Genomic DNA, 72,089 nt, shown 5'->3' with positions numbered 1-72,089 from the left:
AAGTTTGATTTTGGAAAGACTACCAAACAGGTTAAAGGTTCAAAACACTTGAACTATTATGGAATAGAATTCCAGATTACCATAAGGTAATTATTTAGCCAAAATGATGACTCAAATATTTTTTAAAAGGCAAAACCATTCATATCCTTACTATGACATGAATTGTGTTCAGGAGACAGAAAGTCAAATTTTACCCTTGCATTAGTCTATTAATGTAAAACCCATTTTTTAATGAAAACTTATAGATAATTCTATTCAGTCTTAACCAGTTTGACCATGAGGTGAGATTCTTATAAACCTTTTATAACCCTTTATAAATTTTTGTTAAAGATCAGATTAGTGCTTTCAGAAAAGCTTGTTATGCTTTTATTTCAATGCTCAATTTACAGGAAAATTATATAATACATTTTTGAAGTTAGTCAATACGTTCACACACAAAATTTCTTTTTGCAAGATTAATTTTTAGAAACCTTCCACGATTTGTTTCAACCTTCAGCTCTATCTTATCTAATTCAAAACAATCCTTTAAACTTAGGCAAAAATTTACATTCCTATGCCTTCTTATAATCTTCTACTAAAAACACATTTTGCTTTCCTTACACACCCTGCTTGTAAATCAATTTTCAGTAGTCTCAATTATAATGACAACTCTTAGCAACATTTAATTTTAGTGTAAAACCTGGTAAGTTATTTTACTTTTTTGAATTTTGCAATTTATATTAAAAGTACTTTTACCACATCTTGTTATATGCTCCCAGCGAACCCTGTGAGGTAGGCGGGTTTACAAAAAGAGGAAATCCAGTCAGTCCGAGCTCCCAAGTGAGGAAGCTAAGTTCTAAAGGGCTTCTTTTTCTTAGCTAAGGCCACATATAATATTCATGGTGTAGGTTTTCTGACATCAAGTTCAGAGCCTTTCCCAAAACATCCAGGGAGCATTCAACAGCGACTGCTCATCTGTTTATATTCTACAGATAGTCTCAGAAAAACTCCAGCAGAACTCTTCACAGCAATGTTCCCCCTTATAATGTTCCCATACTATCCTTTCTGTAGCTGGAGCCATGGAACATCTGTTCCGGTTAGAAGCTGTCTAACTGGAAGATCTGTAACAGTTCATGGGTGGCCAGTGCTGCCATTGCTCAACACATTCTTCACTGTAAGTTGTTTCCATACAGCCAAACTTCTTCCCAGAAATAGTCATCTGTGTGTTTTGAGCTATGATGCTTCATTTTTAAATTAATATTGGCATCATCTTTCTTGCCTTTCTTAATCATCAGAACTTCTGCTGTTTCCTTTTGACCTTCTGAGAGGCCAAAACTTTACAATCACTGGGTATATCCAAATACACTTGTCACAGGCTCTGAGGGCACATCCAAAGACATTCCAGAAAGTTCTGTAGCAACAGCTCTCTAAGGAGAACACTGAGGAAGAAAGCCCTCATAAGCAATGTAGCATGACAATTCTGAATAATGGTTATGTGTATTGAGAAGTACTTCATATCCTTTATCTAATTTAATTCTCAAAAGAACCTTCTGAGGTAGGATAAAGACCTAAACATCACACATTACCATGTGTTCACATAGGCATAATGCCCTAATACTGCAAAGGGCAAAAGTTGATGCTACTTTTGATAGTTGATGCTACTTTATACTGTAAATAGCTAATGCTTTCCCTGCAACAGTCACTATCCCCTTGGAGGGTTGGTCTCTTAGGGATCTGGGTCAATTTGGTGTTTTTCAAACCCAAAATTGTTTTGCCATTCCCACATCAGTCAGCAGTCTACTCCATTTTAGGTAGAGGAGATTACATACAATGGAAATAAACACACTTTGCCTTCTAAGAAATCCAAAACAGACATTTCCAGCCCAACTAAGCCTACTTTCATGGCTCCAAACTGACTTCCATTGCACTTACCTAAAGCAGAAGGACATAGGAAACCAAATTTCAAAGTATTTTTTGCTTCCTTTTTTTTCATTCCCATCTGGATTAGTGCAAGCAATTAAGAAATAAATATTCACTATTAAAGAAAATGTGGCACATACACACCATGGAATACTATGCAGCCATAAAAAATGATGAGTTCATGTCCTTCATAGGGACATGGATGAATCTGGAAACCATCATTCTCAGCAAACTGACACAAGAACAGAAAACCAAACACCATATGTTATCACTGACAGGTGGGTGTTGAACAATTAGAACACATGGACACAGGGAAGGGAGCATCACACACTGCAGTCAGTAGCGGGGGATTAGTGGAGAAACAGCAGTGGTGGTGGGGGTGGGGAGGGATAATGAGGAGAGAAATACCAGATATATGTGATGGGGGGATGAAGGCAGCAAACCACCTTGACATGTACATACATGTACATGTATCCCATAACCTAAATACATGTACCCCAGAACCTAAATTACAATAAAAATAAACTAAATTTTAAAAAAAAGGAAATAAAGATTCAATCCAAGAACCTATTCTTAAATAGCAATTTGAAGAGCCAATGTTCAGTGTCAGATATTACTGTACACATTTTAAAACACATGTTTCTTGAGATCCATCTCAGCCAACTATGATGAGTTTCTTTCTGGCCCCTCCTTCACAGTAACAGAGTCACAGAAGACAGCCACATGAGAACTGCTCTAATCAGGAGGAAGATCAACAGCCCATCCCAAACAAGACACTCTGAGTCATGACTAACAGAACTCCTGCCATAACCATGGCTTTTAAACCACTCCACTACTTCCTGGAGGTCAAATGGCTGAGTCTCATAACCTAGATCTTTCTTGGCTTTCTCTAAGCTAAAATAATGGGTAACACCAGTTTTGTAAACTTCAGTGTGGGTGAGAAGCGGCTGAAAGTTGTAGAGTGAACCCAAAATAAAGTGAGCCATCTCTGTTAGGAAAGCAAAGCAGACCAGGGTCAACAGCTGGTGGGTGGATGGGAGCATGTAATCTAGACCCTCAACCAGAGGCCAGCAGAACTCAACAGTCGTTCACTGGTCAGCCATCTGAGATGAAGTAGGGCTGCCCAGAGGCAGTATAGCCCTTGTCAGTAATCAGGGCCTCTGAGGCCAGAATGGGAGCCTGTGCCAAGCTATCCATGTGGACAAACTCAACCAGGCTTCTGGGATTTCCATAAACTTGAACAGATCTTTCTCAATGTAGTTGACTATTTTGGGAAGGCCTATAGATGCCAGCCAGCCTCAGGTTCTTAAGACACCATTGTCTCTGTCCAGGGGTGTGCCATTCTCCTCCAGCACCTTCTTCTCTAGGCACCCACCTCCTCTGGCAAGCCTGGAGGATGTTGTCTGTGCCCCGAGTGCTGACTTCTTTGATCAGGTTTTGATTTAGTTGCTCCTGCCCTGAGATACCATAAGAGGCAATGTGGAACACACAAGTGATGTCTGCATCCTGGAAGGCTTTCTCTGTGTCAGAGAGGTGGCAGATGTCTCCATGTATAAACTTGATTCCTTCTGGAATGGTTTCAGCAGGGCTACTGATGTCAAATAGAATTACATGGACTCCCTTTTGGTTCAGAGCATGGCCTAGGTGGAAACTAAAATAGCCACCTCTTCCTGTAATGAGGAAAGTTTCCTTAGGAGATCTTTTGGGATCCATATATGGCAGTCAAAAGCTAACTGGATAACAGCTGGAAGAGTGGGGGTGGCCTGCAGATGCAGGAGGCAGGGTGGCCCATACCTTGTGAGCCTCCCGCTGCCCCTACTCAGGCATTGGAGCCCTGAGACTGGCATCTCATAAGCTATTTTAATTATGTTTTAGTCACAGATAAGGTTTGACTCTTTCCAGCATAGTTAAAGGCATGGTTAATTCCATATGTCCTTGGCCTTACCAAACTGTAAGGCATGGAAATCAAATGGTTCTCAGAAACCAAAAAAGTAGTTTATAACCTTAAAACATTTAGCAAACCTAGTATCTGACATAATTTAGACCAAATATTTACATTTGAAGACATTTGCACTTTACTAATTGTCTTTAAAATGTGTTTTATTTCTCAAAGATTAAAGTCACATGAACTAAAAGGCATTAAAGCTTTTATTTCTCCTTCAGGAATATTTGATCTAAGAGCTTATTTTTCTTTAGGCCAATGAATTAGAGCCCTGTTTTATATAACCATCACACACAGCACATATGCGATAATACAGACAGACAGAAAATTTTTCATATGGAGCTGGGCGTGATGGCTCTCACCTGTAATCCCAGCACTTTGGGAGGCTGAGGCGGGCAAATCACTTGATGTGGTGAAGCCTCATCTCTACTAAAAATACAAAAATTCGGGGAGTGGGGGAAGATTGCACAGTAGGAGCAACTCAGGATTGCAGCCTCAGTGAAGGCACAGAGGGTGAGTGCAAGCCACATTTCCAGACGGATCTTTGTTGCCCACAGAACGGGGAAATTCCCAGGTGCAGGAGAGACACAGGATGCCAGTGCAGCTGTTTCGGCTGGTGCGGCTGGCACCGCAGCACAGCGGCACTCCACACAAAACGCACTGGTCTGGGTGCCCTGATAAACCGGCAATTTGAGATTTGGGAGGGCAGATTAGCATATCCATCTGATTAAATGGGACTTGGACAGTGAACCAGGCCAGGAGATTCCCAGGAAGTGATATTTGAGCTGGTGCAGTGGGTCGCTGCACGAGAAATCACACAGATCCCAGTGCCCTATCAGCAGGTGACTGAAACACCTGGGAGAGAGTCAACTGTTCAACTTAAAAAAAAAAAAGAGGGCTCTGAAGCAGGGAGCCAGGTGATCAGGCTCAGCGCGTCCCACCCCCACAGGGACAAAAAAAATGGTTATTCGAAACACTCGGGGTTGAGAGTTTCACTGCGGGCACAGCTGAACCCAGGACAGTGCAGCTCAGTGCGGGAGGGGCGTCTGTCATTACCGAGGCATACCACCCCTACTGAGGTACACTCCCATTGCTGACGCAGCCTGCCATTGCTGAGGCAAACCGCCATAACAGAGATAGTCCACCAATACAGAGGTGGGCCACCATCACCACAGCAGTTTTAACCACACCCATACAAACAGGACTACAGGGAATTACACTCGGCAGCAGAGCAGAGCCCACAGCAACAGAACAAAGCCACGACAGCAGGGCGGAGCACACGGCAACAGGGTGAAGCCCACAGCAGCACGGCGGAGCCCACAGCAACAGGGCAGAGCCCACGAGAGTAGGGCGGAGCCCATGGCAACAGGGTGGACCCCACAGCAGCAGGGCAGATGCTCAGCAGGCAAATAGTGACTAGACTGCCTCTTAGCTGAGCAGGACAATGCAACAAATACTCATAAATAAAGCCCTAACTCCCTGAGAAAGAGCATCTGAGGAAAAAAGGGGTTTTATAAGTTCTGCTGCAGCAGATTTAAATGTACCTGCCTAACAGCCCTGAATGAACAACGGAGCTCACTTGAGCTCCTATAAAGTAAAGACCATCTTCTCAAGCAGCTCCCTGACCCCCGTATATCCAAAGAGTCACCTCAAAAAGGACTGATCAGACTGACATTTGGTGGGTATCATTCTGGGACAAAGATAGCAGCAGAAGAAACTGGTAGCAACCCTCACTGTTCCGCAGCTGCTACAGGTGTACCCCAGACAAGCAGGGCCTGGAACTTTTCATTTTCAACTCAATGAAATAAAATGAGCAGTCTTACAGCAGAGGGGCTAGACTGTTAGAAGGAGAACCAAGAAACAGAAATACTTCATCATCAACAATCTGGGCGTCCACTCAGAGACCCAATCGAAAAGTCAGCAACTACTCAGACGACAGGTGGATAAATCCACAAAGATGGGAAGAAACCAGCTCAAAAAGGAGAAAAATATCCGAAACCAGAACACCTCACCTCCTACAAAGGACCAAAACTCCTCACCAGCAAGGGAACAAAGCTGGGCGGAGAATGAGTGTGAAAAAATGACGGAATCAGACTTCAGAAGGTGGGTAATGAGAAACTTCCATGAGCTAAAAGAACATGTTCTAAATCAATGCAAAGAAACTAAAAACCTTGAAAATAAGATTCGAGGAAATGATAACAAGAATGGACAACTTAGAGAGGAATATGAATGAATTGAAGGAGCTGAAAAACACAACACGAGAACTTCGCGAAGCATGCACTAGTTTCAACAGCCAAATTGACCAAGCAGAAGAAAGAATATCAGAAGTTGAAGATCAACTCAATGAAATAAAATGAGAAACAAAGATTAGAGAAAAAAGCACAAAAAGGAATGAACAAAGTCTCCAAGAAATGTGGGACTATGTGAAGAGACCTAACCTACGTTTGATAGGTGTACCAGAATGTGATGAAGAGAATGAATCCAAGCTGGAAAATACTCTTCAGTATATTATCCAGGAAAATTTCCCCAACCTAGCAAGGCAGGCCAATATCCAAGTCCAAGAAATATAGAGTACACCACAAAGATATTCCTATAGAAGAGCAACCCCAAGGCACATAATCATCAGATTCACCAGGGTTGAAATGAAGGAGAAAATGCTAAGGGCAGCCAGAGAGAAAGGTCGGGTCACCCAAAAAGGGAAGCCCATCAGACTCACAGCAGATCTCTCGGCAGAAACTCTACAAGCCAGAATAGAGTGGGGGCCAATATTCAACATCGTTGAAGAAAAGAACTTTCAACCCAGAAAGCCAAACTGAGCTTCATAAGTGAAGGGAAAATAAAATCCTTTGCAAACAAGCAAGTACTCAGAGATTTTGTCACCACCAGGCCTGCTTTACAAGAGCTCCTGAAAGAGTCACTACACATAGAAAGAAACAACCAATACCAGCCATTCCAAGAACATACCAAATGCTAAAGAGCATCAACAAAATGAAGAATCCGCATCAACTAACAGGCAAAACAGCCAGCTAGCATCAAAATGACAGTATCAAATTCACACATAACAATATTAACCCTAAAGTAAATGGGCTAAATGCACCAATCAAAAGACACAGATGGCAAACTGAATAAAAAGCCAAATCCATCGGTGTGCTGTGTCCAGGAAACCCATCTCACAGGCAAGGCTACACAAAGGCTTAAAATAAAGGGATGGAGGAAGATTTACCAAGCAAATGAAGAGCAAAAAAAAGTGGGAGTTGCAATTCTCATCTCTGGTAAAATAGACTTTAAAGCAACAAAGATCAAAAGAGACAAAGAAGGCCATTACATAATGGTAAAAGGATCGATACAACAAGAAGAGCTAACAATCCTAAACATATATGGACCCAACACAGGAGCACCCAGATATATAAGGCAAGTTCTTAATGACTTACAAAGAGACTTAGACTCCCACACAATAATAGTGGGAGACTTTAACACTCCACTGTCAATATTAGACAGATCAACCAGACAGAAAATTAACAAGGATATCCAGGGCTTGAACTCAGACCTGGAACAAGCAAACCTGATAGACATTTACAGAACTCTCCACCCCAAATCCACAGAATATACATTCTTCTCAGCACCACATCACACCTACTCTAAAATTGACCACATAATTGGAAGTAAAGCACTCCTCAGCAAATGCATAACATCTGAAATCATAACAAACAGCCTCTCAGACCACAATGCAATCAACTTAGAACTCAGAATTCAGAAACTAACTCAGAACCACACAGCTTCGTGAACACTGAACCACTGGCTCTTGAATGTTGATTGGATAAACAATGAAATGAAGGCAGAAATAAAGAAGTTCTTCAAAAACAACGAGAACGAAGACACAACATACCAGAATCTCTGGGACACATTTAAAGCAGTCTCCAGAGGAAAATACATAGCAATAAGTGCCCATATGAGAAGAGTGGAGAGATCCAAAATTGACACCCTATTGTCGAAATTGAAAGAGCTAGAGGAGCAAGATCAAAAAAACTCAAAATCTAGCAGAAGACAAGAAATAACTAAGATCAGAGCTGAACTGAAGGAGATAGAGACACAAAAAACCCTTCAAAAAATCAATAAATCCAAGAGCTGGTTTTTTGAAAAGATCAACAAAATAGACAGACCACTAGCCAGATTGATTAAAAAGAAAAGAGAGAGCAACCAAACAGATGCAATAAAAAACGGTAAAGGTGAAATCACCACAGATTCCACAGAAATTCAAACCATCATCAGAGAATATTACAAATAACTCTATGCACATAAACTAGTAAACCTGGAAGAAATGGATAAATTCCTGGATTCCAGTGTCCTCCCAAGCCTAAACCAGGAGGAAGCTGAAACTACGAATAGACCAATAACAAGGTCTGAAGTCAAGGTGGCAAAAAGAGCCTACCACACAAAAAAAGCCCAGGTCCAGATGGGTTCACAGCCGAATTCTACCAGACACACAAAGAGGAGCTGGTACCATTCCTTCTGAAACTATTCTAAATAATCCAAAAAGAGTTAATCCTTCCCAAATCATTTTATGAGACCAACATCATCCTGATACCAAAACCCAGCAGAGACTCAACAAGAAAAGAAACCTTCAGGCCAATATCCATAATGAACATAGATGCAAAAATCTTCAATAAAATACTGCCAAGCTGATTGCAACAGCACATCAAAAAGCTTATCCATCATGATCAAGTAGGATTCATCCCAGGGATGCAAGGCTGGTTCAACAAACACAAGTCTATAAATGCAATTCACCACATAAACAGAACCAAAAACAAAAACCACATGATTATCTCAATTGATGCAGAGAAGGCCTTTGACAAAATTCAACAGCCCTTTATGCTAAAAACCCTCAATAAACTCAGGATTGATGGAATGTATTTCAAAGCAATAAAAGCTATTTATGACAAACCAATAGCCAATATCATACTGAATGGGCAAAAACTGGAAGCATTCCCTTTGAAATCTGGCACTAGACAAGGATGCCCTCTCTCACCACTCCTATTCAATTTAGTACTGGAAGTTCTAGCCAGAGCAATCAGGCAAGAAGAAGAAATAAACCTTATTCAAATAGGAAAGGAGGAAGCCAAATTGTCTCTATTTGCATACGACATGATGGGATACCTAGAAGACCCCATCGCCTCAGCCCAAAAACTCCTGAAACTGATAAGCAACTTCAGCAAAGTCTCAGGATATAAAATCAATGTGCAAAAATCACAAGCATTCCTATACACCAATAACAGACTTAAAGAGAGCCAAATCAAGAACGAACTGCCATTCACAACTGCTACAAAAAGAATAAAATACCTAGGTAGGAATACAACTCAAAAGGAATGTAAGGGACCTCTTCAAGGAAAACTACAAACCACTGCTCAATGAAATAAGAGAGGACATAAACAGATGGAGAAACATTACATGTTCATGGTTAGGAAGAATCAATATTGTGAAAATGGCTATATTGCCCAAAGTAATTTACAGAATCAATGCTATCCCCATCAAGCTACCATTGACTTTCTTCACAGAACTGGAAAAAACCACATGAACTTTATATGGAACCAAAAGAGAGCCCGTATAGCCAAGTCAATTCTAAGCAAAAAGAACACAATAGGAGGCATCACACTACTGGACTTCAAACTATACTACAAGGCTACAGCAATCAAAACAGCGTGATACTGGTACCAAAACAGATATATAGACCAATGGAACAGAAAAGAGGTCTCAGAGGCAACACAACATATCTACAACCATACAATCTTTGATAAACCTGACAAAAACAAGCAACGGGGAAAGGATTCCCTGTTTAATAAATGTTGTTGGGAAAACTGGCTAGCCATGTGCAGAAAGCAGAAACTGGACCCCTTCCTGACACCTTACACTAAAATTAACTCCAGATAGATTAAAGACTTAAATATAAGACCTGGCACCATAAAAACCCTAGAAGAAAATCTAGGCAAAACCATTCAGGGCATAGGAGTAAGCAAGGACTTCATGACCAAAACACCAAAAGCATTGGCAACAAAAGCCAATATAGACAAATGAAACCTAATCAAACTCCACAGCTTCTGCATGGCAAAAGAAACAGTCACTAGAGTGAATAGGCAACCAACAGAATGGGAAAAAATTTTGCAGTTTACCCATCTGACAAAGGGCTGATATCCAGAACTTACAAAGAACTCAAACGGATTTACAGGAAAAAAATAAACAAGCCCATCCAAAAATGGGCAAAGGATATGAACAGACACTTTACAAAAGAAGACATGCATGAGGCCACAAACATATGAAAAAATGCTCATCATCACTGGTCATTAGAGAGATGCAAATCAAAACCACATTGAGATACCATCTCATGCCAGTTAGAATGGCGATCATTAAAAAATCTGGAGACAACAGATGCTGGAGAGGATGTGGAGAAATAGGAACACTTTTACACTTCTGGTGGGAGTGTAAATTAGTTCAACCATTGTGGAAGACAGTGTGGCGATTCCTCAAGGCCTTAGAAACAGAAATTCCATTTGACCCAGCAATCCCATTACTGGGTATATATCCAAAGGACTATAAATCATTCTACTATAAGGACACATGCACACGAATGTTCATTACAGCACTGTTTACAATAGCAAAGACCTGGAACCAACCCAAAAGCCCATCGATGATAGACTGGACTGGGAAAATGTGGCACATATACACCATGGAATATTATGCAGCAATCAAAAATGATGAGTTCATGTTCTTTGTAGGGACATGGATGAATCTGGAGAACACCATTCTCAACAAACTGACACAAGTACAGAAAATGAAATACCACATGTTCTCACTCATAGGCGGGTGATGAACAATGAGAACACATGGACACAGGGAAGGGAGTACTACACACTGGGGTCTATTGGGGGGAATAGGGGAGGGACAGTGGGGGGGAGGATCTGGGGAGGGATAGCATGAGGAGAAATGCCAAATGTGGGTGAAGGGGAGGAAGGCAGCAAAACACACTGCCATGTCTGTACCTGTGCAACTATCTTGCATGTTCTGCACATGTTCCCCAGAACCTAAAATGCAATAAATAAATAAATAAGTAAAATACAAATATTAGCTGGTTGTTGTGATGTGCACTGTAATCCCAGCCACTCAAGAGGCTGAGACAGGAGAATCGCTTGAACCTGGGAGGCAGAGGTTGCAGTAAGCAGAGACTGTGCCACTGCACTCTAGCCTGGGTGAGAGAGCAAGACTGTCTCAAAAAAAGAAGAAAAAAGATTTTTAATTTGCTGGTCTCCTAATTGGATCATTGGCCTCAGGGTGGAGTCCTTCAAGAAGCAGGAGTAGGAAAGCATGCAGTTTTCCGGGCCCAAGAAAAATGCATAGCTGGAAACAAACAGATTTTGAGAGGGATCTATCTGCTTTTAATTCCTGGGGTTCCATAAGGAAAACAGAGGTTTCTTCCCAAAATGGGGTCTGTGGCACATTCTCTGTTTTTCCTAAGGAGTCCCATGCTCTCAGAAGTTATCTTAGGGCCTCTTATGTGTGTACCAAGGGTGGCAAGACAAAATGGAGAAAAATAATTCAGTTGACTGAGAAAAAGCCTTTTTCCAGAAAAACAAGATCCAAGAAGAGAAAAAATATATAGACCTTTTAAATATACCTATAGCTTGGTTATCCACTTTTAATTAAGCTGAGTTCTCTTTAAGAAAGTCCTTTTAAGTCCCTTGATACCCGATTCAGCCATGACATGTGGCCATTATTTCTGGCTTTTGAGCTTTACCAAAAGTAACTCCCAGGTGAAACCAACAAGTCTCAACTAAGGTTATGACTTAACTGCAAGTGTACAAGGTATTTTTAAAGAAGTGGTGAGTAGTCTTTACAAAATCTAGAATCTTTAAAGGTGCTTCTGAGAAAGGAAGATTTAAGAAAGGAAGCTAGAAGTTGTTCATAGAGGAGAAAAAAATACGCAAATGGTAAAAGTTGCACAGATATTAACCAGAAAGTACTCATTCCCTAAGCCAGGATTGAACCGGGCTGCCATTATAAATTGGCAGAGACCCATACAAAGTATTACCACATGGTTACAAAGTCAAACTCCCACGAATGTAAAACAAGATGGAGACCTGAAGTTTGTTACTGACCATTTGCTGGGCTGGCTTGAACAGCAGGCTTATGGGGTCCTAGACCCACATTCTATCCTAAGGTACCCCTCTTCAGGACAGAACCATACAGAAAGACACACAAAGCACACCAGACTGGCTACAGCTTAGGACTAGTCTCATAAATCTTTTTTTCCATTATTCAAAACTTTACAGAAGACATAAACAGTGATTTTTATCATTCATTCAACTGGTTTGCACAGGGAGAGGGAGGCCAGAAGTCCAACTGGTAAAAATTTTTACCCTTTGGCCAGCATGTCAGGCTTCTGGGTTCCCTTACCCTGAGCTCAATTTAAGCAAAGCAGCTTAAGGTTTGGGGTAGCTCCTCAGTTCGCGGGATGCACCCAAGGGGTGTGTCCTGTGGTACGGAGACATGATTACCCATCTGTGAAGAGAGGACAAAGGAGGCAAAAGGAGGAAGAAGGCTTTTTTCTTTCTCAAAGGAATCCCAGTGATACAGGAGGCATTTGAGAGAAATACAGGCTGAAGATGATTGGTTATCCATCTAGAAAGATGGAAACAAGGCATCTCTAGTTTCTTTTTTTTTTTTCGAGACGGAGTTTCCCTCTTGTTACCCGGGTTGGAGTGCAATGGCATGATCCCGGCTCACTGCAACCTCTGCCTCGTGGGTTCAGCCAATTCTCCTGCCTCAGCCTCCTGAGTAGCTAGGATTACAGGCACATGGGCACATGCCACCATGCCCAGCTAATTTTTTGTATTTTTAGTAGAGACGGGGTTTCACCATGTTGACCAGGATGGTCGCAATCTCTTGACCTCGTGATCCATCCGCCTCAGCCTCCCAAAGTGCTGGGATTACAGGCTTGAGCCACCACGCCCGGCCCATCCCTAGTTTCTTTATCTTCCCAACCAATATCTGGGATATGTGAAGGAGAGAAGAAAGTATCCCCTTTTCTTCCTTTCATCCTTGTATTCCCAAGTTCCAGTGACCTCAGCAGGGTGCCACCCATGGGTGGCAGTGTGGCTTTTCATGCATGTTAACAGGGGGCCTAGGGGGTGGGAACTATCAGCATTTACCTTTGTGCTGCCTTTCTCCTGCTGTCATAACCTTTGTGTTCCCTAGATTTTGTCTATGCCATGGATGCAAGCCTGACCTCCATCCACGAAGCAGGAAGGCCTAATTGGCAGAATTGGTCATGTTTGGGGGCAGGAAGACACCTCCAGGCATGGGTGGAGAGAGGGCATGACTTTAGTCCCATACTTACGTCTCTCTGGGCCCAGTAAATTTTGCATACCTCACACAGCTCACACGGCTCTGAACTATTTTCCTTTTGTCACTGGGAACTGTCATCTTACAGCTGAATATGAGATGATTCTTGTCCTTCAAGGGTTAACAGTTGAGTTGAGGGAGAGGAATCTCTAAAGGTCACTTCGTATATGGTAATTCCACACAAAGATATGCACAGCAGACCGCAGGAGCAGAGCTCTTAGCCATCCTGAGGACTGAAGGATGGCTTCCCGAGAGAATTCACTGAATTTTCATTCATTTTTTCAAACCTCAGGTGTAGATGGTTAAGTCGATGAGCTCGAATATTTTCACACTCTTCCCTAGACTTTAATTTATTTATTTATTTATATCCTACTTTAAGTTCTGGAGTACATGTGCAGAACGTGCAGGTTTGTTACATAGGTACATTTGTGCCATAGTGGTTTGCTGCATCCATCACCTCATCATCAATGTAAGATTTATTACTGAGGTAAAATAGGAAACTGAGGCAGTTATTAAAAAAGTGAGAAGCCAATTTATTCAGCTCCTGGGCAATCTCAGTGGTCCAAGAGGGGCCAGAGAAGTCACACCCAGCTGTTCAGGGCTTGGGGTTTTATAGGGTGTGCAGGCAATTGATTGGTTACTGGGGAAACAAAGCGAAGGCATTTCTATTGGCTGTTGAGGAGTAGGAAGTACATGGAGTTAAAGTAGGAAGTACATGGAACTAGCTGCCATTGGTACGTGGGTGGGACTTTGGGTAAGTGGGCCTTGATTGACTACTGGGGAAACAAAGAGAAGGCATTTCTGTTGGCTGTTGAGGAGCAGGAAGTACATGGAGTTAAAGTAGGAAGTACATGAAACTAGCTGCCATTGGTAGGTGGGCGGGACCTTGGGTACGCAGGCCTGCTGGGGGCGTATGGGGCAGGCTGTTGCTGGGCAGGGAACAGTGGGGCTTCTTTTAAAAAAAAATTTCTCTGCAGGATTTTTTAACAGTGGGCTGGAGGTTGGATGCATAATTTAGTGCTGATTGTGGGCTTGGGCATGGTATGCAGAGGCGGGTGCGGGGAAGCTTTGTGGAGAAGCCAGATAATGAGCTCGGGTGATGACGCAGTTATCAGGTATGGAGAGTGATGAATGTGTCCGTTTGACTCCCGGCAATGCGACCGGCCTTACAATCTACATTTGGTATTTCTCCTAATGCTAGCCCTCCCCTATCCTCCTACCCTCTGCTATCCCTCTCCTAAGCACCCCCCACCCCCCAACAGGCCCTGATGTGTAATGTTCACCTCCCTGTGTCCATGGTGTTCTTATTGTTCAACACCCACTTATGAGTGAGAACATGTGGTGTTCTGTTTTCTGTTCTTGGGTCGGTTGCTGAGAATGATGGTTTCCAGCTTTATCCATGCCCTAGACTTTTTTTCAGTCCTCCGTCCGCCACCACCTGCTGCTTGACTCTCCCGTTAGGACATTGTTTATCTATCAGCTCACTTAAATGATGGTTGTTTTCTATCCCCAACCCCAGGTACCACTGGTTTCTAGCTATTGTACCTCCCTCCTCCCTAAGAACCCCCAGCTTCAAATATCATTTGGGCTATCCCACCCAGTATTCCTCCTTGTTGCAGTCATCCGCAAAGCCCTCGGTCACTTGGCTTTATTCCCTGAAGACTTTAGTTCTGAGCTCACTCTTACTCTTGCCAGAGCTCTTCCTGTTTTGATTCTTGGTAATCTTAGTATTGATATAGGTGATCCATTTAACATCCCAGTCTCTCAGTTCTTTGACTTCGTCTCCTCCAAAGCTCTTGTACTCTATCCTTACTTCAGCTATTTATTCCTGTGATCATAACCTTAACTTGTCATTATTAATAATTGCTATGCCTCCATATTCTCAATTGAAAGCATCCTAATCCCCTTGGCAATTACCTCCTATCATCCAGCTAACTTCCCAGAGCACTCAAATTCCAACACTCATTTAGTCACAAAAGAACCTTACACTGATTCTATGAAATTTTCAGTGATCTCCTTCACGCTTGCATTTTCCAGTTTAAATTCTATTATTCATTATCAGTCCCTTGCATAGTACATATATAAGCAATTATTTGTATTCATTTAGTTAAATTTCTTTAGACCTTTCATTAATATGTTTTTAAATTCTCCAATAGAAATGTACAACGGACAATTAATGCATTCTCATATTAATGCATTTTCAGTGCATTTAATACATTAGGAATCTATCTCCTTCCTAAAGACCATCTACCTCGAACTTGCTCTTTTGCTTAAATGTGGCAAATGTACAATCTCCAGCAGTGGATTTTCATTTACCATCAGCCTGGAGATCTGGAGATGCCTTCCACCACTCTTCCAAGTTGGATTCCCTTTCTCTGAAGCCCAAAGTACTATATGTTCTCTGTATGGAGAACCACTTCTTCCAGGAGATCTGAACACAAAGGGACATAGTGAAAATATCTTGAGGACCTGAAAATATCTATTTTATTCTCTTATTTGAATTATTGTTTGACTCAATAGAGAACTTTAGGTAATACAGCATATTTTCTCCAGAATGTTTAAGGCATTTCTGTCTCCATTTTGCTGAGTAATTAATTGGTAGGGCCTTTTAATCTGGAACTTCATATCATTCTATTTTCAGATACTTTCTTATTTCCAAAAACATTATTTTTGTTTTTTTCTCATTTTAAAGAGTGCCTGTTTTTCATTTTTATAGATATTCTATTACTGTAATTTAGACTAATTTGAAAATTCTTCTATTTTTTCTGTATTTTCATTTATTTATCTCCTTGTTTTACATTCTAGGTAACAATTCATCATTCTCCAACTCTGATATTGTGCTTTCCACTTTAGTTAATTCATTTTTAATTTCCAACTTATTTTTATTATGCTCTTGTGTATTATATTTTCTTGTCTCTCTGAAAATATTGAAGTTTGTTATTTAAATATGTTTTTCCTTTGGCTTATCTCCATTTCTTCCAAGTCCTATTTTGTTATTTGTTAATCTCGGCCTTTTATAGTAAAGAATTTTCTTAAATATGTAAGGATTTTTCACTGTTTACTTACATTTAATAATGGAATGCTATGACAAAGGTTGTGTACACCTACACACAAGTACAGACCAATCTTACTTAGAAGTATATATACAAAGTCCTAAATACAATATTAATAAATAAAATATATATTTTTTAAAATTCATTAGGATGAAGTGGTATTTATCCAGGAACTGCAAAGTTGGTTTGGTATTGTGGAAACATTAAGATTCTCTACGGATGCAAATTATATTATCACCTCGAAAGATGCAAAAAGGGTTTTGAACAAAAGTAAACAGTCATTGAGGTTTAAAAGAAAGCACTAGACATGTTGTTTAGTTTCCATGTGTTTGTAAAGTTTTTGAAAGTTCTCTTGTATTGATTTCTAGTTTATACCATTGTGCTCAGAAAAGATATTTGATATGATTTTAATATTCTTAAATTTTTTAAGACTTGTTTTGTGGCCTACTATATGATCTGTCCTAGAGAATGTTCCCTGTACAGTTGAGAAGAATCTATATTCTGCAGCTGTTGAATGGAATGTTCTGCAAATGTCTGGTACATCTATTTAGCCAGACTAAGAAAAAAAGGAGAGAAAACTAGAATAAATAAAATCAGAGACAAAAAGTCAATGCTACCACTGATACCACATAAATACAAAGGATCATAAGAGGCTATTATGAACAATTATATACCAACACATTGGATAAACTAGAAAAAAAAATGGATACATTTCTGGACACATATAATCTACCATGAAGAAGAGAAAACCTGAAGAGATCAATAACAAGTAATGATATTAAGTCAATAAAGTCTCCCATCAGAGAAAAGCCCAGGAGCTGATAGCTTCGTTACTGAATTCTATGAAACATTTTAAAAGAACTAATATCAATTCTGCTAAAACTATTCTTTAAAAAATGAAGAGAAAGGAGGAATACATTCAAACTCATTTTACAAGGCATCACCTTGATACCAAAATCAGACAAGGAAACAACAAAAAAAGAAACAACAGGTCAATATTTCTGATGTACATAAATGCAAAACCTCTCAACAAAATATTACTAATCTGAGTTAAACAGCACAATAAAAAGATTTTTCGCCATGACCAAGCGGGATTTAATCCAGGAATGTTAGGATGTTTTAACATATGCAAGTTAATTAACATGATGTATCACATTAACAGAATGAAGAACAAAAATCATGTGATCATTTCAATAGATTCAAAAAAAGCATTTGACGAAATTTAACATTCTTTCGTGGTAAAGCTCTCAACAAATTAGGAACAGGTGTAGATACATCAACGCAGTAAAAGCCATATATAAAAACCCACAGCTAATATCATACTCAATGGGAAAAAATTGAAAACTTTTCCTCCAAGATCTGGAATAAGATAAGGATGCCCACTTTCATCACTTCTATTCAGTGTAGTGCTGGAAGTCCTAGCCAATGTAGACAAGCAAGAGAAATAAGTAAAAGGCATCGAAATTGGAAAGGAAGAAAGGAAGTTATCCCTGTTTATAGACAGCATGATAATATGTATAGAAAACCCCAAAGAATCCACTAAAAAACAGTGAGAACTAATAAATTCAGTAGAGTTGCAGGATTTGAAATCAACTTACAAAAATCAGTAACATTTTTATACTCAATAGCAAACTGTCTGATAAAGGAACAATCCCACTTACAATAGCTACAAAAGAAATAAAATGCTTAGTAATAAACTTAGCCAAGGAGGTGAAAAATCTCCACACTGGAAACTATAAACATTGATTTAAAAAATTTAAGACCACACAAGACATTGGAAAGGTACTCCATGTTCATGAATTCAAATTAATACTGTTAAAGCAGAGAAAATATCTGAATAACTGTGTCTCAAAAGAAGACATACAAATGGTCAACAGGTATATGAAAAAAATGTTCACTATCACTCATTATTAGGAAAATGCCAGTCAAAACTACAAAGAGATGTAAATACTCACCTCAATTAAAAGGGCAATTATCAAAATGATTTTAAAAAATAACAAATGCTGGTACAAAAGTGAAGAAAGGGGAACCCTTATATACTATCGGTAGGAATTTAAATTAGCACAGCAATTATGGAAAGCAGTATTAAGATTCCTCAAACAATTAACAAATAGAACTGCCATATAACTCAGCAATCCCACTGCTGAGTATATATCCACCACCGCCCCCCGCCACAAAATGAAATCAGTATGTTAAAGAGATATCCGCACTCTGATGTTTATTGCAACACCATTTGCAATGGCCAAGATATAGACTCAACCTAAATGTCTATCAGTGAATGAATGCGTAAAGAAAATAGATTATGTATACAAAATAAAATACTATCCATCCAATTAACAAAAATAAGTCTTGTCATTTATCATGCATATAAACCTGGAGGACATTATATTAAGTGAAATGAGCCAGGCAGAGAAAGACGAATACTGCATTATCTCACTCATAGGTGGATTCTAAAGAAGTTAATTGCATAGAAGTAGAGAGGACAGTGGTTACCACAGGCTGGGAAGCAGAAGGATAGGGAGAAATTGGTCAATAGGTACAAAGGTACAGTTAAGAGGAGTAAATTTTGGTGTTCCATTGCACGTAGGGTGACTGTGGTTAAAGAGTTGGTATTACATACTTCAAAATAGCTAGAACAGAGGGTTTTTAATGTCCTGATCACAAAGACATGATAAATGTATGAAGTGATGGATATGCTAAATACTCTGATTTCAGTTTTACATAATGTATACATATATCAAAACATCACAGTGTACCTCATAAATATGTACAATTATCATTTGTCAATTTAAAACTCATTGACCAATAGAACAGAGTAAATGGTCCAGAACTAGGTCTAATTGTATATGGAAATTGAGTAGACATTAAATGTGTATCTTATATTAATAGGTAAAAAATGACCCTTTTAAAAAGTAATGTTGTAATAAATACACAGACATATGAAAACAAGGCAAATGGATCCATTCCTCAGACTAAACACCAGAATAAACTCCAAATGGACTGAAGATTTGAAGTGAAAAATGAGTTCATAACAGTATTGAAAGAATGGATTAATTCCTTTAAAATCTGGGAATGAATAAACACCAAAAGCAAAGTAAAAAGAACGCCAAAACTGGAAAACAATTGCAGTTTACATCACAAAGTCTTAATATGTCTAACATGTAAAAACATTTCCACAATGGTAATGAAAGAGACCAAAATCTCTGTAGAGAAATGGGCCAAGCTAAAGGCCAAGCTAAAGGACAAGAACTCCCAGACATTGATGGTAAGAAGACAAAATGTTACAACCTCTATGAAGATAAATTGGGCAATTGGTAGCAGAATTACATATGTAATTCTATAACCCAGCAATCCTACATCTACAAATATATTTCAAAAATATTGTAGGGAAAAAGTGTGATGAAATATGCAGGCCTAAGACTTATTTGTAACATAAATATTTCCATTAAAATATTTGGTACTGATTGAATAAACCGTGGTACAGCCACACAATGGTATACCATGTATCTGTATAAAGAAATATTTCTCAGAAATAGCTCCACATATAATTATGGAGTGATCTCTAGAATATATTATCAAGTGGTAAAATCAAGAGGAGAAATTGTATGTAATACCTACCATTTATCGGTGCGAGATGACAAGAAAAAATATGCATGCATAGTTACTTATATAAAAATATAGAAGGATAAACCAACATCATTTCAAAAAATGTTTTTGCACTATTATGAAACAAAATAAATTTTAAAAAATCAAAATAAAACAAATAAATCTATATATTTAATTGACAAAACTACAGTAAAAGGAATAATTTCAAATTACTTTAAGATACAATGATGACTATATTTTAGTGAAATAGTCTCAAAGAATAAAACAGTACAAAGTGTTTCCAACTGTTTTCAGAAAACAAAATATTAATAGATGTCTTAGTATAATTATCCTGAAATATATGCATATTGGATGTATGTACCTTGTGGGATAAAGCAAATTAACAATTATGTTGATGCCATTGAGAACTGGAATTTTCTGCACAGCAGTGATTCCAATGTAAAATTGATGAGACTAAGTAAAATTTGTGGTCCTAAATTTAAATTGGACTTTTCAGTATTGATTCATAATTCATTTTATAGATGTACATGCATTTCCTTTTTATATCTACTTAGAAAGCCTAGAAACTGATGAACTCAGTTAAGAGTGTGCAAATGTTAGACCCAAATTGTGGTCTCTGAAAACAATTTCTCACTGAAATGAATCATGGCTCCTTAGAGCAATGGCTTTGTCTGGGACCAAGAAAACAAGCTGACTGGGCACATGGCTCAAGCTGTAATCCCAGCACTTTGGGAGCCTGAAGCAGGTGGATCAGAAGATCAAGAGATCAAGACCATTCTGGCCAACATGGTGAAACTCCGCCTCCACTAAAAATACAAAAATTCACTGGGCATGGTGCACGCACCTGTAATAACAGCTACTCGGGAGGCAGAGGCAGGAGAATTACTTGAACCCAGGAGGCAGAGGTTGCAGTAAGCCGAGATCAGGCCACTGCACTCCAGCCTGGCAAGAGAGCAAGACTCGATCAAAAAAAAAAAAGAATAAGTTATGTCAGGAACAGATTCTCATACTAGAAAATCACAACAATGAAATTAGGAAATACTCAAAAATGCTACAGTGGAATCAAAAGAACTTAGGAAACAACCTGAAGATGGCCAAAGAAAGACAATTTTAGTGTTAGAAAATGATTGGTAATTTTGTTAAATGTTGGCAATCATGATTTTGTAGATAAACATCAATTTCCTGGAAGTGCATGCAGAAGTATTTAGGAGTAATGTCGTGAGGCAAGAAACCTACAACAAAAAAAATCCAGTACGATAAAAAAGACAGAGATAGGCCGGGTGCGGTGGCTCAAGCCTGTAATCCCAGCACCTTGGGAGGCCGAGGCGGGTGGATCACGAGGTCAAGAGATTGAGACCATCCTGGTCAACATGGTGAAACCCCGTCTCTACTAAAAATACAAAAAATTAGCTGGGCATGGTGGCGCGTGCCTGTAATCCCAGCTACTCAGGAGGCTGAGGCAGGAGAATTGCCTTAACCCAGGAGGCGGAGGTTGCGGTGAGCCGAGATAGCGCCATTGTACTCCAGCCTGGGTAACAAGAGCGAAACTCCGTCTCAAAAAAAGGAAAAAAGGACAGGGATAAATTAAATATGAGATGATGTTAACCATCTTGGAGTCTGAATTGTAGATACATGAATATTTGTTGCATATTTCCTTCTACTTCTCCACGTTTCAAATGTTTCATAATAAACACTTTAAAATGTAAGTTAAAGCAGCCAAGTGCTCTCTTTTTGTCTCTTTGCTTAATATAAGTTTGAATTCCCTCTTGGCCATACTTTTTCTGAGTTTCACAATTTGAATGTAATAATATGATAACACTGAAAATCAAGAGAAACAACTTGAAAGGTCAGTAACTAGTTTGCCACTCACTGTAGAAAACAAACGGAACTTTAACATCACACCTTGCTTTTGATGTTTTATAAAATCAACTTGGTTACTGTCATTACTCATCAGGCTTAGTTCAAGTGACTTTGGTAATTTCAAAAATGCATACTCTACTAAAAAATGAAAATGTAAGGATATTGGCTATTTTGTGCCTTGGGTTGTGAGTTTCTAAAGAGGAATTTTAAAAGTGGTTTGATTCAAGAAAGCCATTATAGAAAGTGTGTGATCTGCTTATGTGCTTATTTCCAAAAAGACAGCTCTCATATAAATGCTTAGTTTTATGTATATTTGTTAAAAATGCAAACCAGTTATAAATCATATCTTAGTAACACTTTCATTCATCTTTGAATTCCATTCTGTACACAGTGCACATGTCATTGAATAGAAATAAACAATGTAACCGAATCTTGTAAAAGTTTTAAAGATAATTCCTGTGCTACATATATTTCTAAAAAGCCATTTCATTCATTCATTTTCAAAGAGGTTATTTGAGATAATTATTCTAAAATCACTTTTGCTATAGAGGGCATTGTTTTTAAGGCATGTTTTAGAGTTATTATTTGCCCATATTAAGTCTGGTTGTAAGTGGTATAAAACCCAATATAAGTGGCCTTAGTCTGTTTCTCTCCAAGGTTGCCCTATGACTAAAATGGCTTCTAGTCCAGGGCCAAATGTTCTTCTAGAGAAAATTCTAAACCTAAGGCGTTGACTTACTGACCTCTGTGCTCTGCCATTCTCTCATATCTCATTTTAATAGTGCTCATTTGGAGAACATCTAAAGCAAAAGGCTTGGATCAGAAGGTGACACCTGCAGTGCCATGTCTGCTGATGTTTGAATGGCAGTGCCCAGCCTCACGTCCTACTAATACTGACATTTAAAGCTGCTGCTCCTGGTGGTCTCAGGCACACAGAAGCAATTGGCCTTCTCAACCAACAATTCCATATTAGAGAGCTCTCAGTCAACTTAGACTGCTGGCTGTCTGGTTCTGGGGCTGGCAGCTGGAGCAAGGGCTTCCTGGTTGCACAGATTTCTTTCTGGTTGTGGCAAGATCAACAGTTCTATTTGGCAGGCCAAGTTTTTTGTTTGACTTTGGAAGACATCCCTGGAATAGGAGCCTAGAGTCCCTTTAGAGTCCGTTTCTTCATCTCTCTAAATGATTCTGTAATGATTTCTCTTTAAACTGGCTAGAGAGAATTATGTTCATTGTATCTAAACCATTACCTCCTCAGAGGTATTTGTTTTATTACATAAAATGTTATGTGGGCGTCAACATGCAACATGGATAAAAGCAGTGTGGCTCTGTTTGTGGTATGCGGAGGGGGTGGGAGCAGTGAGGTGAAGGGGAAGAACCAGGAGCCCAACTCCCATGTTCCCCAGTTTTTCATTCCACCATCCAGCATGGTCCCTGAGGCACCTCTGAGGAACTGAACCCCAAGACTCCCAAGCCACTATTTGAAAGTCAGTTAACACGTTCACTATTAATTATTAAACACACACATCAAATTGTAGCAATCATGTAAACAAGGTATGGTGTTCTCTAGGTGTGCCTGTGCAACCACGAGTTATATGCCAGAAGGAGATAAAACTTTTCAAAAGCCTCACACAGAAATCTAGGTATTGGTCTGAAGCTCCCAGCCTGGACTGCGATGACTATCAGCATGGCGTGCAGGTAGGGCTGGAGAGCCCTGTGTCCTGCCTGCCACACATGCATGCATTTCCTGTTAGATCTGTGTCTTGGCCGCTCTTTGGAGATCCTTGTATTGTTTAAGGTCCCACTGGTCAAAGCAGCTTCTGCTCAGACCGATGGTTTCTGCTAACCCCGGGTCCTCTCTCTCACAGCTGAACTTCAGACCAAGGCGACAGGTTAATTCTTCTGCGTATTTACAGCTAGGATTTGACTTGGTTTGGGGCACTGATTTTGCTAATGTCCTCGCTTTGGACAACTGCCTCCTTTCTATGCCTCGCTGAGAGCCCCAGCAAGCCCAACTGGCCCGTCATTCGCATCAACACAGGCGGGGCTCCTAGCAGATGCCGGGGGTTCTAACTCCCTGTATCTCAGCAGAGGCCGCAGTGGGCAGGCATGCTCCATCAAGTGTGCACTTTCACCCTGCACTGAACTTGAATACCTATTTTTTCTTAATGGCTTATAAGGAATCCTGAACATCCCTCTCCATCTCTTTTTCTCCTCAGAGCCAGTCCTAGGCAGCCTGCTTCCTCTCTGCAGGCCCCTGCCCTAGGCCCTCTTAGTCTAAATTGTCAGCCCCAGAAAAGTGCCTGCAGTCTCCAAGATGCTTATCTCCAAGAGGAGGCCATACGCCATCCTGTGCCAACCTGGTCAGGCTGCTCATGTGCGACTGTGGTCAAGTTCCTGGACTTACCATGCCTCAGGCTCCTGGGTTTGGAATTTGTGGGGCCTAAGGCTTCTCTCTTCTTTGAGAGGATACAGCTCTAATGAGTACATGTTTCTAAGACATGACAGCCATGTAGGAGGCGTTTCTTCACATGCCCTAGAGAGGTGATTGTTCTGATTCTCTGAAATAGACTTCACAGTTTAAGGGCATCTGAACCATGGAAAAGAAAGATGTTTTGTACCTGAAAAGTTATTTGTTGGTCCTGGTTTGGGATGTTTACACCAGAATTTTGAAATATGCCCAGTAATTAACTGACATGTGAAGACTTATCATGTATAAGTCCCTGTGTTTAGTATTGAGTGGCTTCTGAGAAACAGAAGGGAATTATTTTGCTCCTGGATGAAAGGTGTGAAACAGAAGATAGGTGCAAGTCAATTTGACATTTAAAAAGAGAGAGGTACCTGTATTCTATTACAACAGGTAGGAGTCCATGTTGAGAATGAGGAATTGGAATCTTAAAGTAAGTGAAAAAGACGTCAAGACATTTAAAAAATAAAGGCATTAGAACAATAGTTAATTAATGTATTTCAAAGTATTTTATGCATTTTAAAACACATCTAATATATACATTTAACACATTTAACTTGAAATGCATTTAATACAAAATATGCTTCAATTATTTTAAAGCAAGTATAATAAAAGAGAAAAGCAAAATCATGCTATGTATTAGAGACTATGCTATAGCAATAAAATTTATTTTAATTATATATTTTTGCTAATACGTTTTCACACATAAAATATGAGCTATTAAATTATTTTATCCTTTTTAGCCATCCAGTTGTTGCACAAAATTGTAAGCACTACAAACATTAAATCACATTCTTGCACACACAATTCCACTGTTCTTTGGTTTTCAGTAATATCTACCACATCTATTTGAAACAGTCTCAGCTTTAAACTTTTGTAGAACATTCATGTTGCTCCCGTGTGTTCTAACCAGGCTTCCAAACTGATGGTTTCACAGTCACTCAGTGTTTTTCTTGGATAGCTATTATTTTTGAGCTCATCAAGAAGGCTCCCAGTGCTGGGCTCCCTTTAGGGAGAAAGACATGTGTCTTTCAATGTCAAAAGAGGCAGATATTCAATGGAGAAATATCTTTTGCCTTCTAGATACGCTTCTCTAATATGCTTTTCTACGTGTGCAAACATCCTCAAATCAAAACTGCTGTCCTCCCTAGATCTGCTTCCCTTCCCTGCTCTGTAGCTTCCATTAGTCCGCTGCTAAATAATCGATCTAAGAAATCATTAAAAATGATGATAAAAATAGTCATGGCAACACTGACAGACTGCTGAGTCTGTGCCAGGAACCACTGTAAGTACTTATATTTATTCATTTAGTACCCTTGGGAGGTAGGTCCAATTATCAAAAATTCGAATTTTACGGATGAGGAAACTGAGGCATGGAGAGATTGGATAAGGTTCCAGAGGTCGCAGAAGTAAACAGCAAACTCAAGATTGGAGCTCATGATGGGCTCCACAGCCCATGTCTTAACCACCACACCATGCTGCCTTCATGCTAGGGGCATTTTAAACATGTAACTTTTAAAAACCAAGCAAGTAACTATCAGGTTTTTTTTTGTTGTTGTTTTTGCTCTTCGATGGCTAATACAATCTGGCAAACATTTTGATATAAACATTCACACAAAATCAACAAATGTTTCAAACCATCAAAAGTGAAAGGCCCAGTTAATTCTCTAAATTAGAATTTGTGTCTCTTGTGAAAGATAAAAAGGCATTCCAGGGTCCTTTTAAAAAGTTCCCATAAATCCACATAAGCAGGCTCTGCATTGCAGGGCCTTACTGGGCTTTCAAGAAGCACTGGCTGCAACTGTGGCTGGGATACCTTAAATGCATCCTGAGGCTGAGGCCCGGCCAGCCCCTCCTCCCACATCCCATGCACAACCAGATCCACGGTGTTAGGGAGTGAAAGCAGCATTTCAGTTACTCTGTCACCCACTGGTCCCCAGAAAATGCCTCTTCGTGTGCTTAAAATCCCCTCATTTAAATTAATCACTGGGATTAAAACTCTTGGAGATGCGCCCTTTGTAAGGCATAGGTTATTTTGCCTCATGCCCAGCTTCACACTTGCTGAATATGGGATTAAGTATGAGCAGCTGCACCCAGTTGTGGAAGAGGGAGAAAAAGAAGAGCTCCATTTCTTGAATTCCAGGTCTTCTGGGAGCACATGGCCACAGCCCACAGCTCAACCTTTAGTCTTATTCCCGTCCACCTAACGATAAGTTTCATCTTCAAATTGTGAGCAGGATTTTTACAGTTAAATATTTAGAGTTACAGCCTTTGTAACAAACAGGTTCATATGCTCAGTCCCCAGAATATCTCAAGTTCTTTTTGGCATTCAGCGTTTCTGAAGATTAAGACTCTGAAAGAACAGGCAAGACTTCCAATTCATCCCTACCTGGCTTGACTGTTTTTGCAGGCATTAAGTAAAGAAGATTCTTCCAGAACCTTGAGTTATAAGAAAGAGAATTTTTATCCTTCCACTTCAGAACTCTGTGAGATTTCAAAAGCTTTAGTGACTGGGGCAAGAATGTGAAGTCAGTAACAGGTGCAAATTCAATTAAGATTATTTTAATTTTTCTTTCCACCAATGCTTCATGGAGTCCACTTTCAAGTTCATACCTGACCTCATTAGACATATAACTTTTACTTAGAACAATGATTAATCTTCTGCTTTTCTCTATCAGTGAGTGGATTTCATCAACAACAGCTGAAAATGCAAAATGTGCCATATTAATTCAAGATAACGGAAAGGGGCAGCATGAGATAAAAATCATTTTGCACAGTACTATTTTATATTGTTTAACTCTTAACCTCATTAATAAGTTTTTCTTTAAGACAAGCCATTTGTCCTCAATTTTATAGGCTTCTTTAAAAAAATATTTAGGCAACAATAATAATGAACACCTACTTAGCACTTATTATACCATACCTTATCTTAAGTGTTTTTGGTATATTATCTTATTTAATCATCATAATACCCTGTAGAGAAGATATTGTTATCACTGCCATTTAACAGACGAGGAAGCCAGACCACAGAGTGGTTAGGTAACCTGCCCAGAGTCACACAGTAGAAAATGGCAGAACCAGAATCTGAACCCAAGTGGAATACATTTTCCTAACTATTATACTGTCCTGTTTCTCCTCAAGCATAAAAGAGCATGCTAAAACCAGCATTTAAAGATTAAAAGACAAAAAAGCACAACCAAACAAAATCATCCATTATTTTAGACCAGGGATTGGCAAACTTCTCTACCAAGGGCCAGATAGTAAATATGTTAGGTTTTGCAGGTCACACTGTCTTTGTCACAACTACTTAATACTGCTATTGTAACTCAAACGCAGAGGCAGGCAATGTGAAAACCCATGTGTGTGACTGTGTTTCCATTGGCTGCAAGCGTGATGGAACCCATGGCTGGTAAATTGCTCACCCCTGTTCTAGACCTCTCACTATTCTCAAATAGAGGTTTAATGGTTTAACCACACCTAATTACAACTGAATATTCAAACATGATTCTTATTTACGAATTAAGAATAAATCTATTTTCAAGAAAGACCCCTAGAAAATAACGGAAATATGGTAAATTGTTGTGTGGCCCAGAATAAATGCTTTGTAAGCAATGATATGCCTTCTTAAATGCAAAAAAAAAAAAAAAAAAAAAAACACTAGTGAAAAATACCACAATGTATGCATCTGATAATCTGGCATATTATCTTTTTGACAAGTTGTTTATTACTAAACAGTAATGTAAGTTAGCAATATTTTCCCTTCTAATTTGGAATATTGGGTAGAAATGTAACTATTCCTTTCTCACTGCTATATCTGTAATGCCCAGTTCGGAACTCGGCATAGGGATGGTTTCCAATTAATATTAGATTAATAAATGAATGATGGTGCCAATAAAACATTTGTGTTTTTTTTAAGCATCAATATCCAGAATAATTTGACCCCAGATTTTAAATGTCTGTTCTGGAAGACTTCAAAGAAAACCTAAAAATGTTACTCATTTTTAAAAATTTTAACTGTAACTTGCTTTAATATATGCACTATGGCCGTTTGTATTCCTATATTCATAAAAAAACATTGAATTTCATAGTTATGACCTGATGGGGATCGCCACTTCCCTTTTATTTTTCCCTTTTAAATTTTCCTATTTTCTACTTAAATTTCATAACCAATTTCAACACAATAAAAATCATGCATTTTTCTAGTAATAATTATCCTGTGTTTATTTCTAGTAAGAATTACTATTAAGAATTAACTAGTCCACACTACACGTGTTAAATTAGGGACTGCTGCTATGGTATAGACATTCTTACCATGGGTCATTTCTGAATAAATGCTTCATGATAACACCAGCTCTGGACCTGATTCTGAAAAGGAGATGCCCTCTTCCTTTCCCCAAATTTTCAGAGAATCATGAAACACAAAGAACAGTGCCCAAGAGAAAAGACTACTGGAAGCAGAGTAGTTTGTTTTCTCACTATCGATTGTTGACTTACCTGGTTATTTCTGGCTTAAAGGACCTTATTCATTTGTTTTTAAGGAAAATGGGATAGCCATCTGAGGGCTAGCTTATTCACTTTTTAAAAAGGAACTATCTCGAATATTTTTCTGTCTGACATTCCCTCTTACCTCCTCCAGGCACTACATCCCTTTCAAATATGCATAACTTATACCCAAAATGTTTCTCCAACACTCTGGGCAAAATCTCCACAGCAAAGGTGTGCTCCTCTCCATTTTCAGGTCGGCATTCTTTTAGGTAAGACACAAAAGCATCATACGTTTTTCCATCTAGGAGGTAAGATTGACACTTTTAATTCATGTGTAAACACAATTTTGTTTAAGTAAAAATATAAGTGAATGTCATAGATAATGAGTATAGAATCATCAACAAAGAAAAATTAAATATAAAGTTGTTTGCCGGGCTTGGTGGCTCACGCCTATAATCCCAGCACTTTGGGAGGCAGAGGCGGGTGGATCACGAGGTCAAGAGATCGAGACCATCCTGGTCAACAAGGTGAAACCCCGTCTCTACTAAAAATACAAAAATTAGCTGGGCATGGTGGTGTGCACCTGTAATCCCAGCTACTCGAGAGGCTGAGGCAGGCGAATTGCTTGAACCCAGAAGGCGGAGGTTGCAGTGAGCTGAGATCGTGCCATTGCACTCCAGTCTGGGTAACAACAGCGAAACTCTGTCTCAAAAAAAAAAAAAGTTGTTTATATTTAAATCTCCCATGCTAACCAAGCAACCAGTTAGCCAATGTGTTTTTAAGGAACTACTTTGAGATCCCACTGCTTGACACCATAGAGGAATAGAGAGACATATGGGCCATAGATCCAGGCACTAAAGGAACTGAAGTCTTTCAGTTCCTTAGAAATCCAGGATCCCAAATGTGTCCTCGTTCCAGGAGTGGAAAGCAAAATCTCACCCTGGTTTACTTGTGTCACTAATTCTGCCACCATCCCAATCTCTTAACTCAAAAAGACCCCGAAGAAGGTGAAGAGAGAAGCAGCGCAGTTTACACTGTAATGTGGGGAAAAACTAGAGGTGAATGAAACAACATGCTGTAGGAACACATGCTGTGATATTTTTAAATATTACAGAATATAGATGTCAAAAGGAAAACTTCTGATCCATTGATGATTTTCACTGATGATAACATCTCCTCTCATTTGATTTCTGATCATGGAACCATACTCAGGTGACTAAACAGAACAAATTCAGCAGGAAATGTTTTTTCTACATAACAAAGACCATGCTCCTAACTGGGTAATTAAAACATGATACCAGTCTCTCTTCTAGCTTCATCCAATCTATTTGAAAAAGCAAAGCGGACCCATGCAACAACTTGAGAAAAGTTACAGGCAACACATTAGCAGAAGAAAAATGGCATAATAAACAAACAAAAAAATAAAACTAACAAAACTCACAGACAAAATAACCTGGCCAGAGAATAAAGAGTGATCCCAATGGACATGCTTTCTGAAAAGAGGAAATTTTGAGTCAGTCCTAGAAAATGCAACAAATGCTAATTGGGATCTGTAGAGAAAGAAGGAAAGCAGTGGGCAATGGTCTGTCTTTATCCTATGATGATTGTTTTGACCGGAGAGGGGTAAGATTTCTGCATGGTATATTATCTGGATCAATGAATTTGCTACTGAGTTACAGGCTACATATAATTGCATCCCCTGTTAAAATCTAATAGGACAAAACCATTTCAGATCTACATCTCTTATGGTGCCATATCATTTATGTTCAACAGCCCAGCCTGACATCCTCCACAGCACTTAACACTCACCAAATGACCCTTTCAGCTTCTGGTAAAAGCTTCCTCAGTTCAACCTACAGCATTCTGTTCAACAGTTTGGGTTAGAAACTATTGTTGATTTAAAGCAATTGCTTTGCAGAACTGCATGTTTTAAAAGATGAAAAAATTTGGTAAACATTTTAGGCTTACATAAACATAAAAGGTACGAAATGTTGGTAAAAATAAAACCAGTTATTAATCAGCAAGTAGGTCCTCTCCATACTTTTCTTAAACTGCTATGAAATATAACTACTTACTAGTTAAGTAAGAGCTAGTGCTTCCACTAGGATTGTCACTGTATCAGTGACAAAACAGACACTAACACGGAAGACAATTAAATGAGCACACGTTTTTAAAAGGCGTATTTTTCTTGTGATGTAGCAGATTGCAATAAGCTGGGAAGACAATTTCATCAAATATGGGTTTATAGTACATGTAATATAGCTTTGCTCTTACCTATGAAAAATTAGCTTTTCAACTATCAATTGCTTTCAAATTTCTTATTTTAAGCAATTTTTTAAATATTAATCTGCTAATTTATATTATGATTTATTTTAAATCCAGGTAGTAAAAGGTTTAGTGGATTTGAGAATTGACAGAGTAAAGTGTTCAAAAGAAAAGGAATTTGAAAGCTAATGGTAATTTTTTTATTCTTTATATTCAAACATAAGGGGAAATTATAAAGGAAATCATAATTCAAATGGATATTTAGGACTTCAAGGAGTAAAGTTTCTCAAACTCTGCATGGTAAATGGCCACTTTTTAATTTTAATTTGCCTTTTCTGTTGTTGACTGATGAGTTTCATTTCCGGTCCTTCACAAACCAATACTGAACACTTTCTTAGATACTGCAGCAGTATTAAATTGCTATAAAAGTTTTTATTTTCAGACTTATATCTGCATTTCTGTCCTTTTCATGGACTGCATTTGTTCACGGACCATAATTTAATGAAATTGATTTAGAGCATGTCTGTAAATGTCTCTGCTCTGTGCACTGCCATATTGACAGTTAAGAAGTGTGAAGTGAAAAAACTACCTGGAAATTACGTCAAACACAATGGAGAAGAAAAAAAGAAATCTTAGCTCCAGAAAGTTGGAAAGAGAGGAGCTAGTCAATGTCTATTTGAAGACAAACGCTGCTCTATGCAAACAGAGACCATTCGGAATATATCAAATACAGATTTCCCAGTTTGCTGGGACCTCCTCTCTCCCCAGAGCAAAATCACACATGTACATACAGGCTCCAAGCTCACGAATCTTGCTAATTTTATGTTGTTCAATTTAAAGTTCCAAATGTGAAAACTACACCTATAAAAATCTCAGAGGAACTAATATAATTTCTGTATAACTTGAGGTCAGGAAGGCTGTTTTACTTATGAGCCCAAATCCAGAAAGCATAAAAGATATATCTGAGTATGTTTTTCAAAAAGTCTTTTATATAGCACACCACTACAAGCAAAGTCAAAAGACAAATTACAAATATTTGTATTTCATATTATAGTTAATAGGCTAAACTCCCTAAAATATAAATAGCCCCTAGAAATAAATATGCAAATTAAAGTCTTCACCCCATGGAACAATAGAGAAAGGATATGAATGGATGTGTTGAGAAAGGAAATGCAGGAGCCTTATGCAAATTAAAAGTTGCTCATACTCTTGCATAGTAAAGGAAATGCAAATTAAAATGTCACTTAGATACAACTTTTCACCTATCAGATTGGCACAACTCCAAATGGTTTTGGGCAAGGTTATGGGAAAAAAATTGCTGTCATCCTTTGAAGGCGGTAGGCAGGATGAACTGACTATCTATCAAAATAACGGCCATGTCTCCCCCTTGTATTCCAGAATCTCCATTTTGGGGAATTTTTCCTTGAGACATACTGCATACATATGAAATAATAAAGCTGTCCATGACAGCATTTTTGAAATAACAGAAGATTGGAAGCAAGCCAAATGTCTATCAAAAGGAGGCTAAGTAAACAGTGGTATCTCTACACAAATAACATACTGTGCAGCCCTAAAAAATGAGGGACTTCTTTATAAAGTAGCATGCAAGTGTGTTTAAGGTATAAGAGAGCAAAGTTAAAAAGCATATGCATATTAAGCCAAGATTTGTTCTATTTAAAAGAGGGAGTGGAATAAGAATCCATATTTACATTATCAATAAAGGGGGAAGGTGGGAATCATAGATGTGGGACCAGGCTGGAAGGGGGACTTCCTGCTGTATAATTTCATAGATATTTTGGGTTTCGAACTATGTGAATTTTTTTTTTTTTTTTGCTGCAAACACACACATGCAAAAACAAAATCAAGTGCAATGAATTAGACAGACTTCCTTTCGATTAGTAATTATCTGGAAACCTGAGGACTTCTAGTCACCTTTAAATATAAAGAAACTGAGGCATAGAGCTAGTGGGTCAACATAGCAGCAAATAAAAACTGGCAGATCTAGACGACCAGAACCAAAATCATTTGGCTTCCAGCTCGGGGTTCTGACACGTCCATCATGTAAGCCTTTATCTATCTATTTCAAGCCAGGTTGAAATAATGAGCGATAGGACAATTCAATCCAACTTAAAGCAACTTTATTGAATATTATAAAGGTACCAAGGTGATCTGTGCACAGAGACATTCAGATATACAGTTTCTGGGCTCAAGCATCTCCTAGGGCATTTAGGAGGCCCTGACATACATTATACGAGACAATCAGGACAATTTTGGGCAACACATAAGTAAGCACAAAAAAAGATGACACAACCAACATTCATTATGGATGGCACAGGCAGAGCAATATTTCCCAGAGAAAACCTCTCCCACAGATTAATTCTATAACATCATCTCAATAAGATGAAGATTAATGTCTATTTATTTGATTTCTTACTCAGACTATATGATAAGGAATCCCAGAATTATATGTGTTACCTGTTAATGTTTCATCTGTTCTCATTAAATGTCTATAAAGCAGAACCAAGTCAACTCTATAAATGACGCACACAGTCACTAGGCACACTACTGTCACCAAGGTCAAAACAGCTATGATCATTCCTCTTGTAAAGATGTGGCCTGGGATATCAGCCATGGCTGCTAGAAAAGAAGAAGAAAAGGGAAAAGAAAATAATCAAGAAATCTTACCAGTGTTGCCCATCGCCACGTGCTTGTCCATTTTTACTGTTAACTGTAATGCAGTAGTTGCCTAGCAAAGTGCTGACACATTCTGCTGAGTGACTCCACATTCCTGCCTTTAGTCTGGAGTATGATAATTCTACTCAAGTTTTTAAAGAATAAAAATGTGTACAAGGATATTTAGAGACCTGAAGTGAAACATTACATAGTAATGTATTCTGTCCATACCAGTGGAAATCAGATTTCTCAGGCAAAGAGATACTAAGCTGAAATACACAGGGATTCACAGAAATCTTATCAATGCGTTGAGAACATAAATAGAGGTGAATAGTTTTGCGAGAAGAGAAAGTACTGGATTGACATTTGTCTGGGTTTGCAGCCGGGCTCCATCAATTATTTTGTATTGTAGGAAAAATCGTGGATGACCCTAAACCTTAGCACCTTCATCTGTAAAATGAAGATACTAACACTTCCTGCTTCACTTCTAAGGCTGCTCCTTTGGGGAAGATTAAATGAAATATTACACAAAAAGTAGTTAATATAGCACACAGCTCTTGGAATTTTAGCAAGTTCTTTGTATAAAATTGCCGCTTGGAAAAAAAAGTCACATTTTTTAGATTGATTCCATTTATGCTCCTTATGGACAATATAAGATAACACAGATGAATAAAAAGAATAAAGTAATTTTTAACAACCATCCACAATGTGGCGAAGGCTGTGTCAACATGATAGAATATTTCCTTCTGGGTTTTCTTTCTGTCTCTTAAAGTTTTTACTTAACTGAGATCATATGGTAATCACTCATTATTTCTGAATATTATGAGCATTTTCATAGGTCATTAAAATTAAAATTCATAACATTCTAAAATTTAGATTGATTGGAATTTGTAGTAAATATACATAAAGTTGCAGTACATTTTATATGTATACACATATATGCATGTATATATGTACATACATACACAAAAATGCATATACCTTTATCCATATTTCTAATTCTTTTCTTAAAATACATTGTAATGGTGGGGGCATCTCTAGGTCAATAAGTATAAACATGCTTAAAACTTTTGCCATCTTGGTACAATGTTCAGAAATTATCTTTCTGTATCTTTCCACTATGGATTCAGGTAAGCCGCTAATGTTGCTTAATAAGTGAACTCTGGACAGAGCCAGGGTCTGGAGCTCCTGTACCTTTGAAAGGACTGCAGAGTTATAACTGTGTCACACTTTTACACAGACACACACACACACATTGGCAAGCAATTCCTCCCGGGGTAATGGTGGGTTGTGAGCTCCAATTCCTAAGCCTACATTTGTGAGAGCAGCAGCAGGAGAACTGACAGGTTGGAAGTGTCTAGGGCAGGAATAGAACACTCCTGCCCCGCTCTAAGAGGGGAGAGGCGGCTGGTGGTGAGCAGGCCCCAGGAAAGCCTACCCAGGCAATGGTCCAACAAAAACAAGATTTGAGCCCCGCTCCCTCAAGAGTGAGTGAACACAGATTCCAGTTCAGAGTTTCAATACCTTTACCTGCCATTTGACCTTGGGCAGGTTTCTTCACCTCTATAAAGCTGTCGTTAAGACTGGATGAGATCATGGGAGGAGCTCCGCCAGATCCTGTCATGTAATGACCATGTATGGAATGTGAGCTGTTGTTATGAGTGCATGTGGTAGAGAGGCGGCTCTAAAACATGTGTGCTAAGGAGCTGCCCCCGAGCACCAGGAGAGCCCAGCTGGAGGGGGTTTCCAGCCTTTGTACTCTTCCTGTCCCACTCCTTCCATTTGTCACAAAGCCAAGGCCTAGGCTGTATGTGTGGCTCTCTCTGCATGTCTGTGTGTGTCTGCTGTGTATCTTTCTCTCCATTACTCTGTCTGTCTGTTTCACTCTCATTTCTCTGTCTCTGCATCTCTTTGTGTCTCTTTCTGTCTCCCTCTCTCTCTGTTCCTCTAGATGTGTCTCTTCTTGTCTCTCTTATTTCTCTCTCTCTCTGTGTCTCCATCTCTCTCTCTCTTATCTCTGTCTTCATCTCTTCAGAGTTGTCTGTTTGTCCCTCTGTCTCATGTATCTCTTTCTCTTGTCTCTGTGTCTGTCTTTCCCTCTCTCTGTCTGTCTCTGAAGGTGTTAGTCTCTGTCTCTCTCCCTTTCTCTCTCTCTTGCAGATCTTGACCTTTCCCTACATATCCAGGGAGTTGATGGTGGAGCCTGGGAATGAACAAGGAATGAGTAGTGACAACTGGAAACCACAGCTTTCTGGCTCCAGTGACAGCCATTTCTGAGCAGCTACTGGGCTGAAGGCCCTGGGCTGTGTTACTCTGGTGGAGGAAGGGGATGGCGATCCTGGGGCCCTCCATCGGTCGGGCACTGAAAAACTTTAAGAACCCACAGATCAGGGCTATCGATGGTCTGCCTGCCAAGTCGAGGGTCTGACCCAGGATGGGGGCACAGTCAATCCTTGTTAAATAAATGTGCATGCACAAAGCCCCTGAGCCTGGTGCCCTGCTGTGGCTGGCTGGAGCAGCAGTCACACAGAGCATATACTGGCCTCACCCCACACAGATCTGCAAACTCCCCTCTGGCTTCTCTGGGTGCAGTGCTGGGTGCAGGGGCTGTCCTGATGGCCTCCCCAGGAACCTCACTCTCAGCATCTTCATGCCCAAGCTTCAACTGCTGTCCTGCTTGGGCCCCCTGATTTCCACATAAGGTGGAAATGACTGTGAGAGCAAGTGAATGAGTTTGTGTTTCCAATCTCTGTTTGGCATCATGAGACAGAGGGGCTCCGCAGAGCTGAGCACCAGCTCTATCACTGAATGCCTATCACACAAGGTGGCTGATTTCTCCTCCCAGGAGCTGGGTTCCAATGTGGAAAATGAGGATGTGATCACCTCTGAGAGATGTCTCAGCAGCAATGAGCTAAGTTTCCCCGAACCTCCAAAAATAAATCTTTCTCACCTTTTCTCACCAAGATGAAGCTTTTGGTGTCTGTGCCTCCTGTGCTGGTCACAGTGCAATTATATGCAAAATTTAGATTGTGTTCAGCAATATTTTCAATTCTCAATGCTTTTGAAGCATGCCATTTCCCTTCTGAAGTCCTGTAAGAAAAGAAAATAGTTTAGCATTAGGCTTTGTTCTTTGCCCATGAGAGGGGAATTTGTACATTTAAAATGCTGGAAGGCAGCTGCAATGTTGCCCAAATTATTTCCTCCCTTTCTAGTCAGTACTTTTAAAGCATGGACTACAATAAATGCCCCCCTCCTCTGTGGAACATCAGAACTGACAAAAACAGCCCTCATGAGGTCATTTGGGGACTGTGCTGTCAACTACCTGGCTGATGATGAGATATGCTGGCAGGATATCCACAAAGTTCAACTGAATTCAACATGTATTGGGCATGAATCACATGCTTGCTCCTGGGCAACAAGCCAGATTTTATGGTGTAAAGAGCTTGTAGACAAGTGTCAGCAAGAATGTAGAGCTGCCAGCATGGTAACAAAGAATATACCAAAAAATGTGTAAAAAGCAGAAAAAAAAAACCTCAACAAGTGTAGCTAAGGTGCTAGACAACTTAGGCTAAGTTGTGTATCAGTACAATAATGAATAATTACAGTATGACCCAAAGTCATTCAGAAAAGCTTAAGTGACTATATGTTTCAACTGTTTCTTTTTATAAGTCTGACCATTTCTTAATGCAAGAATATAGGCTATTTAAGTATCAATATGCATACAATTTGGAACCTTTCTGGCATATTAGAAAAATAAACAACTTAACAAATTTTTCAATAAAGAAAAAAATCATGGCCTAAGTAGCTGCTCTTTTCTAAGAAGGTAGGTAAAATCCCCATCTCCATTGGATCCTGACTGACCAAATGCTACTTTATAAGGTGATGCTAAGTACCCTCACTGGCCTTCTTATGGACCTTCTTTTCCAGCTTAGATCTTGGCAATACATTTCTGCATAATCCAACCACCTAGGGTATGGCCATCATAATTATAAAATATGCACTTTGCAATTATAATTTAAACTAGCCCAATATACATCAGCCACCCAGTGTTTTAATATGATGTTATATATAATATGATTGTTCTATGGTATATATTATGACATATATATCACATATACATACATAATTCTTATTTCTTTCTCTTCATGTACATTAACATCCGATCCATTTTCATACATCCAATAAAGTATATCCTTTTGATTCAGCAAAGCAGAGCAGTTGAGGCTTACATCTTTTCCTGGTAAAAGTTGGCAACTAAAGTTCTGATTTTAGAAACTCAGGTTTCTCAAAAGTTTCAAAACAATATAATCAATATATGTTAACCTAATGCAAATCATGATGCTGCATCCCAGAAAGAGAATAAATATGCCTTGTTTTAAATTAAAAGAATACATAAAGCAGAAGAATTAGGTAGCAATTACAAGCCATCACCAAAATATGATTTGGCTTCTTTTTGAACATTTTTTAAAATCGACTATTAAAACTTAAGGTGATCAGTGTATTTTCTCTTCAGTACCCAGTTTAGCAGGTAGTAGCATCAGGACAATACTCTCACTGAGACTTCTTGATAAACCAAATGGACAAATCCAAAAAAAAGTTAAATTAACCAAACATTAAAGACATCAAAGTGCAGAGAAAATAAAGAGAAATTTTTGTACTAAAAATGTACTTGGGAAGGATCCCTTCCATGGTGAGCTAAGAGAGGTAGCCATTTCATTCCATGGAGGAATTTGCTTTAGTTTGGAATAAAAAGAAAGATTCTCATAGAGACAAGAACATGCAGTGAAGCTCTCAGAAGCTGCACAAGCTTGCAGAATTACTGCTAAGTGCTCAGACAGTGTAATACACTGTATAGGCTGCATGGTATCACTTGCAGTTTCATGGTAATTGGGAGAGCAAGTCCTATCAGAGAAAATGCTGCAACAAACACATGACCGCAGCAACCCCTCTCCCTACAGCTATCAGAGATGAAGGCAGATTGGATCTAACATACCTACATCCCAGCCACCCCAGCTCAGTTCTGAGTCAACTGAGATACTCAAACTCTCAGGCTACTTGTAAGAAAAAATAGCACAAACTGTATTCACTTTAATTGTTTGATACACAAAGATCAACAATAAAAAGTTAAGAGACACACAAAGAGACAGAAAATGTGCACAATAATCAATAGAAAAGATAGATAACAGAAGCAGACCTACAGATGAAGAATTTAGCAGATAAAAACTCAAAATAACTGTTTGAAAGAAAATAGAGAAAAAGATGAACGAGTGGATGGAAATATGGTCATTTTCAACAAAGTGTAATATATTTTAAAAAGAATAAAATGAATATTTTTATATCATGGATATATGATATACCAACTATAACAGTAATTTTAAATATACAGATGGACTAAACATCATACTGACCAGATTTCAAGGAAGATCCAAATACAGGCAGTTTATGAGAGACACTTATGTATAGAACAAAAAAAAGTTAGTAGTAAAGGGATGTAAAAAAAGACAAATATGCCAATTCCAAGCAAAAGAAAACTAGTGACTATTTCATATAACAGAGCAACGCATTGAGAAAGGAAATATTATGATAGATATTGAGAGATATTTCATCATGACAAAAGTGCCAATTCAACAAGCATAAATCTGTGTAGGCATATAAGAGCTCCAATGTATATAAAACAAACATTTACAGAACAAAAGAAGATAGAGACAAATTGACCTTAATAGTTGGAAATATTCATGTCTCTCTCAGAAACAGATAGAACAAGCAGATAAGAGATTGGTAAGGATATAAATTTTTTGAACAGCACCATTAACAAACTTAACCAAATTAACATTTAAAGAATAATAAAACCAAAACCTATAGACTATATCTTTGTTTCAAATGCCCTTGGAACATTCAGCAAAATATACTATATTGTAGGTCTTAAGTAAGTCATTACAAATTCCAAAAGGTTGAAATGACACTGTGTATAATCTTGGACTATAATGAAACCAAAGAGGACATCAACAAGAGACAATGACTAGAAAGTTTTCCAAATATTTGGAAATATTAAAACAACATTTTTTTGGTGGAAAAACAAATTACAAGGGAAATTTGAAGAAATGGTTTAAACTGAATAGTATGAAAATATGACAAACAGCTAAAGTAGTGCTTACTGGGAAACTTGGAGTTTGAATGTATATACTACCAGAGGATAATTAAAATTAATTATCTAACTCTTCATGTGTACAAACTACAACAAAAGGTGCAAGTTAAGCCCCACTGAGTAGAAGGAAAAATAATAAAGACAAAGAAATAAATAAAAATATAAAGCAGGTAAACCTCAGGTACAAATATCATAGGACCCCAGCTGCAATGGACACATATGGTCATATAAACCACTGTGGCTCCAACTGTGGTTATAAGGTGTGGACTTTGGAAGCAATCAACAGAGACTGCCACTTTTCAGTGATTCAACTTTGGACACGTTACTTAGCCTTTTTGCACTTCAGTTATTTAATTCATAAAATGAGAATACACGCCTCAGTGTTGCTTGGAGGATTTAATTCAATAATATATTTCCATGACCTAGCACAATACCTAGCTTAGCATACTTAGTATATGTGAATTTCTTCCTTTCCTTCTTTTTTTCCTCTTTTGAAAGAAATTACTCAATTGGACATGTTGATTCATAAGATCTAGCTAGACAAGCCCTAAATATACATATAGTCAATTCAGTCAATTGATTCAAACTCAATCAATTAATCAAACATTGAAACCACTAAATTAGTTTGAATCATCTCTCCAGAATGTTCTCATTGAATTTTTTTTTTTTTTTTTTTTGAGACAGAGTTTTGCTCTGCCTCCCAGACTGAAGTCCAGTGGTATGACCTTGGCTCATTACAACCACCACCTTCTAGGTTCAAGCAATTCTCCCGCCTCAGTCTCCTGAGTAGCTGGGACTACAGGCACGTGCCAGCATGCCCAGCTAATTTTTGTAATTTTAGTAGAGATGGGGTTTTGCCATGCTGGCCAAACTGGTCTCAAATTCCTGACTTCGAGTGATCTGCCTACCTTGGACTCCCAGTGTGCTGGGATTCCAAGTGTGAGCCACCATGCCTAGCCTGAATTTTCAAATTTAGAAATGACCACAGAGACAGTTAAATAAAAGGATGGCAAAAACAGTCTATAGACCACAGGCAGTTCCAATGTCTCTTGAACTTTAAAATGTTGCCTCTTTTAAGTCAGGTTAAAAGTGGCAACATTCAAAAAATGCTACCCTTTATCTAGTTTTGTAATGTTATTCACTAAATATGAAATGTATATCTGTTGTCATTCAATAATGAATTATATTTACCCTTAGAAGACTGTATTATGTCCCCTACTCATAAACACAGAATATACATCTGTTGGAGTATACCTAATTCCACTGCAACATGGTTAAGCTTTGATCCAAGAAGAACCGGAACTATATAACCGCTATCTAGAAGTGAAAAAGAAAAGACAAATATATTAGTGTTGCCTTGAGCTTTTCTAAGACAAGCATCTATTAGAATGTGCTCATTTCATGTAACAAAGATTCCAGTAGTCAGCAGTTTGCGTTCACTTGAATCCTATTTGCATTAACTAAAGGTTGCAGATACATTGTTTGTTGCTTCATTTTCCATCAACTCCCTGCTCACAGAGATGCTTAAAGCACCTTGTTCCTGGTTTCCTCTCATTCAAATCTGCAGCTTCTGCTCACTTTAACTAAAAGGCAGAGGAAGATGCCCCTCCACTGCTGCCTGACTCCCAGACGATCAAACATGCAGGACTTGGACCATGCAAAATCACTGGGAAGAGCCTTTCTGCTCTGTCATGATTCCCTCCATCTGTCCTCCTCAGCTGGCCTGTGATGGATTTACAGGGCGTGGGATCAAGACAGGGTGAGAAAAGCAAATCCTTCTAGGTGCCCACTGTTCCTTGGCAGGATGCTAAGAGCAGTGTCCTTTCCATATTGTGCCCCAGGGGCCTCACCTCAGCCCTAGCCCTGTTGGTTAAGTCCATGCCTATAGGCCAAGTTCTACTTTGCTCCTGAGTGGCTTCTGACCTCGACTGGAAGGACTGCACATAAATCCTGTCTTCTCAGTCCCCATCTGGTGATGCTTGGGAAGTAAATCATCACTCAGCAGGCTCTTGCCTAAGGCAGCTGACAACTGCAAACCCTAAGAGCAGCTGTGGTCATAAATTTAAATTGGTACACAGTTAAGTTATTGTTGACCCCGATATCTGCGTTGGTAATGCTCCTCATGACCAGGACTGTTCCCTTCTAGTAACCACGGTGCTTTGGGGGCATTTCCAAACAATGACCAGAGCAGCCCTTCTGGAACTTGTGGGTGCTCAGCAAGCAGAATGCCTGGTCAAGTGGAGTAGAGTGGGACTCAAAAGCTTTCCTGCAGCTTCCACACCTCCCTGAGCCCTCTCAGAAAGTGCGGTGCCACAGAGTGAGCAGTGGAGAATGCAGTGGGCAGATGTGTGAGCAAGAACAGGAGAATGAAATCAGCACAGTAGACCCTGGGGTTGAGAGTCAGGACGGGGTTCCCCGGGATTCAGAGTCTCTGGGCAAGCCTGAAATTCTGGCAGACAGGCAAGAGGAGCTGAGATGTATCTAGGGAAAGAACTAACTCTCAGGTCTGGCAGCATGAAGCAACATGGGCTTGAATTCAAAGACAAAGAGGCAGGAGGCAATTTCTGTATGAAGGGGAAAACTGCTACTGACTACCTTTCTCTGGATTAATTTTTCTCCCCGAAACTTGCATGGAAGATTTGAGAAGGGGAAGTGTGAAGAACATCTTGAGCAAAGGGTGCTGTCTCCTAACACTCAAATTATATCATAGGAAATCCAGGTCAGCCCTGAGTTTGCACAACTGGTATAAGGTGAAGAATGTAGTCCCATGTAGGTCACAAAAGGAAGAAAGCACTTCAGTGCATACCCTTGACGTGACCAGTCTGCCTAGGAGGCTAGCATTAGAATAAAAATGGCACAGAGGTCGTCAGCAGTAGGAGACATTACCAGATCAGCCAGAGCATGAGACCAGGAAAGTGGCAGATGCCCGGTGGAAATTCGGGTCACTGATTCACGAGCATGAGCTGAAGGCAGTGGTACTCCTGGGTTCCAAAAACAGTGCCCAAAGTATGGTGTTTCAGCAGGTTGAGTACTTTAAACTAAAGGACATTGGAAAGCCTCAAAATCAAGATCTCTGTGACCTTCTCCTGCCCTCCTGCTTCATGCTCCCATTCTCCCCAAAGCAAGTCATAGAAACCAGACTTCTTCTTCCCAAAAGCAGATCATAAAAACTAGAATCCATTTCCCTAAAATAAGACATAAAACCTAGAAGTATGACTCTAACCTTCTGTCTTTCTGTCTAGGAGCTGGCTAAAAATTCTTTGACCTTCTTTGGTATGACAGTAGGTCTTAATGCCCTCTGCCTTCTATCCAGGAAAAAGAAATGTAACAGAGAGGCCAAGAAGAATCTGAGCAGACAGGTCTTGGTGGGTTTCTTCACTGAGTCTACTAGCATTAGGTCATACCCTTTTGTCCAATCACATTTCTACATGGCTGTCCATGCTTCTAGAGACTAAGGACTTAAAAAGAAAACACTGTTTTCCCTGAGTCTTGGGGTCTTTCTTCCTTCCTTCTTTCCTTCCTTCCTTCCTTCCTTCCTCCCTTCTTTGCTTCCTTCCTTCCTTTCTTTTCTTTTTTTTTTTTTGATTGAGTCCCACTCTGTCACCCAGGCTGGCACATTATCAGCTCACTGCAACCTCCGCCTCCTGGGTTCAAGCAATTCTCCCTGCCTCAGCCTCCCAAGAGGCTGGGATTATAGGTTCTGCCACCATGCCAAGCTAACTTTTATATTTTTAGTAGAGATGGGGTTTCATCATGTTGGCCAAGCTAGTCTCAAACTCCTGGCCTCAGGTGATCCACCCACCTCAGCCTCCCAAAGTGCTAGGATTACAGGCATGAACCGCAGTGCCCAGCCCTGGGGTCTTCATTTCTGAAGGCTTCCATGTCACAGAAAAGTTTGATTAAATAAATTTGTTTTGCTTGCTTCTTGTTAATCTGTCTTTTTTATGGGAGCATTGTCATGACCCTTATGATGGAGAGGAGAGGTATCACAGCTTTCCACCACTACAGCAGTCACCATGTGGCAGGTAAGAGATCTCCATCTGTGATGGCAAGTGTACCGTAATAAAGACACAACATGGAGAAGGCAGGAGCTCAGAGTCCCACTGTCCTCAACACAGGCCAGAACACCTCCTGATGGTCCTCTCTAACTACAAGCTCTAATTTCTGTAAACTGATAGCAACTTTACCAAATCCAAAAGCATAGCTAGTATGGTGAAGTGTCTAGACCTTTTGTTGTATGTAGCATTGAAGGAGTTGTTGCTCTCTCAATAATGCATACAACAGACATGTAATGAGCACCTATTATGTGCCAAGTGCCAGTCGTAGGTATTCAAGATGCAAAGATGAGGAACAGAACTCAGTGCAAAGCTTTCCAGACACTTTTCACGTTATTGACAGAGACACACATGTAATGCAACTCTGACAGCAATCAGAAATACAAACAACAGGTCATGGGGGCATGAAGGAGGAGGGACATTAAATAGAGTCCTGAGAGACTCAGTTGACATTCTCCAAGGAGACAAGAAAAATAAGATGGACAGTTATGGGAGAAGAATATCTTGTGCTGCAGGTGAAGTATGGGAACCCAGCCGTGGGATATGGTCATTACAGCAGAGCTCTTCCTGTCCCTAGAGCCATCCTAGAGCTGTACACAGACTCACTCACTCAGTCATCGTCAACCAGCCCTACAAGGGATGAACCATTACTGTCCCATTTCATCATGAGGAAGCTGAGGCAGAGAGGAACTAAGGAAATTAACTCACCCAAGGCCACAGCCTCACAGAACTGTTGTGAGGATGATATGGGATGATTCAACTCAAGTACTTGGCACAGTCCCTGGCCCATAGCAAGTACCCTTTTAATAACAGATACTCTTATGGCTTCGTCAGAGATGGAAGGAAAGAGTTGCTGATAGGTGGAAAGCAGATGGTGGGAGAGAGGGTGTAGGTTCTGAAAGAATCAAAGGAACAGATATTTATATAAGAATAAAAATACATGTAAGAAAGTAAAATTGGAGATTTAGGGTAAATGATTTTTTTTTTAGATTAAATCTCACTCTGTCACCCAGGCTGGAATGCAGTGGCGTGATCTTGGTTCACTGAAACCTCTTCCTCCTGGGTGTTAGCAATTCTCTGCCTCAGCCTCCTGAGTAGCTGAGACTACAGGCACCTGCCACCATGCCTGGCTAATTTTTGTATTTTTAGTAGAGACGGGGTTTCACCACGTTGGCCAGGCTGGTCTTGAACTCCTGATCTTGTGATCTACCTGCCTCAGCCTTCCAAAGTGCTGGGATTACAGGTATGAGCCACTGGCCTGGCCCAGGGCAGATGATTATACGTAGAATTTAAGTTTTTGAGTTTAAAAATTCAGTTTTGGGTTTCTTAGGCTCTGGGCTGTGGCAGGCAGAATAATAGACCCCAAAGTCTCCCACATCCTACTCCGGAGTTCCCATGAATATGATATGTTACATGGCAAAAGGATCCTCTAGATGTGATTAAATTAAAGATCTTGAGACAGGGGGATCACCCTGGGTTATCTAGGTAGTCTCACAATGTAGTTTCAAGGTCCTCGTCAGGGAGACAGAAAGGTCAGAGTCAAAAAGGAGATGGGATGAGGGAAATTGAATGTGTTTGACTCCGAAATGCAGTGGCACAAGCCACGAACTGCAGGTGGCCTCTAGAAGTGAGAAAAGGCAAAGGCAAAGAAATGTATTTTCCCCTAGAGCCTCTGGAAGTAGCGAATCCTGCCAAAACCTTGATTTTAGCAAAGACCCTAAACTTGGGGTAATTTGTTACCCTGGCAATACGTGGGCGTATATGGCTACACGGTTGTAGTGAAGAGGAAAGATGCTGCTAAAGCAAAGGCTCTACCAAATGTGAGCCCACAGATTTTGCTGAACAAGCCACCCACACAGGTGTTACAGTTTCCAGTTCCTCAGGATGATGGGAGGAAGGGGAATATAGGCTGAATAAACCATTGTCTTCAAATCAACAAAGGAGCTGTCATTTTAAGAAGAGGCCAGACTTAGTCTATGGAATTCTTGAAGGCAAACCGATCAGTGGTTGGAAGCTATAAGAAGGGAATATTTGGACTCAACAGAAAAAAAGACTTTGACAATCAGATACTAAAATCTGGATTACGCTGGTGTGATTTGGTCATTTCCTTGGTAGTTTCCAAGAAGAGACTGGATGATCAATTATTGGCTGTGCTTTATGATGAATATCTTCACTGGGTGAGTTTAATTAAATACCTTTAATGTCCCAGGATTCTGTTCTTCCATCACACACAGCCTGGGTCCAGCATGCCTCCCTTCCCACCAGCACATCAGTGTTCCTTACACTCTCTCAGCAGACAGCCCTTTCCCCAGCAGGTCTTCCCCCATTCATGAGGCTCCAAGGTCAAATGGAGCCTTCTGCATCTGTTCTTCCTCCAACGTCTCCCTGCACTCTTGCAGCCTCACAGATGATGCTGTTTGATACGGTGGCACCTTCAGGTACCTTATTGCCTCTCCTGATTATAATCAAATCCCTTGAGACTAGTACAGAGCTCACTTCATCTCATATTTCCTTGCTTCCCTGCCTCACTGTGCTAAGTACAGTTTATTGACTACAGATGTCTTCAATAAATATTCATGGTGTGAAAATGTAAATTTAACAACAAAAGATTCCAGAATTTACTCAAATATCATATAAGAAAGAGCTGACTTATGTGCGGTTTATTTATATAGATTTTCATTTCCTTCCCAAAAAGAGGTTGTTTTTCAGCCAAGTAGAGGTCCACCAAAATCAAGATTTTGACCCTTATATTTGAACTAGTGATGTGGTCACAACCCCAACTAAGTGGGCTCTCAATTCCTACACAGTTTTGATGAATAAAAAAATTCCATTTTACTAAAATACATCTGTTGCTTCCCAATTCTAAGATTTCCCTTACCTCCCAATACTGTTATATTGAAGGTTTTGGTGATGTTAAATAGTTTTCCATCATGATGAAGGAAATGCACGCAGGAGTAATACCCCTGATCTTCAAACTCAGCATTCTTCTTTATCATTGGGTTTCCCTTGTTCTCCAGTAGCTTTTTACAGTTCTGTTTTTAAGAAAGCAAGTTAAAATACTTAATTATCCAAATTTTTGAGTTAAATATCTTTAGAGAAAAAGAAAAAAAGAATGGAAAGTAGCAATTCCTGTGTATGTGTCTGTTACTTGATACTACTTTTACTGAGACAAAAGCAGTCCCATTGCTGTTGTTATGATTGTTGTTATTAATAGATACTGGGAAATACAGCATGGGGAAATAGAAGCATTGTAGCTGCTTTCATCAATTTCCTTTCACCTCTCTTTTACACGCATGTAGAGAGATACAAACAGAGAGACAGAGACAGAGAAAACACTACAACAAAAATCCTTGCTTGAGTGACATCTCTGTTTCCCACGTGTTCAGTCCAATTTTGTATATTCCAGACTATGCGTCCCAGGGGTGGGTAGTGGGGTGGGAGGAGAATTGCTCAGAGAACTGAGTAGCTAGCAGACCACCCATGCCCTTAACACCCTCCACCAGAAGCCAGCAAGCTTATTAGAAATGCATCAACAATATTTAAATCCATAGGTACACTCAAACATCTCTATCTCACACACACACATTTCCATACATGTCACAGGAATTAATACTAATTGTAATAAATAAAATCACTTTCTTCAATCCAGGACATCTGATATCCAGAGGTAGGTCCCAGAGCCACCCAAGGACCACATTGGAAGGCTGAGGGCTGAATGGCCATCCTTGACCAATGGACACTGTTTCTGCAAATGCCAGGCAAAGAGAACTTACTGCCCACAGACTTCTTCCTCGGAGCTGGAAGCCACTGGGGCTAGACCCATTATGCATAGAATGTGCCCATGAAGCACCCACATGTGTACCTCACATCAGTAAATTATTTATGTATAAGTCAAAGTTTTATAGAACCAGACTAATTTTTCCAAGCTGTAGAAAAGATCGGAGACTTCATTTCCTTTTCCAGTTAACGGTTTACTGATTTACCCTCCTTGCTCTCAGGTGAAATCATGGTCAGTCAACAGGCTTAGAATACTTAGCCCGTGGTCAATTGTTTAGCTAGACATCCTTGCTGCACCAGTGTTCTTAATTTAAGTATCTGTATTTTGGAATTTCTTAAAACTTGGCACACCAAGCCTCACTAATGTACTGTAATACATTTGCACATTGTACAAATTAAATGTACTGTAATACATTTGTACATTGATGGGAAATAGAATCAAGTCAACTCAGTACTGGCTTGAATATTTAGAAAACATTTCAGAATAAGAGCTGTTTTTGAAAACCACAAATAAACAGTGCTCAAGCATAAGGTACAAACAAAAGATTCAAGGAAATCATCATCACTTGTTTCAGCTTTCCCAAGTTCTGTTCAGACCACTCTCTCTTACAGCTCTTCAAAGTTCCATGACAGAAGCACATTATTCATATTTGTTATTTAATATAAACTATATCAGCTGTCCCCAACCATCTTGACATAGAGACTGTTTTCGTGGACAACAATTTTTCCATGGACGAGGGTGGGGGGGGGGTTGAAGGGATATGGTTGGTTTGGGGATGATGCAAGTGTATTACTTTTATTGTGCACTTTATTTCGATTATTATTATATTGTAATATATAATTAAATAATTATATAACTCACCATAATGTGGAATCAGTGGAGCCCTGAGCTTGTTTTCCTGCAACTAGATGGTCCTATCTGGGGGTGAAGGGAGACAGTGACAGATCATCGGGCATTAGATTCTCATAAGGAGTGTGCGACCTAGATTCCTCTCATGCCTGGTTCACAATAGGGTTTGCGCTCCTGTGAGAGTCTGATGCCACTGCTGATCTGACAGGAAGTGGTAATGTGAGTGATGGGGGGTGGCCCAGGGACTGGGGATCCCTGAACTACACAATTCGTGTTGTGTGTGTGCATGGATAGGAATGTGTATGTTTTTTATGCAGACACACACTCTATACACACACTGTATATATGTGTGCATATATAATTCCTATAGCATGGTATAAAAGAGCTTTTATTTACTTTAAGTTCTGGAATACATGTGCAGAACATGCAGGTTTGTTACATAGGTATACACATGCCATCAACCCATTATCTACATTAGGTATTTCTCCTAATGCTATCCTTCTCCTAGTCCCCTGGAGTGTGATGTTCCCCTCCCTGTGTCCATGTGTTCTCATTGTTCAACTCCCAGTTATGAGTGAGAACGTGGTGTTTGGTTTTCTGTTCCTGTGTTAGTTTGCTGAGAATGACGGTTTCTAGCTTCCTCCATGTCCCCGCAAAGGACATGAACTCATCGTTTTTTATGGCTGTACAGTATTCCATGGTATATAAGAGCTTTTAAAATTCAACAAGTAAGAGGTATGCTTTTTAATGGTGTGTAAGAGCTTTTAAAATTCAACTGAAGAAAACAGAGAAAATAGGCAATCCACAAAATTGCCTTATTGTGGTTAAGATCCAATAAATATATACAAAAGTTTAATTTATTACTAAGAAAAGTAAAAAACCACTAGGAGTTTTAGAAATTTTTCATATCAAATTTTAAACATTCTAGGAGTATTATTTCCCAGTGTTGTGGAGGTGACAGAAAATTGGGATTCTTTTATCAACTGTGGGGTAAAATTGGCATTACTCCCTGGAGATGAATTTGATTGTGTGGAGAAAAAGCCGTATAAACATGCTCACAGCCTTTGATCCAATAATTCTACATTTAGGGATTTGGTTGAAGGACAAATTACATAAACACCCAAGGATTTGTGGAAATGGTAATCATTTTCACCTTTAAATAATAGTGAAAAATAGGAAATTCACAAATGTCCAATAACAATGGGATTAGTTAGATGAAACCAGGCACATGCAAAATGAAAACCCATGGTTAGAAGAATGTTTAAAGATGTGAAGGGATAGTCAACACATGATTTTTAGAGGAAAAAAGCAATAAAATAAAATAGACCACTTTTAAAAACCAGATCTTCACAGAAAAAAACCACAAAGTCTCTAACTGATGAAATTATGATTTTTGCTTTCTTCATTTTTCAGTTTTCCATCTTCTAATTTTATAAAATAAACTAATATATTCAGAAAAACATATACAATTGAGTTTTAAATATTAAGTATATGTGGCAGCAGAAATGGAAATCCTTAAACTAGCATTCCTATAAATTAACTTATTGAAAGAGAAGGAAAATGAAGGAAGGGTGTGGGAGAGGAAGCTGTGATCATTTATTGAACACCAAATCCAGGGAAACTACTGTGGAATACATATCAATACTATGCATCAGCTCTTGGCAACAAGCCAGTGAGGAACTTGGCTCAAACACCTCCAGTGGGCCATGTGCAGTCAGGCAGCTTCTTTGTTATGAGAGCAAAATGGTAGCCCTCAGCCCCTGATTTGGGAATTTTATCTTTTCCATCAAGTCTTAAAGTTAAAGTATTATAAAAAGCATTACCTTATACAATGATGTGCTGTTGATCAGTTTTTGATAGTAACTGTTTGCACAGGTTATCTGCAAAAATCTTTTAACTCTCACAGCTTTACTAGTTACTTGTTTCTCAGTGAAACAGCTGTGTTTATTTCTTCTGATGACATTTAAGTTCCATTCCTGAGTATGATTTCTATGGAATAAAGGTGTAAAGGTATTTTATAATACTACAGAAACTTTGCAAATATCACCCTCTTCCCTTTAGTAACCGATGCTATATTTTTCCTTTATTTTTTTAAAGAGATCGATTCATTGATGTGCAAACCCTGCTCTGCCTCCTTTTGGTTCAGAGGATCAAGAAATTTAACAACTGTCATGGGAGTAGGAGGTAAAAAATGAAAAGCTGAGCAGTCTACACATACAGAGAAACACACACATGCACGCAAACACACAAACACACACACACGTGCATATCCTACCGCAGACAATATATTATGGATGTCATACAATGTCAATGATCTTCCGTGATGGACCAAGACTTCAGAGAGTCTTGGTCCAGGATGGGAGGGTGGCATTGCTTTCACAAGGTCTATAAACTCCTGATGTTGTTTTCTAAATGTGTGTGTATATGCATTAGGTTTTATGTTTCTCAAGGCAATTTGTTCCAATCCCCTTCTCTTACTGTTGAATAAACCAAAGTCTGGAGTTGCTGCCCTCAGTGTAATTGAATTAGCTCTTTAAATGCCTTACTGACTGAAAATGAGTATGAGTAGATTTTATAGTTGTTTTTCCTCCTGATCAGAAATTAGTGATCAGGACTATCACTAGGCCAGGTGCAGTAGCTCACCCCTGTAATCTCAGCACTTTGGGAGGCTGAAGCAGGTGGATTACACTCCTGTAATCTCAGCACTTTGGAAGGCTGAAGTAGGCTGAGGTGGGCACCTGAGGTCAGGAGTTTGAGATCAGCTTGACCAATGTGGTAAAACCCCATCTCTACTAAAAATACAAAACTTAGCTGAGTGTGGTGGTTGGTGCCTGTAATCCCAGCTACTTGGGAGGTTGAGGCAGGAGGTGGAGGTGGTAGCAAGCCTAGATTGTGCTATTGCACTCCAGCCTGGGTAACAAGAGTAAAACGCTGTCAAGAAAGGAATGGAAGGAAGGAAGGAAGGAAGGAAGGAAGGAAGGAAGGAAGGAGAGAAAGAGAAGGAAGGAGAAAAAAGAAAGGAGAGAAAGAAAGAAAGAAAGAAAGAAACAAAGAAAGAAAGAAAGAAAGAAAGAAAGAAAGAAAGAAAGAAAGAAAGAAAGAAAGAAAGAAGGGAGAGAAAGAGAAAAGAAAGAAAGAAGAAATTAATTGGAAAAATACAGTATTTTTTAAATGAAGTTCTTAGAAAGAAAATGTTTCCGATTTGATGTTAGCTTACACTGCACCTGGGATGTATAGATTCATTTACTAAACACAGCAGAAATGTGTTGTTAAGTTATCCTACATGCCTGACACATTTGTGCCCACCTGGGCACTTCCAGTTCCCCATTAGGTCTTCAATGGGATAGAAGGAAGACAAGACTAGCACTTACTGAGCTCCAGGTATTAGACTATGCACATGCAAGGGAGATGACTATTTTCCTCAGGCTCCCATGAGAATGCTAAATCTCAGAGAGGTTAAACAACTTGCTCAGGGCACACACTTGCTACAAGATGGGGCCAGGATGCAAATGCACATCTATTTGGCCTCAAAGGCTGGAAGTGCTTTGCACAATTCTAATCACTTTCACAGTCCAATGAATCTGGCCCTTTCACCTTGGGCATGACTTTATGAAAGATTGGCCATGACTGGAGAAGGTGGCAGGCTGGTTGTCATGGTTATAAGCAATGGGTCAGTGGCCATGTGACATGATAGAGCTATCTGGCCCTTGAAATGGATTCAGAATCCCATTGGTAGAATCTTCTTCTCAAGTGTATTTTTGTAAAGTCTGTCCAACTTTGGCCTCGATGAACTCGAGAGATAGAGATTTCTGGATCTCTCTGACCTGTTGCTTAAAAGGAATAGAGTACATGAATAATCCCATCTTGTCACATCGCATTGTTCTCTACCTCTGTAATCCTCAATTCCTAGTGCTCAACAAGTGCTAGAGAACTGATTACACTCCATGTGCAGGACACTGCAATGGGAATGCTGAAACAAGCAACATCACACTGCACCTGCCATCCTGGAGCTCCAAGGCTGGTGAACACTTAGGCCAACTGGCCCAAAGCTGTGACCACACTTTCCTGCCACATGCCCAGCCCATCTTGGTTATGAAAGCCACTCATTTTTGTCCACGCACACCAGGGGATAAGCACCAGCCCCCTCTTCTGAGGCTGCTCACCAAGCTGAACTTGCTGCCTGTCAGCCTAGAATCTGATTATTACATTTTGTTGTGTGCATTTCTCTACACCTTCATTTCTTCACCTCTATCACTGAAAACCCCTGTATCTGCTTCCTTCTTAGTTTTTTTTTTTTTTTTTTTTTTTTCCTTAAAATTTGGTGAGACAGTGATTTTCACTACAGGACTGAATTATCAGTCTTCAGTGGCATGTGATTATTAGCAATGGACTCCTAAGAACTAAAGAATTACTGTTCTAATGGTAAAATTTCAGGGGTAAAGTCTGTTCACTGATAGATTCCACATCGAACTACAAAGGCTTACACACCTAAGTTAGAACACACACACACTTGCAGTAAATACTGCTTGCCAATTGCACTATCTTAGAAGATGTCTGTATCTTCTATGCTCCTAGGTGTCTAAAACAACATGCTTCCATGTAAAATCCCATTTACCGTCAAAGCCATTGTCAAAGCTGCTTCTCTCCTCATCACTTCACTCTCACAGTGATCAGTCTCCAATATCCACTCTGGGACACCTCATTTTTCTCAGCGTCTCCTGTCTGCCACCCTGTCTCTCCACACCTCTCTGAAATCCTACCTCAATCTTTGGCTTCCATTGCTGTTTCCTAAGTCAGGCTGTATTCTCTACTCCCCATATCAGAAAGACGACCAATGTCATTCGCTTCTGTTATTTCCAAGTGATGATCATAGATGCCTGGCTGTCCCTATCAATGTGCTCTCTATGCCCTGTCCAGAATACTTTATTCCTTTAAATAAACTTCATTAATCAGGAGTCAAAAGAGGGGGCAGATGTGTTTGTTGTTCTTTTTCCTTTATCCCATTTGTGAGTATTCATTCTTCCTTAGTTATGAAAAAATCCCAGTTGTGACCCATTTCTGTAATTATTGCTTTTCAAAGGTCACCTGAAGATGTATTGGTGTTTATCAAAAGAACTATTTAATTTTTTCTAATGCCTGGGAGTTCCTACGTATAAAAACAAACTTTAAAATGACCTCGTTTGGTGCAAAACCACAGGCCTGCTACCAAGGTTTCATAGTGATAGCTCACTCTGCTCTCAACAGCATGATTGATAACGATCAAGACTCAGTCTAAAAGTGCTTCTAAAAGAAATCTGCTACATATGAAATCTGCACACGATCACCCTTCCGCTGGCCCTGAGCTATTTCCTTCAGGTCAGTCTCAAGTCTCTATAACAATACCTACATATGTAGGTAGGTACATCTAAAGACAAACACATTCAGTAAGTGTGGGTGATGCTTTCAGTTGACTGCGGTCATTTCATGGAAGTTATGCAACTAAATTATGAGTATTCTGGCAAAATCTAGGGACACCTCATGAGTAAACGTCAAAGCGTTTCCATGTTGCCCTCTCTCACTGCCCCCAGCTGGGGGTTGTGATTGGCTGCCAGACACACTCTTCCTCCACTAGCACTGCCTCCTGGCTCCCATCAAACTCCTGCAGACTGGACTCATGTGTGTCTGCATCAACCCCGTCCCTGCTCCCCACCAAGGACGCCCAGGAAGCTGACACTGTCCCCTTCACAATACATTAATATTACTGTGAAGTCTGAGCCACTGACTTCATTTGACCGGAGGCATCTAGACAATAGGAGCAGCTGAATTTTAAAACTGACTTTCATGCAATTGCAACTTCTTATTGACAAGGATCCCCTAAAAGGAATCCTATGAAGGTAACCTCCTTTCACTAAGGTCATTAAGAAAATATGTGGGTGAAGGGGAGAAAGGAAGCAAAACACACTGCCATGTGTGTACCTACGCAACTGTCTTGCATGTTCTGCTCATGTACCCCAAAACCTAAAATGCAATAAAAAGTTAAAAAATAAAAAATAAATAAAGAGAGAGAGATAAATTTATTTTGTTCCATAACAAAGCATGTATTTCATGTTGTAGGAAGAGTAGGAAAGAAAAAGATGGGCTGATTATTTGACCTTTCAGAGTACTGCATATTTGAGTTGCTGAACAAAGGACAAGAGGGCTATAAAATACACTCTAAAAAGAAACCGTTAACTCACCCCATTTGTAAAAAGTAAGATCCTGTGTCATTCAACTCAACAGGCCAAAACTCCAAAGCATGATCTTGCAAACCAATCCTTGGTGAACTGCTTGGGTTCAGCTCCACACGTTTCTGTGATCCACTGCTTTTTTGCCATCTTCTGGCGTTTGCTTCAATCTCATGTGCATGTGAAGATGAGCAATATTTCAGATAGAAAGGTTCCCCTTCAACCACGGTAATGTGGGGACGTGAAGTACAAGAAGACTCTTCAAAAGATTAGTAAAGTAAAAAGAAATAAAAAGAAAAACGAAAATGACAAAAGTAACTTTTTGTCTCCTAAGGTATTAGGTGAAGAAGCAAAGTTAGTAAGAAAGTCCTGAGAAATCTTGGTGGCACTTTCTTGTGGGTTCTTTTATTTTTGCATCAACCTGTCAACACTAGAAGGGATAAGGCACTTTCAGAACATAGATGAAAACACAACTTCCGACAGTTTTCCCCAACAGGAAGGTATCAGAATTTAAACAATCAAGCTAGAAGACTGTTAAATGTGTCGTCTTTTAAAAGGAAATGTTACACATTATAACTTCTTCATAAGGAAAGCCACAGAACTCACAGTGTTTTCATACCTACCTCAAAACATACCCAGCTGAGGAGTCTCAGTGGAAAACCAGAAACCTAACAATTTGGCGTTCTTTCTTGGCATTATCAGAAATCTCACTCACCTTGCATTCACCCTGCCTATCTAACATTCCTGAGCATGTGTGGGTGTGGTTAAAGGCATGCCTATGTAACTTAGGGTGTGCGTACATTTGTTATTGCTGTAGGTCACCATGTGGATAATCAAGTGTTCATTTATATAATATCAATCCAAATTTGCATATGTGTCACTTTCCCTCTTTCAAGATTGACCCAGATTGTCTGGCTTTGAAAATATACCTGACCCTCATCTACATAGGATAGGTGCTCCTTCCCCTCTTTCTGTACTCTGGTATTTCAAGGTCAGCATTAATGGGTTTTTCTCATAATCTATCTTCTGGTGGCTCTTGGGTGCACTTTTGCCACATTCTGAGGATGAGAAGATTTAAATTGAATGAAACATTTTCTCTCAGACATGAACAGAATGCCCTGTCTGTAGTCATGGTTTATTTCTCAAAGCAGCAGTCTGGTTTTAACTCAAAATTGTTAACCACAGCATAAAGAGGAAGTGCATATCAGAATGCTTCTGCCACATATCAGAATGTTTAGCTGTGGCCCCACCCAAATGTGGCAGAAGCATTCCGATAGGCTTCTGCCACATATCAGAATGTTTGGCTGTGGTCCCACCCAAATCTCAACTTGAATTGTAATTCCCATAATCTCCACATGTCACTGGAGGGACCCAGTGGAAGGTAATAAGTTCTCACTAGATCTGATGATTTTATAAGGGGATTTTCCCCCTTTTATAAGTTTCCCGAGGCCTCCCCAGCCCTGCAGAACTGTAAGCCCATTAAATCTCTTTTCCTTATAAATTACCCGGTTTCAGGTGTGTCTTTCTTGGCAGTGTGAGAATGGACTAATACAGTAAACTGGTACTAGGAGTGGAGCACTACTGTAAAAATACCCAAAAATGAGAAAGTGACTTTGGAACTAGGTAACAGGCAGAGGTTGGAACCGTTTGAAGGGCTCAGAAGAAGATAAGAAAATATGGAAAAGTTTGTAACAGCCTAGAGACTTGTTGAATGGCTTTGACCAAAATGCTGATAATTTCATGGACAATAAAGTATAGGCTGAGGTGGTCTCAGATGGAGATGAGGAACTTGTTGGGAACTGGAGCAAAGGTGACTCTTGTCATGCATTAGCAAAGCGATTGGTTGCATTTTGCCCTTGCCCTATATATAGGTCTGTGGAACTTTGAACTTGAGAGATGATTATCTGGCAGAAGAAATTTCTAAAGAGCAAAGCATTCAAGAGGTGACAGAGCTTAAAAGTTTGGAAAATTTGCAGCCTGAGGATGTGGTCAAAGAGAAAAACCCATTTTCTGGAAAGAAATTAAAGCAGGTTGCAGAAATTTGCATAAGAAATGAGGACCCAAATGTTAATTGCCAAGACAATGGGGAAAATGTTTCTGAGGCATGTCAGAGACCTTCACAGCAGCCCCTCCGATCATAAGCCCAGAGGCCTAGGAGGAAAAAAACAGTTTCCTGGGCTAAGCACAGGGCCCTCTGATGTGTGCAGCCTAGGGACTTGGCGCCCTGCATCCCAGCCCTCTAGCCATTGCTAAAACAGGCCAAGATACCAGATCGGGCTGTGACTTCAGAGGGTGCAAGCCTCAAACCTTGGCAGCTTCTACATGCTGTTAAGCCTAGACTTCTACATAGTGTTGAGACGGCAGGTGCACAGAAGTCAAGAATTGACGTTTGGGAACCTATGCCTAGGTTTCAGAGGATGTATGGAAATGCTGGATGTACAGGCAAAAGTTTGCCATAGGGGTGGAGTCCTCAGGGAGAACCTCTGCTAGAGTACTGTGGAAGGGAAATGTGGTGTTGGGGATCCCACACAAAGTCCCCATTGGGACCCTGCTAGCGGAGCTAAGAGAAGAGGGCCACCATCCTCCAGGCCCCAGGATGATAGATTCACTGACAGCTTGCACCCTGCACCTCGAAAAGCCCAGAAACTCAGCACTAGCCCATGAAAGAAGCCAGGAGGGGAGCTGTACCCTGCAAAGACACAGGAACACAGCTGCCCAAGGCCATGAGATCCTACCCTACCTCTTGCAGCAGCATGATTTGGATATGAGACATAGAGTCAAAGGAGATCATTTTGGAACTTGAAGGTTTAATGACTGCCCTATTAAATTTAGAACTTGCATGGGGCCTGTAGCCCCTCTGTTTTAGTCAACTTCTCTCATTTGGGAGGGTGTATTCACTCAATGCCTGTACTTCCATTTTATCTAGGAAATAACTACTTTGCTTTTGATTTTACAGACTCATAGAGGGAAGGCACTTGCCTTGTTTCAGATGAGACTTTGGACTTGGATTTTTGAGTTAATGCTGGAAAGAGTAAAGGCTTTGGGGGACTGTTGGAAAGGCATAATTGTGTTTTAAAATGTAAGGACATGAGATTTTGGAGAGGCCAAGGGTGGAATAATATGATTTGGCTGTGTCCCCACCCAAATCTCCTTGAATTGTAGTTCCCATAGGCCCCATATGTCATAGGAGGGACCTGGTGGAAGGTAATTTAATCATTGGGGTAATTACCCTAATGCTGTTCTGATAGTGGGTGGGTTCTCATGAGATCTGATGTTTTTATAAGGGGCTTTTCCCCTTTTGCTAAGCACTTCTCCTTCATGCCACCATGTGAAGGATGTGTTTGTTTCCCCTTCCACCATGATTGTAAGTTTCCTGAGGCCTCCCCAGCCATACAGAACTGTAAGCCAATAAAACCTTTTTTCTTTATAAATCACCCAGTCTCAGGTAGGCCTTTATGGGCAGCATGAGAATGAACAAATACACATTCTTTGAAAACATGGCTGTCAAATCTAACTCAAAGCACAAGAGTTAAGGAGCACCAACTTTATGTTTTCTGGTTGCTATGCAAGCTTTATTTTACATTAATACTTTAACATAGAAGGTGTGATACATTTGTATATGTGGGTGTCAATTTCGATTGACACTGAAAACCATGATGAGTCATTAACAGTTCATTTATTTTCCTGTTTTAGAATTAATAGAATAGAATGTATAGACCATACAATATGTGCTCCTTTATGTCTGTGTTATTTTGACATGATTATATTATAAAGGCATTCATGTTATAGCAGTGATGTGTTCCTTTCTCATTGTCATGTAGTACATAATTATGTTATTATTTGGCAATTTATTTTATAAAGGGATACATGTTGGGGATTTGGTTTATTAAACAAATGTCTATTGGATATTGGGTTATTTCTGGGTTTCCAGGTTTTGGCAGGTCTTAAAAAGCTTCTATAAACACATATGACTGTGTTTGGGTAGACATGTGCTCTCTGGAAGTATTATCATTTGAGAAAACCTAATCTGAATTACACACTCTCCAGAGGTGGGAGGTTGATAGTCGAAAGTCCACACTTTATTCCCTGGGCAGCTAGTAGCTTTGGATATCTAATTATGTGTTTGTCATTAGAGACTTTGCTGATTACCATAATGCTTGTTGGAAATGGTCCTTGTTGGGATAAATGAGAGGAGTTCAAAGTGTGCAGAGTTCCAAGTGCCAAAATAGGCACTCCTATTTTTCTATGAACACAGTATAAGAACCCAGCAGGGCCAACAACAATAAAGTCTGTGTTTGAAACTGTCTTCAGTTTGAACAATCATAAGATTTTGTCACTTAAACTCAACTAGGTTCAGTGAATCCTATATGTAGAACATTGTCATGTCTCCCTAGAGGGAACCATTTATGAAAAGTGCTCTCCAGGGCAGGCAGTGAGGAATTTGGCAACTTGGCACAATAGGCTACATGGCTATTTCTATGCCTGAAGCATGCTCTCATTGTAATGAGGTGCAAGGCTGTTAGTGTATATCCACAGGACATGGGACCCATGACACATTTTCCTTCACCTTGCTTTTCCACTCACTCATTTCTGACAGATCATTGCATATCAAAAAACAAGTATCTACCTCATTCCTTTACCATCTGGGTAGGATTGTATTGCAGTTATCTCAATAATAATTGGATCCACATAAGTAAATATACCCTGAGATTGGACCTGTGTTATTCGAAAGTACCAAAAGCTTAATTCTGGTATCTCTTCAGCAGTAATTCTCTAAGCAGGGAACACAGGCCCATGTGCTTCCCTCTCCCAGATAATACATCAAGGCAAATTAATATTTGTGCTCCCATTTTCTTTCCCAAAGCCTAAGGAATTCCTTCCTATTCAATCATAGAACCCTAAAGAATGGAGTCTCGGAATCCTTCTCAATTAAAATAAAAAAAGAACTCTAGGCAATCACTGCTAATAAATTAAAATTGGCGTTTGACATCTACTGTGAAGCCTACTTGAACTCCCTGGTCTAGCCAGACTCTTTTTTGTATATTCCTTCTCGTTTTATTTTTTTAAACCTCTCTAACATATTTTTCATTTAAATTTCTCATTATTACTTAAATAATGGGATGAATATTTGCCTCCTCTCAGGAAGGAGAGAGTGTGTTTCAAACTTTCTAAAACCCAATAACAAAGATGGTTATCACCTCCTCAGTTTCAAATAACATGAAAGAAATTTTCACCTCAGACAAATGTAATTTACTTCAAGATGAAAGTTTTTCACTCTGTTCTCACTACATAAACTTGGACTGCAGAATCTTCTCTTTTCTAATAACACCATGTATGTCTTTTTTACTTGATCCCATTCCTAAGACTCTTATCTCTGTCTGGGATACCAAATGGTTGGCAACGTCACTAATCTTAATAAATTAGGTCGCTAATCTTAATAAATTCAGCATTTTCAGTAGCCACCTTCATATTAAAAGAAAAAACTTGGACATCATTTCTCAATTACTAATAAAATATGTTTGTGAGTATTTATAATCACTTACCTGTGGTGCTTACAAATATAAGCCCCCAAAGGGTCAATGTTAATTCTCTACAATTCATGGTTTTGATTCTGCTTCAAATGGCTTCTCTAGAAAACAGAATATAACAGATTCAGCCAAAGCTTTCAGACAAAAGAATACCTATCTTACGAAGGTTTAAAAATCTTCTGGCACACATATTTTTTGAAAACCAACCTAGAAGATTTTCATATTCCTTAATATAGTAACCAATTCGCAGAACTTTCAGCCATATAAAATTAATAAAATTTCAAGGCAATGAATTTTTGCTTCTGGAAGACATCCTTAATAATTCATTTTTCTGACACAACAGAACTTGATGAATTTCTGCCCTGGTTTATTAAATCCTGCCTCCAAGGTCAAAGTTGAGAACAATAGTACTGCTAAAAATATTACCGTTCTATGAATAAAAAATTTGTGACACGCTGAGCTTTGTATGGCAGTTCTGCCCACGTAAGAGAATGTGCATGTGTTTTCACATCAAAATGCTCATCAAGGCTTGTAGTGAGATCTTCATTCAGGGGTTGAATTTTTAAAACTCCATCTTCCTTGCTCAGAATGCAGGTTTCATAAGTCTGGGAACTAAGTCTATTTTGTTCTTCATTGTATCACTAAAGTCCAGCATGACTCCTAGCACATGGCCAGCACTTGCTAACATGTGTCACTGCAGCATAGGTGTGTATATGTGTGTGCGTGTGTCTGTGACCGCCCATATGAGTTTACTTTAGGGAAATGGAAAAACAATATGACAGTCTCCTATACTCCAGACACCTCCTTTACATTGACCATGACCCATGGAACAAAGATCTGCTTTAAAATTTGATCTTACTACAACCTTGCCTTTGCACTCTGATTACAACTTTGAGAGCCCATTGGAGGAAGGATCTCCCACAGTGGAGACCATTCAGAGTCTAAATACTGCATAAATAACACCATGTTCCTTGTTTAACTATCCCAAGTGCAGGGAGCACAACCTGATAGCAGAGTCTGCTTTCAGAAACACACAAACCTGGGCTGCCACTCCAGTTTGAGTCCTGACAAGCTGAGCAACTTTGGGCAAGTCTTAGAGCCTGTTTGCTCATTACCAAACCAGAGATAAGAAGGCCTACCTCTGGAATTATCCAGTAATTAAACCATCTAAGGCTTACGCAGACTTTTTGAGTGCAGGGCAGCCTCTGAGCCCAGAATAATTTCCTCTCACCAATGACTACTCACCTTCCATCCTAAAAAAAAAAAAAAAAAGGGTTGTCAATGCCTAAATCCAGGATAAAGCTTAATAGCTAAGCTGCCAAAACATTCACGTCCATACTTATGAGAAAATCATCAAATATTTGGCGGAATTTCCAAGAGATAACAATCAATAATGTAAAGACAAAAGGGACAAGTATGAATGGAAAGTACCAACTGTGCATAATCAAATTAGACCAGTTCTATGGTCTGAAACCTCCCCCACCACCTCCACACACGTTTTATTATTAACTCTGCCTTTTCTTTTATCTTGGATAGAATAAAAAATGTTATTTCCTTTACGTCACTACTCTGGTTAAGGCTCATATCACCTTATAAAAAAGCAACACTTAAAAAAAATGCAATATCTACCAAGATACAAAGTTGAAATTAGAAGATGAGTCAGCAAACTAAGTTAACTCTGAGTTTCAATATGAAACTCATTAAGATTTCAGAATACGAAAAATAGGATCCCAGTAAACAAAAAATAGTTGGTATTTGCACAGCATTCTGCAAATGTGGATGTGTGTATATAAAATGTTTAATGTACTTAAGTTTTACTTGTGATTTTAAGAGATTAAGGTTATATTAAACAATAAATTCATTTACAGAAAAAGAATTATTCTGATAAATGTAATAGGTACTCTAGCAAGTATTAATAAAATAGATATAGAAGAATATAAAATATTAAGTGTCTTACATGTAAGAATTTTAAGGGTTTTTTATTGTTATGTTTAATATCAATATTTTTGCTCTTCCATCACTATTGTTTCTTTCTTGTTTTTTAATTTTTGTGATTGCTGAAGCAATTTACACACAATGTAGGTCATCTACAAAATGAAGACTGGAAGAAGAAAATATTCTCAACATGCAGAATATTTTAGCATGTTTTCTTATACTTTTTATAAATGTTGTCACATAATTAAGATGCTTAAATGATTGCATATCCTACATTTCCAATTAATATGATATAATAAGCATTATTCCTGTGTCACAAAACTCTTTGTTAAAATCATTCTAATTGCCACCTAATATCACTTCATGTGAATATATTACCATTTACCAGATGCATTGTATTATGAGATAATCCTATGATCGTCTTCACGGATAAGGCAGGATGGCTCAGTGTTTTTGCAACATGGGCTCAGGTGCCAGCCTGGCTGGATTTGACTCTCCATTCTACCCTCTACCAGCTGAACAGCTGTGGGCAACTGACTTACCTGCTCTGTGCCTCAAATTCCTTATCCACAGAAAGGAATAATAATACCATCTCCTGGAGCTGATGTGAAGGTTAAATGAGTTACTATTGCAAGTGTCTGGTGAATAGTGTGAATACCACCTCAATGTTGTCTACATTTCTTATTATTTCCTGGGTGTTACTTGATGGCAGCACAGTGATTGAGTTGACTACATTTAAACCTGGCAAATGCATGCTCCCAAACTGCATTCCAGAAGTGCTGCAATAATTCATATTCTCTCACTCAACAGCACAAGACAGTATCTATCAACCACACCCAGGAGATCACTGAGCAACTTTACTTTTAAAATCTAATTAGACAGCCAAAATAGAAAAATGTTATCTCATTGTTTTCTGAATTTGCATTTATTTGGGTATAAATGAGGCATATATTAATCACTTATTACCAGCCATTTTATTTTCATGTTTATGAACCATCTCTTGTCTTTTGTGAGGTTCTCAGATGTTCATCTAACTTGTTGTTTACTTTCTCTCTTTTGTTATGCTAATAGATGAAATATTTATATTGACGTAGTCAAACCCATCATTCTTTTGCCTGATTACAGGTATGAGCTACCATGCCCAGCCATGATTTTTTAATTACTTTTAAGTGTAGAATATCCTTTCCTCTTGGTGGTCAAATAGATGTTTATATATTGTCTTCAATTCTATGGCTCAATATTGTTCTGTTTTGTTTTTATGTTTACCTTTTTTTATCCACAAATAATTAATTTTCTTGTTTGACATGAAGATAGGGTATGACTAAACTTACTTTTCTCAGAGAGCTACTAATTACTTCTCTATTGCCACTTAAATTGTCCTATATTTCCCTTGTGGTTTGCTGACATGAGGTTATAATGTACAGGTCCTCCCTGAGCACTCTGCTGGCTTGCCCAAGTGCAAACACATACACGTTCACGCACACCGATATTCCTCTACCCTCCCACCTTTAGTTTGTCTATTCACAGCACTTATCACTAGCTGACATATTTTCACTTGATGTCTGCTTGTTTGTTATTTGCCGAATTATTGAATGAATTAAATCCATAAAATATATACAATTTGGAATCTAGGTGATCATCTGATCCATTGCCTATAGTGTATTTTTGAAATGCTTTTTAAATCATGATATCTTGGAAAGTGTATTTTAGCAACTAATGGGAAGTCTAGGGAACCAGTTGTCACCCAAGTTTGGAAAAAAAATCATGCTGCCTGGGCTCTACCCAGCATTCTGAAGGACAGCCTGGGCATCCTGATTCCTCAGAACTCCGCACGTGACTCTAATGTGCAGTCAGGTAGAGAGACAACGACCTAAGGCACTTAATTGTATTCTTAGAAAAGTAAGTTTAACTCATCTTAAATGCATGTATTTCATGTGTTTAAGACATATTAAATATTTGTGCACCTACGTATGTATGTATGTGTGTGTACACACACATAACTAATAGTCACAAACTTACCTAAATCACTCAAAGGCATGAAGTTTTCTCTAAATGAAAAAAAAAAAAAAAACTGTTTCGTTCTAAAAATTGGGTGACCCAGGCTGAAGGTCAGATCCAAGCTGACCACTCTCTCTTCTCCCAAGGCAACACAATAAAAGGCCCTTCCAGAGGGTCCAAATGGTCACCTGAACCCCTGGCTCTACCCAGCTGCCCTTGTTTATGGGTCCCACCCTGAGAAACTGACCATTCTCTAGAAGAAGTAATTCACAGAAACACATCATGTACAGGGAAAGAGCCATTTCAAAGCTCTTTCTAAAGAAGAATCCAAGACTCGAGGAAATGAAATGGCCAGCCTCAGATTGCAGCTAGTCACAGGGACACACATGAATCAATGTAGACACCTCGATATAAGCCACTCATTAGCAACACATACAATCAAGCACCTCCTGAGACCAAATGCCTGGATGAAAATCATAACACCAGTGTTTTTTTAATCTAATTTTTCCTCTACAGTGTTCCATGCAGTCTTTTTACTCAGCCTGCATGATGATAAAACAACCTAATGCAGAAAGGAAAAAATGATCTTGGCCATAACACACACACACACACTTAAATTCTAACAAAGAAAGAATTTGTGTGGAATTTGGCTTCTCGTCTGTAAGGCCAAGAAAATCAATGCCACCTCATAGTCCTTGTCACACACGTGTCTGTTATCAGCCTTATGCTTCCCCCCAAATCTGCCTATGCCTGTGCTAATCCTGCCACCTGAGCCACCCTCCCCACTTCTCCCAGCTGCCAGGTCCCTATGGTCCTTGCAACTTGGCTCAATATTTGCCTTTTCAAAGAAGCTCTCCAACTGCAACAGCCCCAAATGGTACATGCTCTTGTCCAAGCCCATCTCCATCACTCACTCCTGCACTAGCTCCCACTCTCCGTTGAGGTCCCTGAGGGCAGGGACCCTGCCTTTTCAATACGCGTTCCCTGACCAGTTGTTCTTTGCCTTTGGATGTGTATTTGTGCAGGGAGAGGGAACACACTGCCCCCAGAACCTGCACAAACCCAGTTCCCCAAATTTACCCCTCCTAGCCCATCCAAGGCCCTGAGGTTGAGACGTGTGCTTCCAATAACATCCCCGTGTATGACACAAAATGGATATTTGCAAAAGTCTTGAGACTAGAGCAAGAGAAGTCAGAGAAATTAACATAATAATCTTGGATCTCTATATCTGGCTGCCATTGCCCCCTCATTAATTTATCTAATTTATCTGATAACTGCGATGCAACTTGCTCGGCATTTTAACTTCTGAAGGCCGGGCAGAATAAACACAAAGGCTCTGGAATCAGAAAAAAAGTAGGTGTGAGTCTAGGATCTACTACTTAGTAGCTGGATGCTCTTGGATAAATAGCTGAGTTCCTCCTCCCTTTTACTAAAGCATAATAATGGTGTGGCCCTTAGGAGGATTAAGTGAAAATAAGATATCTAAAAATTGTCTACATTGTCAGGCACACAGTAAGCATTTAAAAAACTACAACTATTATTATCATTTATTTCCGTCGTTCTCACCTCTCAAGAAAATAATTGGGGATATCTTAATTCCTAAAACTTTACTTTCAGAGAAAGACGGAATGCTGTCTCATCAATTATTCATTCGTTTTCTCTCTCTCTCTCTCTCTCTCTCTCTCTCTCTCTCTCTCTCTCTCTCTCTCTCTCTCTCTCTCTCCACCCCCCAAATTGATCTTGTCTGGGGAATGTTCCCTTCCCCTGGGGGGTGCGGAGGGGGTGCCAGTGGCAGCAGCACCCACCCTTACCTTCAGAGCGGCGTCCCGGAGGCTGGGGCGGGGGCGGCAGCTCCTCCTTCACTCCAGGTCGCGACTGCGGAGGCCAGATTCAGAAAACAGGTGAGAAGCAGCGATCCTCACCTCCTGACTACCATGGGACGCGAAACAGAGGTGCGATTAAAGAGATAAGGCACCCAGAGAGGGTTACGAAAACAAAAACAAAAAAGAAGAAGAAGGAAAAAAAGTACAAACAAAACGAAAGAAGAATGTCAGGCGTCTGGCAGCTCCTGGCTGCGAACCCAGCCCAGTGGAGCCTGCAGGTGGGCACGGTCCTCGGTCAGGCGACGTTCCGTCTCCGGGCGTGTCGCGTTCTGAGGCGCTCTCAGTCTGGGGCGCTCCCGGGCATAGAATGCTCCCTGACTTGAGGTACTCCCTGTCTGGGGCCCCTCTGGTTCGGGTGCTCCTCGCGGCGTGTTCCAGGACCGGCTCCTCCACGCAGGCGCACGGCCTGGAGTTACCGGAGCTACTGGATCGCGCGGCCCAACGGGCGCAGCTGGAAAACCCGGCGCTTCGCCCTTTTGCCACGGACGGCGTGGACCGCAGTCCTCTGGCCAGTCCTCCCCAGCGGCGCCGCGCGGGTCCCGGGAGATCCCGGGCGGTCGCCAGGTGACCTGCAGGGCCGGGAGGGGCGCGCCCGGGCCGCTCCCACGCACCCTGCTGGCCGGGGCGCACAGCAGAGGATGCCAGGAGAGAGGATGCCTGGCCGCAGCTGTCGCGAGGAGGGCTGGGGGAGGGAAAATAGGTCCCCCAGGGAAGCCGAAGGTGAGACAGGCGCCGTGTCTCAAGGACACAAATGCGCCCCAGGCTTTCTGCTTTCCCAGAAGGATGGGGGTTCACTATGAGGAAGTAATAGAGAGAGGTGCAATTGAAGTCTTAGTATTTTTTTTTTAAGGAGGCCAAAGGAGAATGTGTGTTTCTAGATTTTTATTGTTTGGCAGAACTGTTATTAAACAAAAAGGAAGAGGGAAACCCATAGCTGACAGGCGAAAGGTTTAATGACACAATGATTTTCATTCTTTTTACCCAATCGAGATAATTCACCATATAATAAACAGAAAAAAATATGTAATTATCTCAATGGATGCAAATAAAAGCATCTGACAAAATTCAACAGGCTTTATGAATTAATAACGATCAGAAAACAACAAGTAGAAATGAACTTTCTTAATCTGATGAAGAACATCTATAAGAAACCTACAGGTAACTTCAAAATAGTGAAACATTTTGCTTTTTTCTAAGATTAGTGATGAGATACAGATTTTGGCTCCCACCTGGGACAACTGCTTTGGAAAAAGTGAAGAAATAAAAATAAAATTAGAAGGCATAAAGATTGGGAAGGATGAATTAAAACTACTGGTTTTAACAGAGAGCATAATTATATGTAGACCAACCTTTGAAATCTACACACCAAAAAAAAGCCCTAATAGATCTAATAGACTAATAAATCCACACATATAGTCAATTGATTTTTTGCCAAAGTACCATGTCAGTTCAATGGGGAAACAGTCTTTTACAAACATTACTGGAACAGCAGAGTATCTCTACAGAATAAGCAGAAAAAAAAAAAAAAAACTCATCCTTGCCTTTTTCTGTATACAAGTATTAATTCACAATAGACCGTGAACCTAAACATAAAAGCTAGAACCACAAATATTTCATGAAAATGCATAGAAGACTATTTTCATGCCCTTGGTCAGGAAAAAAATATATTATTAGCTAGGACACAAAAAACACTAGCTATATGTGAGATAAATTGATTAATTAGATGTCACCAAAATTTAAAATATCTACTAAACAATGACATCACTTAAAAATGAATAGATAAGCTGGAAACATTCTCATTTTACATCTACCTGGCAAACAACGTGTATCCACAATATATAAAAAATTCCTACACATCAACAATATAAAAAGAAATACAATTTAAATAGGGCAAAATATTTTGCCTTTACTAAACAAATATATGAATGGCCAATGAAAACATGAAAAGGGCTCAACATCATCAGCTGGGAAACTTCAAGTTAAGACCATGGTGATACTCATCTAACACCCATGAAAATGACTAAAATATAATTAAACTTGATAATACCAATTACTGGTGAGACAATGAAGCAACAGAGCTCTCATACACAAGTGGTGGAAATGTAAAGTAGTATAATTAGTGTGTGAAACAATTTATAAGTTTCTCTGAAAGTTTAATATGCACCTACCTTATGATCACTCTTAAGTGTCAACCAAAATGAAATAAAAGACAAAATGAAATAAAAGAAAGTATGTTCATAGGAGCCATATTCATAATAGCAATAAACAGGAAACAACTCATATGTTCAGCAACAGGAAATACAAAGCAACGAACTACTGACTCATGCAAAACACAGATGAATCTTAAAAATATTATTGAGTAGAAGTAGCTAGACCCAATACCATATGACTTTACTGATATGAATATAAAGATATGACAAAACTAATCCATGGAGTTAGAAATCAAAACAGTGTTTGCCTGGTAGCACAGTGGAACTTTCTGGGGTGATGGAAATAATATCTGTCTTGTTTTGGGTGAAAATTACACAGGTATGTTCAACAGTCAGAAATCATCAAACCGAACACTTAGGATCAGCGTTTTATTGTATGCTACACAAACTTGATTCAATTAAAAATAATTGATATTTTTCTTACAATTCACAGTCATTTTCACCATGATTGTGTGGCAGACATTCAACAAGTTTTGGCTACATTTGTTTTATTCACTCCACCTTATATGGCAGGAGAAGTATATATTACTCTCACGGTACAGAAGAGGAAATAAGGTCAGTGGTGGTGCTGGTGTGAGTATCCAGGTCTTCTGCTGGTTTCCTGACCTCTTTATGAGTGTACAGCCCTGAGTCCTGAGCCACTGCAGCTGAGAAAGCCCTTGGGGCTCAACTTCCATCCTCCTATTTTTCAGTTGCAGAAACTGAGCCCCTGGGGGCTCAGGTGACTTGGGAAGTGGTGTGTAAGTTTAAGAAAAGGGGTAATAGGCCGGGCTCAGTGGCTCAAGCCTATAATCCCAGCACTTTGGGAGGCCGAGGCGGGTGGATCACGAGGTCAACAGATTGAGACCATCCTGGTCAACATGGTGAAACCCCGTCTCTACTAAAAATTACAAAAATTTAGCTGGGCACGGTGGTGCATGCCTGTAGTCCCAGCTACTCAGGAGGCTGAGGCAGGAGAATTGCCTGAACCCAGTGGGCGGATGTTGCAGTGAGCCGAGATCGCACCATTGCACTCCAGCCTGGGTAACAAGAGCGAAACTCTGTCTCAAAAAAAAAGCGGGGGGGAGGTAATAGAGAAAAGAGCTCAGCAACTTCAGTTTCCCCAGGCCAGCCCTATCTGAGATCTCTGAAGTGCTTCCTTCTTCCCTGCATATTTTCACAGTTGGCTCTAAACCCCATCGGGGTTACCAAGAAGTGTGCCTTCCTGGGCTATATACATGACTCCCATTACACTCTTCTCCCCATGCCTCCCAGAGAGGCACTCGGCACACATTCAGACGATGTAAATATTGAATACTTGCAAAGGAGCTTATAATATACACTGTTAAAATGTATTTTAAATTAAGAAATATGGGGCAAACTGAAGCCAAGAAAGAGATCATTACAAATTCCATGTATTGATGTTCTATATCCCTGTTGTAGAAAAATCCCAAATTTAGCTCTGTGCTTTCAAGTAGCTAATGTAAAGAAGAAAACAAATCAATTCCAAAATTTCCTGTATCTATAAATCAAAACCACACTTGCCATTCTAGATGGATGAAGAAGCAAGGATAAAGACACATCTAACCCTGAGGTTGACACTGGGGATAATTTATTCTTTAGTGGTCCTCATTGAGAGAAGTCAGATAATATAATAAACATTAAAAGAAATATAGTGAAGTTTCATAGTAACAACTCTTGCCATTTATTGAATCCTTACTCTGATCCAAATATTTTTTTAAAGTTTGATTAGCACAGAAACTTCAAGTTAAGACCATGAAGTTAAGACAGAAATCCATAGCTGGGCATGGTAGTGCATGCCTATAATCCCAGCTACTCAGGAGGCTGAGGCAGGAGAATTGCCTGAACCCAGGAGGCAGAGGTTGCAGTGAGCAGAGATCGCACCATTGCACTCCAGCCTGGGTAACAAGAGCGAAACTCTGTCTCAAAAAAAAAAAAAAAAAAAAAAAAAAAAAGACAGAAATCCAAAGGGTTTCATATTACTAGTTATTTTACTTAAAGAAACTAAGCTTTGGGGAAGGTAAGCACTTTCTCAAGAACACATGGCTGGTAGGCCTAGAGAGGATGTCTTGTTGATTCCAAATACTGTGATATCAACCAGTTAGCCATACAACACCCTTTTCATTGACCAATATTTCAGTAATTCAACAAAACTAAATGATAATCTACAGAAGTAAGGTTTAGCAAATAAAACTACAAAATGCCCAGCCAAAACTGAATTTTGGGGATTCAGATGAAAGTTCGTTGTCTGAATTCAACCTCAATAAGTGTTCCAATATCTTTTTTTCTTTTTTTGTTGTTGTACTTTAGGTTCTGGGGTACATGTGCAGATCATGCAGGATTGTTTCATAGGTACACACATGGCAATGTGGTTTGCTGCCTCCATTCCCTGTCACCCACATCTGGCATTTCTCCCCATGTTATCCCTCCCCGACCTCCCACCCACCCCCTGCTGTCCCTCCCTTGCCCCCCCCAACAGACCCCAGTGTGTGATGCTCCCCTCCCTTTGTCCCTGTGTTCTCATTGTTCAACATCTGTCTATGAGTGAGAATATGCGGTGTTTGATTTTCTGTTCTTGTGTCAGTTTGCTGAGAATGCTGGTTTCCAGATTTATCCATGTCCCTACAAAGGAAGTGCCCTGATATTTTATTTTTTTATTTTTTTTAGAGAGAGAAAAAAAGAAAAAGAAAGAAAAAAAAAGAATGAAAGAGAGAAAGAAAGAGAAAAAGAAAGAGGGAGAGAGAACGGGTGTCTTGCTTTATTGCCCAGGCTAGAATGCAGTCTAAAAATGGATATTGAATACCTCTTTTATGCCAATAATTGTGCTTAACAATGGAGACAGGAAGGAATAAGGGAGGAAAATAACAAATAAGCAGCCAACCAATATTTCATTTAAACCTGTGAAATACTATGGAATTGCTGAGGAGTGATTTACTTCCAATTATGCAGTCACTTTTAGAGTAGGTGTGATGTGGTACTGATAAGAATGTATGTTTTGTGGATTTGGGGTGGAGAGTTCTGTAAATGTTTATTAAGTTTACTTGTTCCAGGTCTGAGTTCAAGTCCTGCATATCCTTGTTAATTTTCTGTCTCATTGATCTGTCTAATATTGACAATGTGATGTTAAAGTTTCCCACTATTAATGGGAGTCTAAGTCTCTTTATAAGTCATTAAGAACTTGTCTTAATGTATCTGGGTGCCCCTGTATTGGGTGCGTGTATATTTAGGATCATTAGCTCTTCTTGTTGCATTGATTCTTTTACCATTATGTAATGTCCTTCTTTGCCTCTTTTGATCTTTGTTGCTTTAAAGTCTATTTTATCAGAGGCGAGAATTGCAACTCCTGCTTTTTATTTATTTATTTATTTATTTTTTCTCTCCATATGGTTGGTTTGCTCTCCATATGTTCCTCCATCCCTTTGTTTTGAGTCTTTGTGTATCCCTGCATGTGAGATGGGTCTGGATGCAGCTTACTGATGGGTTTTGTCTTTTTATCCAATTTGCCTGTCTGTGTCTTTTGATTGGGGGATTTAGTCGATTTAAATTTAGGATTAATAATAATATAAGTGAGTTTAATACTGCTATTTGATCCTAGCTGGCTGTTTTTCCCAGTATTTGATGTAAATTCTTCATTATGTTGATGCTCTTTACCTTCTGGTATATTTTTGGAAAGGCTGATACTGGTTGTTCCTTTCTATGTGTAGTGCTTCTTTCAAAAGCTCTTGTAAAGCAGGCCTGGTGGTGATGAAATCTCTGAGTACTTGCTTTTTCACAAAAGATTTTATTTTTCCTTCCGTTATAAAGCTTAGTTTGGCTGGATATGAAATTCTGGGTTGAAAGTTCTTTTTTTTAAGGATGTTGAATATTG

General features: G+C 39.5%; 1 protein-coding gene and 1 pseudogene across 4 annotated transcripts; both read right to left on the bottom strand.

Moving 5' to 3' along the window:
* Positions 1-2,591: 2,591 nt before the first annotated feature.
* LOC100403603 (short-chain dehydrogenase/reductase family 42E member 1 pseudogene) lies at positions 2,592-3,787 on the bottom strand (annotated as a pseudogene).
* A 20,905-nt stretch (positions 3,788-24,692) lies between these two features.
* IL18R1 (interleukin 18 receptor 1) lies at positions 24,693-66,552 on the bottom strand. Of its 4 annotated transcripts, none has more exons than XM_008980196.5 (11): positions 65,940-66,552; positions 60,211-60,296; positions 54,680-54,926; positions 50,288-50,453; positions 46,716-46,869; positions 41,037-41,099; positions 37,760-37,874; positions 36,588-36,727; positions 33,440-33,601; positions 28,842-29,000; positions 24,693-26,915 (listed from the first exon to the last, which is right to left on the bottom strand). In XM_008980196.5, exons 2-11 carry the CDS (start codon positions 60,266-60,268, stop codon positions 26,560-26,562), a joined length of 1,620 nt encoding a protein of 539 aa, XP_008978444.1. In that variant the 5' UTR covers positions 60,269-60,296; positions 65,940-66,552; the 3' UTR covers positions 24,693-26,559. The 4 variants fall into 4 exon arrangements, with proteins under 4 accessions (XP_008978444.1, XP_008978447.1, XP_078204994.1 ...); XM_008980199.5 differs by having other exon boundaries at positions 33,440-33,598; XM_078348868.1 differs by lacking the exon at positions 50,288-50,453 and having other exon boundaries at positions 54,680-55,097.
* Positions 66,553-72,089: the final 5,537 nt, after the last annotated feature.

The sequence above is a fragment of the Callithrix jacchus genome, chromosome 14 (genome assembly GCF_049354715.1).
Source record: "Callithrix jacchus isolate 240 chromosome 14, calJac240_pri, whole genome shotgun sequence".
Taxonomy (NCBI): domain Eukaryota; kingdom Metazoa; phylum Chordata; class Mammalia; order Primates; family Cebidae; genus Callithrix; species Callithrix jacchus.
The sequence above is the reverse complement of the archived record's forward strand: the minus strand, read 5'-3'. Positions and strand labels throughout refer to the sequence as shown.

What these genes read in the sequence shown, in the direction of transcription:
- IL18R1 (XM_008980196.5), bottom strand. Translation starts at nt 60,268, where the DNA reads ATGAATTGTAGAGAATTAACATTGACCCTTTGGGGGCTTATATTTGTA. An exon ending in CTTCATCTTGGTGAGAAAAG is followed by an intron (nt 33,602 to 36,587) that starts GTGAGAAAGATT and finishes CTTCTTTTCTAG; the next exon opens with CAGCCATGGCTGATATCCCA. An exon ending in GGATGTAGTGCCTGGAGGAG is followed by an intron (nt 26,916 to 28,841) that starts GTAAGAGGGAAT and finishes TTGCATTTTCAG; the next exon opens with CTGTTGTTGATGAAATCCAC.